General features: G+C 41.3%; 1 protein-coding gene across 1 annotated transcript; it reads right to left on the minus strand.

Annotated features, from left to right (window-relative positions):
- Positions 1 to 5,925: 5,925 nt before the first annotated feature.
- Positions 5,926 to 54,706, minus strand: LOC121294611 (semaphorin-4F-like). Its single transcript, XM_041218501.1, has 14 exons — positions 54,017 to 54,706; positions 30,223 to 30,377; positions 25,166 to 25,225; positions 21,782 to 21,880; positions 16,659 to 16,770; positions 14,783 to 14,902; positions 14,024 to 14,175; positions 10,772 to 10,953; positions 10,163 to 10,304; positions 9,056 to 9,281; positions 8,148 to 8,257; positions 7,498 to 7,655; positions 7,178 to 7,230; positions 5,926 to 6,808 (listed from the first exon to the last, which is right to left on the minus strand). The coding sequence occupies exons 1-14, from the start codon at positions 54,126 to 54,128 to the stop codon at positions 6,222 to 6,224; spliced, it is 2,268 nt and encodes a 755-aa protein (XP_041074435.1). The 5' UTR covers positions 54,129 to 54,706; the 3' UTR covers positions 5,926 to 6,221.
- Between the last annotated feature and the right edge of the window lie 17,383 nt (positions 54,707 to 72,089).

A 72,089-nucleotide genomic window follows, 5' to 3' on the forward strand; every position in this document is an offset into this window, starting at 1 on the left:
TTTCTTCCAGGACAACCTTGTACTTGGCTTAATTCATGCGTCCTTCACAAAGACAAATCTGCCCGATTCCAGCCTTGCTGAAGCACCCCCAGATGAGTCCAATTTTTAGCTTTGCCCAACACCTGGTCATCTAACGGTTAGACGGAGACCTGGAGAGGCCTACAAGCCACAGTGTCTTGCACCCACTGTGAAATGTGGTGGAGGGTCGGTGATGATCTGGGGATGCTTCAGCAAGGCAGCTTTGGCATGAATCAAGCCAAGTACAAGGTTGTCCTGGAAGAAAACTTGCTTCCTTCTGCTCTGACAATGTTCCCCAACTCTGAGGATTGGTTTTTCCAGCAGGACAGTGCTCCATGCCACACAGCCAGGTCAATCAAGGTGTGGATGGAGGACCACCAGATCAAGACCCTGTCATGGCCAGCCCAATCTCCAGACCTGAACCCTACTGAAAACCTCTGGAATGTGATCAAGAGGAAGATGGATGGTCACAAGCCATCAAACAAAGCCGAGCTGCTTGAATTTTTGCGCCAGGAGTGGCATAAAGTCACCCAACATCAATGTGAAAGACTGGTGGAGAGCATGCCAAGACGCATGAAAGCCGTGCTTGAAAATCAGGGTTATTCCACCAAATATTGATTTCTGAACTCTTCCTAAGTTAAAACATTAGTATTGTGTTGTTTAAAAATGAATATGAACTTATTTTCTTTGCATTATTCAAGGTCTGACAACACTGCATCTTTTTTGTTATTTTGACCAGTTGTCATTTTCTGCAAATAAATGCTCTAAATGACAATATTTTTATTTGGAATTTGGGAGAAATGTTGTCAGTAGTTTATAGAATAAAACAAAAATGTTCATTTTACCCAAACACATAGCTATAAATAGTAAAACCAGAGAAACTGATAATTTTGCAGTGGTCTCTAATTTTTTCCAGAGCTATATATATATATATATATATATATATATATATATATATATATATATATATATATATATATATATATATATATATATAAACACACACACACACACACACACACACACAGTATAAACACATTCTCTCTCAACTCCCGCCCCCCCTTATTTTTTGGGGGTATTGGTCAATTGTTTATTTCTTTATATTGAATTGTATTTTCCGCTTGTGTTTAAATGCCGACCTCTTGTGGTTTGGATCTCAGCTTACTGTTTATCGTACCCTTTAGGAAAATCCCACTGCATAAATCTTTAAAATACTGGGGCCCAACAAGAAGGTTTTTGAGCGCAGTAAGCTTGGACAGTGGACACAAGTAGAGTGAGAATCTACAGAGCAGTGAAGCACAGCACTGCCTGACCACTCAGAGAGAGGGAGAGAGATAAAGGGACAGGGGGTAGAGATGGAGAGGGCACAATCCTGCACAGGTGTAAACTGGGAGAGACAACACAATGTCCAATAAGGGAAGTGTGTTAAAATGCTTAATTGCTTTTTTTTTTATTTTCCTTTTCTTATTTTACAAAACATTGCTCATACTTCAAAAATAAGTTAATAGTTGAAAATAATAATAATAAAAAAATAATAACAGTTCAAACAATTCAAAACTTTACACAACATACACAGACATTTTACAGAGAGTTCTGAATGGCAGTTTGCCTACTGTTTTGTGTGCAGTTCTCTGCGCTCACTTGTTTTCGTTATTCACTCTGTAGCACCTTTATATTTCTACACATTAAACCCTGTCCTGAGAAGTCAGAATCAATGATTGGCTGTCTATATCTGACGACTACCTAATGCACTTTACCAGCAGTAATGCAAAAGCACTGAAACCTTGGACGGATGCATCTGAAGATATCAAGCCACACAGTAACACAGCACTATAAAAATGTACTCCGTGCCGGACACCTGATTCCAAGACCAGAGGAACGGCTTTGAAATAGATTCAAATATATAAATCACTACAGAGTGAAGAACTGAAGTCCAAACAAGCCATGCAACATCCAACACAAGTGAGGTGCACTCTGCAACACAAAGCAGACAACAGCACTTGAATCCCAGAACCCGCACAACTTGCTACATCCTGGCTACATACTTAGCTCAGCACTCAGCAATTATGACTGCGTACAGTTTCCTAACTGGACTGGGAATAATGCATTCCTCCTGAATAACTACGATTGATGCTAACATACTAAAGCATCCACAGACCACTGTATCCTCCTTATGCCTTAACACAGATCTGCCGTGACTAGTTATTAATGGCTGTGCCAATTAAGAACATGAGCAATAATGCAGTGTCAATAAAGAATACGTTTCCAGATTCACGCAATCTTGATTCAAACTGCATTTTTTTTTGGGGGGGGGGGGGACCTCACTAGTCCTGACAGAAGTTCTGATGGAAATGTAGTAAGGTTATGAAGCTCTGGTACCAATCTGTGTAAACAGATCATTGCAGTCTGTGGCATAAGAGGTTTATAATGGATAGCGCTACTATTGACTAAGAAACTTTAGATTTTTTTTGTTTTTACATTCTCTATGATTTTTAAAACAAGCACTGATGAACCAACAGCTTTGTGTTCAGTTTGGGGGAACTCTTGCTTGTTATACGTAGTCAGAGCTGGGTATATTAAGCCTTGTGAAGTCCACGAATCCTGTTAGGAAACAGTACTCAAAACCCTAAAGGTACCAGGTGAGGAATCGAGTGATGGGAACATGCAAATAATTCCAGTTTACAGTACAGTATATAAGGGGTGTAGACTGGAATATTTGCATATCCTCTAAATGACTTCATATACACTAGATCAGTTTGGGACAGTTCAGGCTTTTCACCATGCATCCCAATGCACACATCTACCCCAAAGATTCTGAAACTGGGGTCCTCAAAGGTTGGGGGGGGACGGGACGGACATTTTTCAAACTTTTCCTGTATAAAACAGAATACACATTTAAATGTAAAGAAGTGTTCCTTAAGTGCTGTGGTGAGAGCTAGGCAATACACCAGTACATAAAATGCATACTTTCACTGCAGCACAGTTTTTTTTCAGTTGGGGTCCCCCCTATTGAAAACTGTTTTTAAAAAAGGGGTCCCCTGAACCATCTGTAGATGTGTTCACTGCACAGCATGCTAGTGGGCTCTCCCCAGCAGTACACAACACGCACACTGATTAGGAGAAGCTGGAAGGCAGAGGGGGCAGATCAAAAAGAGAGGGTGTCAGTTCCAAAATCCTGGTCATTAGGAGGACTGTGTAAATCCTGCACTGTTATTATTTCTTATATATACAGTCTAACTTCTTTAGCGGGACCTGGAGAAATAGGGGTTGGCAATTTGCTGTATCAGAATAATTAAGAAACATCCAAATTTAAATTGATCTTTATACAGTATACAGTAGTTATTTCAAGATAACTTCATATTGATCAAGATTTAAACTGTATATTTAAAAGAAAGCAGTAAAGCAACAAAAAGAAAGTACACTTGCATGCTAAATACAGTAATTATGTGCCCTTTCGCTTGAAAAACATATTCAGCGTAGCTTGCTTTATATTTTTCATGCTTTTCTCAATGCATGCTTTTTCAGTCTTATTATCTCCTCGCGCCTGTTGCCATGGTTGCAGTTTGTGTGAAGATGGCAACAGCTGCATATATCACACACGAATCGCACTACAACAGGTTATCTACGAATCAGCCTTATCTTTGAATTAGCCTACCAAGATCTTTGTTTTCACTGATCAGTGCCTCAAGTTCAGTGTCAGTCACTACTGAGATTATTTTATCCTAGTAGATAAAAAAGGGGGATTGTTATAAGGGTCTGTTACAGTGAAGTTAGACTCTCTATATATATATATATATATATATATATATATATATATATATATATATATATATATATATATATATATATATATATATATATAAATATATGGTACATACACACACACACACACAACGTATATGTATTTTGTTAACAATATGTTTAAACCTTGGTAACACTATGTAACACAATTTTTGTTCCTGGGTAGTAAGTGTTATTTCCTAATTGCTTATGCCTCAAAAGTATAGAAAATGGCTATTATTCCCCACAAACTTTGCTTTTGTGACCAGTACAGTGATATTTTGAAATGTACCTATTTCCAATGAGAAAACGGTCTTTTCGTTCACATAAAGTCAGAAAAAAACAACATATGAATCCAAATTAACATTTATACTAAAGTAATACAAAAATGACTACAAAAGATTTAGACGCGAGTAGTTTTTCAAGATTTATGATTATACTGTAAATCACTTTCACGAATCAGCCCCCAAATGTAGTCTCCCATCATGTTCTCGTTATACTGTCCTTGGTAGCAGCGTTCAAAGTCCAGTATATCCTGGTGGAAGAGATCGCCTTGCTCCTCCGAGTACGCTCCCATGTTCTCCGTGAATTTATCAAGATGAGCATCAAGGATATGGACTTTGAGGGACATCCTACAGCCCATTGTGCCGTAGTTCTTCACCAGAGTCTCAACCAGCTCCACATAGTTTTCGGCCTTGTGATTGCCCAGGAAGCCCCGAACCACTGCGACAAAGCTGTTCCAAGCCGTTTTCTCCTTACTAGTGAGCTTCTTGGGGAATTCATTGCACTCCAGGATCTTCTTTATCTGTGGTCCGAAGACGACACCGGCTTTGACCTTTGCCTCAGACAGCTTAGGGAAGAAGTCTTGAAGGTACTTGAAGGCTGCCGACTCCTTATCTAGAGCTCTGACAAATTGTTCCATAAGGCCCAATTTGATGTGCAGTGGTGGCATCAGCACCTTCCGGGGGTCCACCAGTGGCTCCCACTTGACATTGTTCCTCCCCACAGAGAACTCAGTCTGCTGTGGCCAGTCCCGCCTGTGGTAGTGCGCCTTGGTGTCCCTGCTGTCCTAAAGGCAAAGATAGCCGGGAAACTTGGTAAAACCGCCTTGGAGACTCATCAGGAATGCCACCATTGCAGCCTCTTGATGCCATCTCAGAAAAATGCAGATATGTATACACTTAGGCAGCTGGAACTAAACTGAACTAGTGGGCATAAGGCCCCTGTATTTATACTACTATTTATATTACTGGAAAGTTCTAGAAGTTACTCCAAGTTTACTCAGCACAGAATCTATCTGGAATGTTCTGGAAAATAGGTAAATTTCAAAATATCACTGTCCTGGTCACAAAAGCAAAGTTTGTGGGGAATAACAGCCATTTTCTATACTTTTGCGGCATAAGCAATTAGGAAATAACACTTACTACTCAGGAACCAAAATAAATAAAATTTGTTACACTGTGTAATCCAACTACCTCTTATCGGTAATCTGTCTTGTTGTGTGCTATGCTCTTCTGCCCTGTTGCCATACAAAAACCCTTCACTGTTCAGCTCTCAATCCCTGATATTTTCAAAACATTACAATTACTGCATACAAGGGCTCTATCGTATCGTTTCTTGATATGGAATGTCCTTTTAAAAGTTTCACAGTTGCAACTTAATTGTCTGAACAATCTTGATTACCTCCTGGATCCCATTGGGGTCAGGATAATAGAGGTTTCACTTTGAATCACTTTGTTTTTGTAAAGATTGTGCCTCTCAGCACTGTCCTGTCAGTCAAGGCGCTTCTGCATTCCAGTTCCAAAGACACAGCGGTCCAGGCTGTCCAGTTCTGGAGCAGTCAGCTCATAAAACCCTGGGGTACAAGGCCACACACCGTATACACTGTACACTCCACTTGCAAATGTTTCAACAGGAGTCCATCCCCAGTGCAGAGGAAAGTTTAAAAAAAAAAAAAAATCCAGCAGGACTGCCGATCAGCTTCAAACTCAACTAGAAGTGTCCCAAGAATTCTGGGACAAGAAGAATTATTCAATGCTTAAAGAATAATTAAATAAGAATAAAAAGGTGCGTCAGCAGGCATTAAATGCATTCCATACACTTTGAAGTCAGTTTGAGAGAGAAAGGTTAATTTATTCTCTGCAGTGCAGAGCTAATTTATTCTCTGTTCTGCATGTTCACAGTTTAAAAAGACAAAAGAGATTAGGGCTTCAGGTTTTGCTTGTAAATGAAATGGCTTAGCTAATGCCAAAAATACTTTGGGGGTGGTCAGCAAGTGATTGATGCAGTACATCCACAGCATGTGAGGAGTGAAGCAAAGAGGGGTTGGGATAGCGACCCAGCAACAATGGCAACAGACACAAATACACACACAGGCATCTATGCACAGAGTACAGAGAGCTGGATCAAGAACTGCCCCAGCACTAGATGGAGCTCTCATCACAGAAGGCGAGAGGGGCCCCTCCGAGCTTCATGATGGTGAGGGCATCGTCGCAGACTTCGTTCACGTTGGCGTAGGCATTGTGCCCATTCAGTCCATTCTTCTTCTCAGTTAGCGGCATGCCCTCGGACATGATGCTAGGACTGCTTGGGGAGTTGGGGGTCTCTGCGTAGTGCTGCTCAATCTGCGTTTGTTTGGAGCCCCTGAACTTTTTGAAGCCCCAGAAACCCATTGCCCCCAGCAGCACACCCAGCAAGAGGCAGAAGGAGGAGATGATCACAGTGTAATTCCTGCTGCCAGAGCACAGGAGCTCCTTGGTGGGGTCGCCCATCTCCAGCGTGTAGGAGGCTCTGTCACAGCTGATGTTGTTCTCCACACAGCTGCAGCTGTACACCCCCAGGCTGCTCTGCGACACGGTGATCTCCAGCCTGTCCGCGTGCTGGTTCACTGTAGGGAGGTGCTTGGGGAGCATCCACTCACAGTAGGACCAGGAGGAGGGGGGCACACAGGGCAGCACAATGCGGGACCCCAGGTAAGCCTTTACGACAACCCGCTCTGGATCACACCTTCCTGCAGGGAGCAAAATCACAGATTCAGTTTGTTAGAACGTGCTCAACACGGGAACACAAATCTGGCCCAAGTGGACGGAAGTCCTTCAGGTTATACAGGTATGAAAAGATAAATAATAAAAAGACCTGGAAGGTAGTTAAACTGGTTCAGTTCATTCACAGCTCTATACAGACTGGTCCCAATAATTTCATTATAAGACATGCATGGAGTCCAGAATTGTAAATAATATCGCGTCAAAGACAAAGCACATACATGAATTTCAGCATTTCTAACAAATGCACATCCAGTGGTTATGCAAACCCTGCTTGTCTGAAATATCAACGCAGTGTAAACTCTTCATTGCTGGTATGATATCCGAGCCTCACTCACCTGTATCAGGACACAGCTTGATTGCCTCTCCATGTTCCACATCCTGGAGAACCCTGATAAGAAATGAAAAGGTCGAAATGAGTAGAACAATAAGACTTCCCCACATTAAAAACACAGCAAAGTATAATAATGCATAGGCAACCATTGTGAAGCATATTAAAAAAAAAAAAAAAAAAAAGAAAAAAAAAACACGTCAAGCATTGTTAATCTATGGTAAATGCACATTATAACCATGGGAAAAGTATGGTAAAACTACAAAAATACCATGCAAAAACAGTGTTGTAAATCTTTAGAATAGGTGTTCTATTATAGGTGCTTACACTTGGCTCTTTCCAGGCTGCACACAGGCAGACTGACTGGTGTCCCATCCACAGAGAGGGTCCCGGGCCAGGACACAGTCCTGACAGCTGCTGTGCTGGCTACAGTTCGCTAGAGGCAGCTTCACCACGGTGCTGGAAGAGCCCACATACAAGTAGTCCTGGAACAAGAGAAGAGAGAGAGAGCGAGCAAGAGAGAGAGAGAGAGCGAGAGAGAGAGAGAGAGAGAGCGAGCAAGAGTGCAAGAGAGAGGATGACAGAGATGAGTGTTGTGCATTTTTGGTCCACTGTCTAAAGATAACAAACCACTTTTGTCCTTGCTACTATTTCTCAAAGGTTTATTGTTTGTGTTTTCTGGGTAGCAGCTCTGCCTGCTCTTTCTAACGGGATATACATTACTAACCAAGGCGTACCTTGCCTTAAAATATCAGCAACATTTTAACTGGGCCCCATTATATTGTGCTGTAGATGTTTTGGTTTTACACACCAAAACTAGGAGTAAGCTGCCCATTCATTTTTTAGATTGCAATAGTAACCTAAGTTTCTTATTATTTAAAAACTTTTTTTTCTTACAATAAGAAATGTACAATTATTATTTTTTTTTAAATCAAACAATACTAAAAGAAGGACTCATCTAACACAGTGTGCTGTACCTGGTCCAGCTGGATGTTGTGAATGGGCTCCTCTGAAGGGAACAGCACCGTCTCCTCAATAAGCATTGCCCGCTCCCCCACCTCCACTGCCCTGTGCAGCTCGCCTCGGTCTGAAACACACACACACCTTTTACGTTCTGTCTTTATATTCACAAAGGATACTGGAATTGATTCTTTGAAACATTTCCAGAGTTTACATGCCAAATTCAATGGAGTTTGGAAGAATCAATGCTACTGCTCCAATGCCTCCATGCATTACACAAAGCACAGCATGTTTCAACCTCTCTCCTAACCCCCGCCCCCCCCAATCTCCCTACTGCTCCAATACCACAAGGTCTTTCCTGCCCCACCTCTCAATTATCAGTGCGACTCTGGATTATTTTTATTCAGAACACAGTACTAAAATAGCCCAGTGGTTTCAGTCATATCAGACTAGGGGGGTTAGATCTTTTCATTGCAAGGAAGCTGAGCTAAGCACCAGTCTAAACAAAGCTGTGGCAGACATTACAGCAACCCTAGTTCTGGAGAGCCCCTATCCAGCAGGTTTTCTAGGTGTCTTTACATCATCAGTGGCTAAAGATCTGGAACACATGTTACTCTTGAATAATTAAGACAATAATTGTTTCAATGAAGTAACAGATTGGTTGAAACGAAAACCAGCAACCACAGTAGCTCTCCAAGACCAGGCTAGAGACCCCTGCATTATAGCATCGCTTCACCGGAGGCCCTCTCCAGTCATCATTCTGAACCACCTCTGGAGAAAGGACCCCTCCTGGGGTAATACATTTGCTCTTCAGACAAGGGGCTCTCAATTCAAATGATCTTTATTGGCATGACAAGTGAAACAAGCAATGCCAAGTTAATGCAGAAAATGTACAGAAGTATTTATTAGTCTCCCTCAGTCTCACCTGTGCCCAGGTGCAGGATGGCTGTGTTGTCGAATTCTGAGGAGGGGAGGTGCAGAGGGGCCAGGCTCACCGCGATCTTGGTGTATTTGGTTCCCATCTTCTCCAGCAGAGGGCTGGCCACTACAGGTTGCTCCATCAGAGGATGGTCTCTGACAAAGGTCAGCACCTTGTCTGGCAGGCTCAGCGAGTTCGAGAATCCCTCTGCCTTGAGAGAGGACGTGATGCACTGCGGAAGGAGCCATGCACAGTCAAGATACAGAAACACAGAAGGAACGCTTTAACTAAAAGTCATTGTGAATCCTACTAGGGAGCCAAACGAGGGGCACAATGCCAGAAAGGGGCCAGCTGCTCTCGTCATACAGCACAGGCGTATCAGTTTATATTATCTAGTGAGAAATTTTTCCAATGGGCTCATCCATTTTATATTTCCCATATCACATGGCCGTGTGATATGGGAAACGTGCGCTCAATACCAGCAATCGAGTGCTACCCCAGCGAGAGCTGTCAAACAGCAACACATCGCCGCAATTCTCCACTGTGTGTACCTGATAAAGAAAAACCCTCCAGAGCCCTACATATCCAGTGAAAATCGGGCAAATCTAAGAGAAACCCACATTTCCAACATTCAAAACTACCTCAGCAACAGGCTTTCATTATTCAATCTTCAGGCCAAACTGCATTTTCCATGCAGGTTTTTAAATTTGTTTTTCAGGTTTTTTTAATTTGTTTTTCAGGTTTGCACTTCAGGGCCACCATAGGGAGTCGCCTTAAATATCTATAAATCAGCCACCCTAAAATCTCCCATCCACAGACAAAGATGCTTTGTGACACACTCCAGTTCTGACTGAAGGGAAACTACTACTTGCAAAAAGGTAAACAGAAATGTTAGCAAACACAAAACAGCGTCGGAACAAACTAGTGAACATGGCAAAATAATTGCTTATAAAAAAAAAAAAAATGTTAAAAGTGTGTAATTAGCCTATACACTTGGTACTAGTGAAAGTGCTTCTATCCAGCTGTTTTAATGACCACCAATACACTGCAGGAGTACTTCAGTTCCCCAGAAATGTTGGAAGGGAGAAGAAATGAGAAGGGGGCTGTTCTTACTGCTCCTGGACGGGGGTGGAGGTTTGGTTCTGGGTACGCTGGTTTCTCGCAGTCCCTCTTCACCTCCTTGTAGGAGCCTGCTAGTGCCAGGCCCACCTCCTGCAGGCTGTACGCACACACCGCCGACACCTCGTCATGCTCCCTGAGAGAAGAGAGCACAGGGTGATCACACGAGAGGGGGCACAGACTGCGTATGCATCGCAGCTTTTAACATTACCCTTAGTGGAATTTACATGGAATCCATGTAAATTGGCCACTTGATTTCAGTTAAATTGGCCACTTGACATCAGTTAAAATTATACAGACTGAAGACAGCATTTAAACAAAGCAGCTTCATTACTGCAAATATGAAGACATTCTGATTCTGTCGCAGTACAGTACTTTGACAGCTTGAATTTGGTAAATGAAATAAATTACTAAACTTCATTGCATATATTTGGCGTTTCGCCATTTAGGGTGTAAAAAAAAATCATTTGCAAAGTGTATAATCCAGTGGATCCGGTGCAATCCGACACAAATGAACCCCTGTTTATTAGTACACACGGAGTTCAAGTTGTAACTCCTATAGCCATACTCTGAGGCCTGGCCTAGCGCTGTCTGCTGTCTCACCACTGTGAGGTGAAGAGCCCGTAGAATCGCGTGCTGCCCCAGCTCCCCGGCTCCCTCTGCAGGGTGAACACGTCTCTCAGGATGTTGTACCGGGCGCCAGTCAGCGGGTTCTCACACACCAGCTGGGCCTTCAGGAAGGTGGTCCAGCGCTTCTGTAGGGTCTTCAGACCCCCGATGTCTCCCTGCAAACAGACAGCAGGTAAAAGTGGAGCCCTGGCCTCACCAGTGACACTCTTAGCTACCAGGGACATGGCATCTACAAAGCACTCTGCAGGTCAGAAATTGACTTGAGTGATTTCCACTGAAGATGACAGGTTGAGGGAAATTAATCAATTTAGTCTTGCAACTAGGAATCTGGACGCGCATTCATGTGCCTCTTATCGTTTGTAAATTTTCATCTGTAATAGAACTGTTTTTGAAGGCTTCCACAGTGACATACCTGGGTCTGCAGTATTTGTCAGTTCCAGCAAGGAGTGCTCAATGTATATGTTTTGTTTTTTTTTGTTGGTTTTAATTTATAATTTTTTTTAATGATTTCTGAAAAATCAACTATGTCCTGGATAAAGTAAGTAAGTAGTGTCCTACAGTCCAAAAGAGTCCTCCCTCCCATTCTTTAATTTTCATGTGGTTAAGATTAATGATGGTGGGGGGGGGGGGGGGGGGGGGTCCTTTAAACTGCTGTACACTGACACATGCTAGCAAGCTCTCATCTCTGCTGCAAAATTTATTTGTTAATAGATCAAGCACCACTAAAATCGGATGAAAAGGAAAGTTTATAAATACTGCATTACTTCAATTTGGCGCTGCCCTCATATTAAAGACGCCCCGTATTGATGCCACAGTCATATATCAGCTTTATAATAGAGGCCACCCTCGAATAAATGCCGCTATCAATAAAGAAACATTAAGGGATTTTTTTCTCCCACTACTTAAAAAAAAAAACCCACACCCAGTAAACAATTAAATCCACAACACTGACTATGGTCATGTAACGCCTCAGTCTAGCATGTAAATTACAAACTAATGTACACACACATACTAAGCACATTTTATTTTATGGTAGTACTGTTGGAAAGAAAATGCAAGATAAACTACGTACAGAACAGCAGTCCTTCTGAAGTTCTTATAGGTGGTGGTGTTGTTTTGTTTTTAGTTCAATTGTAATTCCTGTACTCAATCCCATACAAATAAAAACAACATGCTTACTATCTATGAGATTTAGTTGTGGTTTCTCTTGCAGAGATATTACAAACAAACATGTTAGTGAGAAAAAATAAACAAACAAAAAAAAACGAGTAGGATATATTGTAGTTTTTACAGAAATCAAACTGATATTCTGAGGTAATTTTTGGTGCAGAAAAACATCTATACTTCAAAAATGTCATAAATCATGTAATAAAATATTGCAGTGTTTGAAAATCGTAGTATCAATAAAGGTCACCCTCGTATAAAGGCCACCCTCTTAAGCACTGCAGTCATTTTAATCAATTTAAAATAAACACCGCGGCACCTAATTGAAGTAATACGGTAATTCAACAATCACGGTGCACTGCCAGGCACAGTCGATGTTCACTTTGCTGGGACTAAACCCTTCAGTGAGGCTGCCTGCTCTGTGAGTTCTTCATGACGAGGTGAAGGGAACGCATGCCAAGCTACTGAAGAACTGGAACTGGGAATTGACTTTAAACTTGGAACTGAAAACAGGAATTGACCCCAACTCTGCGGTCCTGTTGTGGCAACTGCTTTACAATAGTTCAAAAAGAATTATTCTGCGAAGAGAAGTCATTCATTGAGTGTAATTATATTTAATGATATTATCAAACTCAATTAATTATACTTAGTCTTATTACTGCATTATACTGTGCAACTATTTATTATATGTTTAAGAATTCAAAAACAAACTCTATACAAATATTTGATGTGCAAAAACAAAATGTCCACTTTATAAAATAGGAATTAGAAATAGATCCATTAGAAATATATATTTGTGCCTTTTTGTAATTTATTTGTGCCTTTTGTAACACACACATATACTTACTCAAATTAGACTTTATATTTATTATTACAAAAATTGTTAATTTTGTTATAATTAAAAAAAAAAAAAAAGTATTTATATAATGTTAAGTATATTTGCCTTTAGGAATATTTGCAAATAGGCTATAGTGCTGACTATCCTGAGCATATATGTGGGATAATTGCTGGGATTATCCTAAAGGTGTTTGTTGATGGTGTGCGGTACTGAACCCGTGTACTACACTCCTCCACAATGCCAGCTCCACAATGCTGAACAAACAAATTACAGTCTTACACGACCACCTGGAGTAACCCTTCAATCTACACCCAAAACATGCAGAGGATCTTTGAGGTTTCTCTGGATAATTTTTCTTCACACACAGTAATAAATGCCCCTTAGATCCTTTCATCGCAAGGCAGCCGAGCCAAGCAGCAATCTAAACAAAGCCGTGGCAGACATTACAGCACCGCTCCACGCAAGGACAAGACAAGACAGCCCCCAGGGAGGCCCTCTCCAGTCATCATTCAGAACCACTGAGAGATGAGCTCTGGAGACAGGACCCCTGCTGTAGTAATGCACTCGCTCTTCAGACAGGGGGCCGGAATTGAAAGTAGGCATTATAGAAGGCATCTTGAATATAAATAACGACCAATTAACAGGCATGTTTCATTAATTCACAGATTTATTTATTAGACTGTCAACGTGATTCCTCTGCATCAGAAACCTGGCATTGTTGGCTGTCTAGTTTATTTGTTGTCTCTGTTGTAACATAAGCTTCATCCCGCTTTGAAACCTACTTTCGGTATGTCTTTCAGTGAGTCAAACAGGCAAATCAGAATATGACTAGCAAGAAGAAGATGGGGGTTTGCTAATCTTTCCCTCACAATGGTGTTAGTTTCAGATCTCATTTTACATGCAACACAACAAAGCTGTGTTTTTTACAGCAATCTTTAATTAACTTTGGTATGAAGTGACTTTCAGTAAACACACATCATCAACATTCTATTAGTATAGGTGGTAATCGGCCCACATAATGATCTGGAACTAATTTAGCATAATGCAATCTAAAGGCAGTGCCTACGCTGATCACTACATCTTTGTACATAGGCATGGACAAAGACACACAAACGCACTCACGCACACACCCAGTCACGAGACATTAACATATTTTCCTCTCATCACTGTGAAATGTCACCCTGGTTAACATTTACTGGAACAAACAGACACCTTGAGCTCACCTTGCAAATACGTGCCACTCTGGGGACCTTGACCTTGGTATAGAACTCAAACTCACTGGCCAACTCAGTGAAGAAGAAATAGATTTTGTCATCATCCCCGTCACTGCTGTCCTGGCTCTCGGGCACAAAGGCGGAACTCACAAACTCAGGTTCTAAACAGTAGGAAGAGAATGAAAATGCTTTCAAATCAGCTCCCCAGAACTCAAACAGACTGACATTGTACATCTGCAGTGTTATTTAGTCCCAAAGGACATAACCTTTCATTTACATTCATGAATCAGTTTTACCTGTTAAAAATAAACTACACCTTTCCATTTATTGTGAAGTTTTGCATTGAAAGTCTAAAGTAGGGAGCAGAGCACAAGCTGATGATCTAGGCGGAGTTTCAAATGAAACCGAGGAATGAGGTGCAGCAGCTCTGCACTGGACTACAGGGGAAGCAGGCCTGGAGAACAATAAATATACACCCAGATATATACACTGTACAACCATGGCAAAATCTTGGAAAAAATAAATCATTGAAAAAAAGATCACTTTTTTTGGCGAAAATGTACTCTGGTCAACTCTTATAAGGCATAAGTGTCTGTGGGTGTGTATTGCAAAGGCTACTCTCACTGCAGAGTACTGCAACTGCTGAAGTACACAATGCAGTTACATTATAGACACAAAACCTCAGTTTCTGACAGGGCTGCATGGCTAACGCAGCCCCCCCAGTTTTCAGACTGCAACAAAAGTGATTGAAGCTGTGAAGCCCCTTACTGCTCAGCCACGACAAGGAGGTCTCTGTGCGGATACGCTCCCCTTCCTTCCCTGTTGCCCGGTAGATGAGGGATTCTGTGCCCAGGAAGTTGTTGACTGTGGCGGTATAGAGAACTCCGTCTATGGAAACCGGAACAGCAACACAGCGTAAGGACATGGGGGGCGGGGGCAACGTTTAGAAAAAGTTTTCCGAGATCCACAGGACAGACAAGGCAGCATATCCTCAAATATTACATTAAAGCAACTGAATTGAAAATCACATTCAATAAAATATAATGAAGTGAATCTGATAATGAACGTAGTTAGCAAACAGGAGACAAAACCAAACAAGCCAATTTCTGTAATTACATTGTTTACTCTGATTAAGTAACCTCTTATTCCTGCTGTACCTTTTCCTTTACATATTGACATTACTTATATATATAGTACTGTGCAAAAGTTTTAGGCAAGTGTGAAAAAATGCTGTAAAGTAAGAATGCTTTCAAAAATAGACATGTTAATAGATTATATTTATCAATTAACTAAATGCAAAGTGAGTGAACAGAAGGAAAATCTAAATCAAATCCATATTTGGTGTGACCACCCTTTGCCTTCAAAACAGCATCAATTCTTCAAGGTACACTTGCACACAGTTTTTGAAGGAACTCGACAGGTAGGTTGGCCCAAACACCTTGGAGAACTAACCACAGTTCTTCTGTGGATTTAGGCAGCCTCAGTTGCTTCTCTCTCTTCATGTAATCCCAGACAGACTCAATGCTGTTGAGATCAGGGCTCTGTGGGGGCCATACCATCACTTCCAGGACTCCTTGTTCTTCTTTATGCTAAAGATAGTTCTTAATGACTTTCTCTGTATGTCTGGGGTCGTTGTCATGCTGCAGAATAAATTTGGGGCCAATCAGATGCCTCCCTGATGGTATTGCATGATGGATAAGTATCTGCCTGTACTTCTCAGCAATAAGGAGACCATTAATTCTGACCAAATCTCCAACTCCATTTGTAGAAATGCAGCCCCAAACTTGCAAGGAACCTCCACCATGCTTCACTGTTGCTTGCAGACACTCATTCATGTACCGCTCTCCAGCCCTTCAGCGAACAAACTGCCTTCTGTTACAGCCAAATATTTCAAATTTTGACTCATCAGTCCAGAGCACCTGTTTCTGTTTCAGTTAATGATTGTGTTTCAACCTACATATTGAATTGATGATAATTACCACCTATTTGGTATAATTGTGTAAAGACACACCTGACTATATGTCTACAAAAAGCCTGACTTTGTGCAAGTGTACCTAGAAGAATTGATGCTGTTTTGAAGGCAAAGGGTGGTCACACCAAATATGGATTTGATTTAGATTTTTCTTCTGTTCACTCTCTTTGCATTTAGTTAATTGATAAATATAATCTATTAACATGTCTATTTTTGAAAGCATTCTTACTTTACAGCATTTTTTCACACCTGCCTAAAACTTTTGCACAGTACTATATATATATATATATATTATATATATATATATATATATATATATATATATATAATATATATATATATATTATATCTCACTCAGGTCTTCAACTGTTTAACCTGGTGTTCTAATTAAGCACTAACAGATATGGTTGGATATGTCCTGGTTTGAAATTGATTGAAAGAGTGACTTGAGTGTCAACAGTAATGGGTCTGTTAAAGTTTTGATTCTGTGTTCCCTTTTCAGGGGACTGATTGATGGTCTTTTTCTTTATTCAATCAAGTTATGTGCGGCTTGTCATTACTGCAGCGCCTGAGAAAACAATAAAAGGCACTTTTGATGTGAGCTTCTTTTACTTCCGTCTTGAATTGGCACCAGTATCTCTATTACAAGTTACTGTACTACAGCTGTCATACCTGCAACGATCGCAGTGTACTGCTGGCTGGGCTCAAAGGGACACTTGCCCCTCCCGCTCTCCATCCTCAGCTCCCCATTCTCCAGTCTGTCCAGAGTAAAACTGGCCAGGTTCTGCAACACACAGAGAGAGCAAGAGAAAGATAAACGCTCAGCAGCCTTTTCACAGAACACATAGAACACACAACACAACACACTTCAGACTGGCGGTCCATAATTATTTCACCTTCACTTAAAGCAGAGTTTAAAACCATCAGAAAACGATCACTACACTGAGATGCAATACAGATTGGGGAAAGCCACTGTGGTACTGTCCCCCCAGACAAACAACATGCTGGATACTGTAAAGCCATAAATATTTGCGACCAATAAAACCTATATTGCTCCAGAAATGTTGGAAATCTATTGCAATATACAAAGTATGTATGGTTAGTGGAATTAGATATTTGTGCTAAAAATGTTAGCGTTTTTTTATATGCAAAACATGCATAATAAAAGGCTTGCAAATATTTATGGCTTTACAGTTCCCTTCGAAGTGGCGGTTAATCACCACCATCTTCATCATCATCATCATTATTACGCCTTCCATTGAGGTACAGTTAAAACTATCAGAAACTTTAACTTTACGGTTGATTTGATTGGTCTATACCATGCCTAGATAAGCCAAAACTGGATTTTAATTGGAGAATTTAACAGCACTGCAAAATCCTCCTGGATTGCATTGATCACCTGTCTGTCACCATCCTGGCTTTCCTTTGTGTTGTAAAATGCATTTAAACAATCCAGCTGTGGCTAATAAGGTTAGCGGTTGGTCTAATAAAAGTATTATAACTTCAGAATATATATGTTTGGTCGTGCTAGCAAACTGAACCAACAAAATATAGAGATGATACAGGGCCTTGAAGTGCTTTTGAATGAAGCCGCTATTCTTGACCTTGACTTTTAGGGAATTAAAGCCATTGCTCAATCCTCATCCGTTAGTGATCAATGTGCCTGGCCCTGGAATGCACTAGTCCCAAAATGGGCAGTCTGGAAACCAATATTGGACTGTTTATTGGCACACAGTTGACAACGAAAGAGACACAGATAATTCCACAGAACTGAGCATATTACACAAGCCAACACTGATGCCTGGCTTTACCTTGCTAGCACAAACCTATTTCCCTATGCCAGCTAAATGATTTGAATAAATCATGGGTCTTTAAGAGTTACTGAGCGTGTTTTTTTTTGTTTGTCTATTTGTTTGTTTTTTAAATCCTGCTGCCAAAAAACCTCTAATGTTTATATCCTTGGCAATGTTTCTTGTATTTGGATTCTAAGATTCCTATTTTTCTTACTTTGTTTTCAGGTGATAAAACCTTGTGTGTGTACTCAGAACATGTAATAGCTCAAAAGCTTGTTAGTTTAACCCTTTGGCTGCCCACCCATTGTCAATACCAGCCAGCCGCTAAATATGTAGTGGCTCAGGTTCTTAACGAAGCTGGAAAGAGCTGCCTTGCAATACAATACGAGTAGCTCCACAAACGAGAACTAGTCATTCAAAACAGAACAGAACCAAAAACACACTCCTGCGGCCAGAATTAAACAGAGCTGCCGGGAATATCAGTGAAGTTTACCCTGCAATCGGCAATACGATGATTATAAGAATAATAACAGTTGCTTTGTTTTTAAATCAGGCGTGATTACACTTGTTAGCAGTTAAACTACTGTTTGTGCAATTTAGCAGTGGCACCACCCATGGACGAGTAGCACTGGCTCTTCAGCACAGGGCTTTGCTCCTGTCACGCTCAGTCTTCCAGTCCAATCCAGATAGGACCTGCATTATTTAATTGATACAGCTGTAGGATGGGTCACTTAAATAATAACTGACAATAGACCTAAAGATTTGAACCTGTTTATTGATACAGTTTACCATGGTGTGGCAGGCCAGAAAGGCCCTGCTGAGAAATGTATTGTGTTGGGTTGTATTGGGTGATTTGGAGGTGGTGGTTTACTGTTATTATTGTTTAGTTTAAATGTGGTTTGGCAGAGGCGATGGTAACAGCTTGTCTCTGTCAGACACCTCGTGCAAATGCGTGGTTGGCAGTGAATTTATTTTAACAGATGGACTGTCAACCACACAAATATTAAAAAAAAAAAAAAAAAAAAAACATGCAGAATGAGACCATCTCCAGACTGATTACATTTATTGCTAACCTGGAGATGGTCACATGTGTAAAAACCTGCAGCTCTGGCTGAATGAGGTGGGTGTTGAAGGTGAGAGAAACTAAAACAAAGTAAAACAAGCAAGTGCTTCTTGTGCTGGAAGGACCAGCACAACAGTATTACAGGATCAGTGAAGGTGACTGCCCAGCCTGACATGGGTATTGTTTATTTTTACGTGTCTGAGATTGTTTTTGTACGCACTTTTATTTTGCTCTGTCATCATAGTTTTTGTTTAAATATTTTGTTTAAAATAAATCCGTGCAGCAGCGCTTTACCCTGCAGTATCTGTCTGTGTCTCTGTCAGCTTCCTGGTCTGGGGTGTTACCACTAAGCTTCAAATCCATTATCACTACTGTCTTGACTAGAACCACAATGTCAAATCCTTTTTTTTTTTATTAATGTATTCATTATTTTTAAATAATCAAAAGGTGTTAATTCCCACAGTCTGGAAAGTTCACAAGCCTGTTTAGTTTTTATATCTCTAACAAGGCAACTTGCTTTAATTAGAGACACCTGTGGCTGGTTTACACGAAAAACTAAACTATTTTGAAAAGGTTGCTCTTTTTTTCCCCAGATAGTTCTGGTTAGGCATTCCTTGCCCTTCTTTTCCAATAAATGCACAACTCCCAGCAGTACAACCAAATTAATATCAGGGACGTCACTGCAAGAAAAATGTGCAGCTCCCTCCAAAGCACCTCTGGGGAAGTGAGTCAGTTCAGAAACAAGAAATACAAGCGGCAGTATCGGATAAGCACCAGGGAAATGTTTACTCTGCTGCCAGACTGTGTTTCTGCAAGGTTGCCAGCGATACTACATCAGTTTGATCCATTCCTGGTTTTACCATTTAATAAAACGTTTAATAAGACTCACCTAAACTTGTTACCTACATACACTGGGGCTAATCAATCTCGCAGTAAAACCTGGAATGGGTGAAATTGCTATGCAATAGGAGTCTAAATACCATCCCTGCTGTGGCTGAAGCCCTGAGGAGCTTTAAAACACGACCCAGCAGCTCAGCAAATCGACCCACTTCTCATTGAACAAACTGCACAAGCAGATATCAATGAATGAATGAATAAATACAATAAATAAATGGGCTCCTGAATTAAAATGCTTTGGATCAGAAGAACCTCTCAATTCAATTAAAATCTTCACCGGCACACAGCAGAAGTCTAACCTGCTATAAAAATTAGTCAACATCCCTGGACACAAAAAGTGAGGAACACGAGACATCTCAATAAACAGATCAATGAACCAGATATTATAGGAGGTAGCTTTCAGGTTATAGAGCCCCAAGAGTACAGGGCAGTGATACTCCACTTTAAATCTTATAGTCCAGGACTTTGATCCAACTATGTGCTTAATAATTGAAGTAAGCAGTCCAGGGTCCTGTTCCAAGCAGGCTTTCAAATTGCTGAATTGAACCTCTGTGTTTTCAATTAAGAAATCAAGGAACTGGGAGGAACAAGGTCCTGGTCTGAATATGGCTGAAAGATCCACAAGTGTGTACCTGATACAGGACATGTGAAAAAACGGGTTTCAAGGACAATAAAGATATGGGATCCAAAAGAGACCCGATACCAGTGCACCACCTTAATGTGTTCCTAAGTGTTCAGTGGCTACCTACAATCAAGTACTTTCTCTTGCACACTTTGTATGACTGACCTGACACAGCAAGAGAGAATGAAACACACACTCAACTTGGAACAGTGGTGTACCTGCAGGACTGTTTGGAGCTGGTGCATCGATTTGCAAGGGCAATGCACACCACTCATCTTATTGGACGCTGCTCTGAGCAGAGCTTTAGAATTGTTCTGGAAATACAGCTTTCTTAACTCCAGCGGATGCAAGTGCGGATTTCCAGTCATAGCAGTAGGGTGTCACTTCATTCACCTTTAAAAACGGATACACCTTTTACACCACAGAGAGTCCTCTACCTTCCTGTGGTATAACTGCCTTACAGGCACAGAAAGCCGTCGCCTCACAGGACACTCTGCAGTGTAATGAGGATCATTGCCTAGCAAGAGGTCTTGTTTTGTATCTGGGATGCTCATCTATCCTCTCTCTCTTTTCTGTGTTAGACAGAGGCCAATGTCCTGGCTGCGTGGATCCAGGATGGGATTTCCTTCATTAAATATATAAAACACTTTGCAAAGATCTGACTAAACTGTAAGCTGCCGAGATAAACCACAGCTGGATTATTTATTTATTTATTTCATTTCATTTTTCAGCACCAGGGAATCTACCTGGGTTACAGATGGAAGAAGCTTTCAAAGACCTCAAAGGTCTCTTCTTCAGGTGAAAGTAGTAAAGGGAGATTGAATATGAGTGAAATTCTACTGTAATCCATTTAAAGCTACATTAAGGTACCCAGTGTCCAAAAAAAAAAACACGATCACACAGAGGAACAGCCTTCACTGGAAATAATTGAATTATATTTAAGAAAACCTGATATCAAGAGTAGGGCACATGAGCAGGAAAGGAAACATACTTTTAAAAATTTCTTGACATTGAGAAACATTTTTGAGCTCTAGCATGCAAACACTTGAGGCGGCGAGACAGTAAAGTCACAGTTCTGCGGATTTAAAAACTTCAGCTTCATCTGAGGGAATCTTCACACTGTTGCCAGTTCTCAGAATGTTCAAAAATAAAAGCTTCTTATCCAATAATAACCCTGCTCCCTCAAGCTGCAGAGTCAAGAGAGTTTAACACACAGAGGAGATGTCTGTACTGGTCTGAGATGCTTCAAATTCAAGGGTATTCTACTTTCATAGACCGCAAAAACAAAACAAAAAAACCCTCAGCAATTTACCAACTTGATTAGCGGTAGCCACAGCACACTTCCAAACATCCAGAAGTGTGTAAAACACAACATTACTAATGCGCTCTTCAAGCAGTAGAATCGTATGAAGGTACTCACGATGTACGCGCAATGGGGGTCAAAGGCATATGTCCCGCAAGCGTAGATGTGAGTCTCATTGAGGAACTGCAGCAAGCGGATGTAATTGTGACACTCCGTCTGAAAAAAAAAAGAGAGAAACACAACCATGATGTCTAGCAACAAACTGATCTTCCGCAGCATTGTATGGGTTCAGTATGGCACCGCTCTCAGCAGTCACTATTGCAGAAACTGGTTTCTATTTCTATGTTTGTGCTACCATTTTCATATCTGCAGCCTACATATTTGTGGCCAGCATGCAACTGCTCAATACTGTATGCTGCATAAATCCTTTTATATTTCCTGAGCCGCTGCAACTTCACAAGCTTGCTTGTTATCCCTGGGTCTAGGTGACTTGTATAGAGGAGAAAAAGCAGGAGACCCAACACCAATTCCCATGTTACCTCACGCATCGCCCTGACTATACTAGTATTCTCCTCTATGTTTTTGAACGACTTGTACTGACTTGATTTTAGCTGAATTATTATTCCTTGGCGTGGCACTTTGTCAGCGTTATGTTGAATGCTTTATTTGTAAACATCCTCGCAGAAACTTCTTTAAAAGAAGTCCAAGAGGATAGTCAGATGTGGTGTTGATCGTCTCCTGTAATGTTGTGACTATATAAAAAGACAGTCCTCACATTTACTCCTCGTTATTCATTTCATCGTTTTAAATCCTGTGGTATTTACACAGTGCATTGGGAAACCTTGTTGATAGGTAATCTTGTACATGCGGTGCACGAGACACAAACAATTCAACAATAAGGTATATACAGTATGGTGCAGTGCACAGCTGCACACAGACCTCCACAACAGCATGTGTGAATGATTCACATCTGTTTTTGAAGTTGCCACAGCAGCCGAGACAACCAAAAGATAGTCAAAAGGGAACTGAAGAAAAAAAGTTGCAGAATTCTTAGTGTTTATATGACTAGCATACAGTGTATTTATTTATCTGTCTATTGCTTTCTATCTGTCTATATATCTATACACACAAACACACACACACACTTAATTTCAACAAATAATTAGCAAGATGCACAATCTAAGGAGGCTGCTTGTTGTGTAAAAGAATAAGCTTCTTCTGATGGACCTGGCTGCTGTACAAAAACACGCCCAACCCAGCAGGATAATCACTCTCAGAGCCTAAGCTCAATGCTGTATCAGAGGAAGTCAATTGTCTAGTTGTCCAATTGTCTCATCACCTTAAAATGCACCCAGACAGGCATTTATTACCCCAGATCATTCTGGCATATGTTCCTGCCATCAGACAAGTGTTTTATACTAAAGCAGTATTGTGTTCTTGAGTTCCTGGGACGATCGTTTTTAGATTCGCCCACTTCTGAAAAAGACGCGCACTCCTTCTCCTGTTGAGAGTCAGATGCTGCGTGGCAGTCAGTGGTCAGTGGCTGAACTGCCTTTCAAACCAAGAATCTTCTGTTCCACCCTGAAATCTGCCCTCTTTAAATTACAGACAAGCAAGCCCAGGAGAAGATTGCCATTCATTCAGGGGATGTCCGATCTCATCTGTTTTACGCAAGTCTAAAGGACGATCCTCAGAATATTAACTGATACCACTGTCGCTTTTTAGTTCAGGCAGAATAAACATGCTGCCTCAGCCACTTAACGGTATTCTCTTCATCACTGTTTTTCCTTTTTTCAATGAAAATCACAATGGACTAAACAGAGTATAAGTATAAAAGAAATATAGCTGGATTTTTTACCTTTGTAACAATAAAGCAGTATATAATAGTTCTAGAATTGCGAGTCTCTGTGTATGGATTATAGCGACACACAGCCTGCAAATATGTCTTCTTGTGCTGATATTACATCCATACACAGACATCGGTCATCCTTAAATCCTACATTACGTCAGCAATGAGCATTCCATATCATGCATTGATGAGTACAAGGCAGGGTGTGTAATCACCTGTATAAACTGGTATCAGAGAGAATTAAACCATTTGAATCTGATTTTGGAAACGGAAATGAATTAAAAAAAAAAAAAGTGAACCAAACTACACTGTACGTGTCCATTCAGCAAATGTGTTTCAACCAGTGAAGCTTATATTTAAGAAACTGCTGCCAGTTCTCAGAATGTTCAAAAATATAAACCTCTTATCCGGTAAAAGCCCTGCTCGCTCAAGCTGAGACCTCCAGAGCTCACCTCAAACCAGACCAGAGAGGAGACTATGCATGTTGTCTTTTTGAATGATTACACTGAAAGGTTATTGTCTCTGCGAGAACTAAAAATTAACTATAAAAACAATTCGGGTAACACACATGTTCTTCCAAACTACTGTAGTAAATCTATATGTTTATACGCCATGCTCAGCATAACAGATTTGTGAGCTAGTTGTTCCCCTAGTTTAAAATAGGTTTATTTGTAGCTTATTGTTGTTGTGTCAGTGTAGTTGCTGTTCTGTCCCGAATGAAGCGCTCTGTTTATTTATTTAAAACAAAAAGAAAACAGTGATGCAATTCGATTGCAGTTTTCTAATGTGACAGTGTAGGTGCCGTGAAACTCAGGAACGAACAAAAATGAGGCTCTCCGATTTGCTGAAACACTTAACAGCATGGTGTTGCAGAGTCGTCATGGGATAGGATGTCGGTGTGGTTCGGTTGTACGTACCATGTAAAAGATTTCTGGGGGCGCTCCCGACGTCCCCTACCCTCAGATAGTAAAGACCTGAGTGCTCTTTATTCTTATAGATACACTGACATTCAGAACGAAAAGTGAATGCTCAAGATTAAGAAGTGTATGACATATGCACCATGTGCGAGTGTAACCCTATGCATTCAATAATATTACGCTTTTGATATCAACTGGCGTAGATAATTATAGATAGCAGATGCATTTACCCTTTGAGCTATATGTAATGTTCCGCCCTGCTTTGCTGTAGAATACAATAGGCTGCTACACCCAATAAAATGAACTGCCTGTAGATCTTGTACCAATGTGGAGGCCGGGGGCCAACCAACAACCCTGCACACGGCAAGCGAGCATCTTAAACACTGCAAAAGAGCCGGGGGCCAGAATCCGTAACATAAGTGCATCACACAACACTGCCCGTCAAATACACTAAAGTGAAGCAATGCAATATGCACAAAGATACACAGGTAACAAGATAAGCTACTGTGTATGATGCGTAGTGAGATAGAATTACTAATAATAATAGACTGTCTTGTTAAAAGGCAAAATCAACTATGAGCCAAATTTCTTCATCTTTGAAGAACCACCTGATGGGTTCCCAGTGGCTACACAATGAAGCGTTTCACCCCCAGTGAGACCCTCCTCTAGACTCTGTCATTCTCAGAGTGTAGATCGCTGTCCTGAATTAAGCAGAGTACAGTATGTGCAGCTCACCTCTCTCTTCCCCTTGTTTTTGCAGGACTCATGGTTGCTGTCTGACACGTTCCAGTAGATCTGAAAAGGAAGTAGAAGGAGACTGAGAGAGGATAGAGAGAGACCTGCTTCATCTCTGTGAAATCCAACAAGCCCATTCATCCCTTAGTCATGGCACAAAGAAAATAAGTAATGTGTTTAGGGTTCTCTCTCTCTCTCTCAAAAATAAATAGCTACATTTATCATGTACTCTATGTGTACAGTACTGGCATAAAATATCTTAGTCTCCCTAAATATTTTATTGAGCAAGACATGTTTACACAGAATGACGATGGTATGGAACGGGCTATCTAGTCATGTTGCTGAGGCTGAATCACTGGAATCCTTTAAGAACTAACTTGACAAAGTTCTGGGAATTAAATGGGCTCTCATTGTTTGTTCATTGTCCTTACATTCAAACATATAAACAAGGAGTGCAGTTTCTAAACCAGTGCAGGTGCTTTTCTTCCCCTGCCTCTGCAGGCCTCAACCACCCCTGCAACAATGTTATCAGCCTCCCTGCACGCTCTGCTCAGGAAGTCTCTCTGAAGGCAGGAAGCAGGGACTACTGCGAAGAGTTTGTGGCAGGCAAGGGGAGGGGGGGCTGGAAGGGAAGGAGGCCGGCATGTCTGTTTACACTGACATCTCCGTACAGCTGCCCTGTTCAGTGCTCACTCAAGGACCAACACTAACAGGCAAGGTCAGCCGCCAATGCAGCTCCAGGCAGCGCGGCCAGGATGCAACGTTGCTGTTTGGACTGGCATCCAACCCCAAACAACAACAGGGAAAGGGATACACACAGACGCACACATACACTGACACACACGTTTTAGAAAGTGCTTCGGAACACAAAAATTGAAATAACTAGAGCAGGAACAGCACACTAACTTGAGCAGATAAACTCAAGTGCACCTATCAAAATGCTTACCATGGGCTGCCATTTGGAATAGTCTAAGTTAACAGTATTGTTCTCAAAAAAAAAAAAAAAAATTATATACACATCTATATATACACACATACACATACACACACATATTGCCGTGAAAAAGCACTTGTCCCATCCGATTTTCTGCATTTTTCACACTGAATTTGGTCACATCTTTTTGTGGGTTGTAGTAGTATATAGAGGGAGTCAGAGAAAAAATGACACAAAAATGGTGCTTCTTTGGTTTGTTTGGTGTGCAAGATAATCAAACATGCAATTTTCAGGTGTGAAAAAGTTATTGCGCCCCCCCCCCCCCCCCCCCCCCAGTTAACTCAACCCAATTAAAGGAATAATTAGGGTCAGCTATTTGAATACTTTAGTTAACAATCAGGCCTGATTTGGGCCAGCCCTGCCCAATATAAATTTGACTAACTTTGACCCTTGCCATCACAGTGAAGTTGTCAGCACACAGGTTCTAGAGGCACATCTTGCCACGATTAAAAGATATTCCTGAAGACCTCTGGGAAAAAAGTTGTTGATGCCTATCAGTCTATAAAGGGTTACAAAGCCATACCTAAGGCTCTGGGGCTCCACCCAACCACAGTCAAAGCCATATTGTCCAAATGGAGAAAGTTTGAGGTTTTAGTAAATCTTCCCAGGAGTGACTGTCCTGCCAAAAGCTCTCCAAGAGCAAGGCATAAAATTGTCCAGGAAGTCCCAAAGAACCCTAGAACAACATCCAGGGATCTGCAGACCTCTTTCGCCTCGGCTAAGGTCAGTGTTCATGACTCCACCATCAGAAAGACAATGGGCAAAAATGGGACTCATGGCAGAGTAGCAAGGCGAAACCACTGGTCACTAAAAAGAACATGAATGCTCGTCTCAATTTTGCCAAAAAGCACCTGGATGATCATCAAGAATTCTGTAACATGTTCTATGGACAGATGAGTCAAAAGTGGAACTTTTTGGCCAACATGGGCCCCATTATGTCTGCCAAAAACCAAAACACTGATTCCACAGCAAGAACCTCATCCCACGGTCAAGCATGGTGGTGGTAGTGTCATGATTTGGGGATGCTTTGCTGCATTTGCTGGACGACTTGCCATCATTGAAGGAACCATGAATTCTGCTCTGTATCAATGAATTCTACAGGAGAATGTCAGGCCACCCGTCCGTGAGCTGAAGCTGAAGCGCAGCTGGGTCATGCAGCAAGACAATGATCCCAAACAAACAAGTCTACATCAGAATGGTTGAAGAATAAGAAATTTAAAATTTTGGAATGGCCTAGTCAAAGTCCGGACCTAAACCCCATGAGATGTTGTGGCAGGACCTGAAACAAGCAGTTAATCCTCAAAAACCCACAAATGTCACTGAGTTGAAGCAGTTCTGCATGAAGGAGTGGACCAAAACTCCTCCACGGCGCTGTGAGAGACTGATCAATAACTACAGGAAGCGTTTGGCTGCAGTTATTGCTGCTAAAGGTGGTGTAACCAGTTACTGAGTCTAAAGGGTTGATTACTTTTTCACACTGAGGCATTGGGTGCTGCATAACATTCTTTAATAAATAAATGAAATAAGTATCGACATTTTGTGTTATTTGTTCACTCAGGGTTCCTTTTATCTAATATTAGATTTTGGTTGAAGATCTGATAAAATTTAGTGTCAAATATGCAAAAATGCAGAAAATCAGACAGGGGGCAAATATTTTTTCATGGCACTGTATACAGTGGCTCTCAAAAGTATTCATCCCCTTGGACTTTTCCACATTTTATTGTGTTACAACATGGAATCAAAATGGATTTAATTAGGAGTTTTTGCCACTGATCAACATAAAAAAGTCCATAATTTCAAAGTGAAAAATAACATCTACAAATTGTTCTAAATTAATTACAAATACAAAACAGAAAATAATTGATTGCATAAGTATTCACCTCCTTGAGTCAATATTTGGTAGAGGCACCTTTGGCAGCAATTACAGCCATGAGTCTATTTCGATAAGTCTCTACCAGATTTCCGCATCTGGACACTGCAATTTTTGCCCATTCTTCTTTGCAAAATTGCTCAAGCTCTGTCAAGTTGGATTGGGACCTTTGGTGAACAGCAATTTTGAACTCTTTCCACATATTCTTAATTGGATTGAAGTCCGGGCTTAGACTGGCCCACTCCAGGACATTGACCTTTTTGTTTTTAAGCCACTCCAATGTGGCTTTGGCTGTATGTTTGGGGTCATTGTCCTGCTGGAAGATGAATTTTCTCCCAAGTCCCAGGTTTCTTGCAGACTTCAGCAGGTTTTCCTCTAGGATTTCTCTGTACTTTGCTGCATCCATTTTGACGCAGAGAAGCATCCTCATGGCATGATGCTGCCACCACCATGCTTCACAGTAGGGATGGTGTTCTCAGGATGATGTGTGGTGTTAGGCTTGTGCCAAACATAGCGCTTAGTTTTGAGGCCAAAAAGCTCTATTTTGGTCTCATCAGACCATAGAATCTTCTTCCACTTGGTCTAGGATTCTCCCACATGCCTTCTGGTAAACTCTAGCCGAGATTTGATGTGAGTTTTTTTAAACAATGGTTTTCTTTTTGCTACTCTTTGCCAGTTTTGTGAAGCACCGGGGCTATTGTTGTCATATGCACAGAGCTCCCAGCTCAGCCGTGGAAGTCCTTTAGAGTTGCCACAGGACTCTTGGTGGCCTCCCTGACTAGTGCCCTTCTCACCCGGATACTCAGTTTTTGAGGACGGCTTGTTCTAGACAGATTCACAGTTGTGCCGTATTCTCTCAATTTCTTAATAATGGACTTTACTGTGCTCCGGGAGATATTCAATGCCTTGGAAATGTTCTTATATTCTACCCAATTGGTGCTTTTGAAGAATCTTATTCCAGATTTGCTTTGAATGTTCCTTCGTCTTCATGATGTAGTTTTTGTTAGGAAATGTACTAACCAACTGTGGGACCTCCCAGAGACAGGTGTATTTAACCTGAAATCATGTGAAACACCTTAATTGCACACAGGTGGACTCCATTCAACTAATTATGTGACTTCTAAAGACAATTGGTTGCACCAGAGCTTATTTACGTGTGTCACAGCAAAGGGGACGAATACTTATGCAATCAGTTATTTCCTGTTTTATATGTGTAATTAATTTAGAACAATTTGTAGATTTTATTTTTCACTTTGACACTGTGAACTTTTTTTGTGTTGATCAGTGGCAAAAACTCCTAATTAAATCCATTTTGATTCCATGTTGTAATACAACAAAATGTGGAAAAGTCCAAGGGGGTGAATACTTTCGAGAGCCACTGTATATATTTTAGCTCAAAGAGCCAGCTGTCCAACGCTTCGATATGTTGTACATATCTTTCTCAAGGGAGCATGTGTTTGAATCAAAACATTGAAGGTATTTGTAGGTTTTTGACGGTATGACAATTACTTGTTATTGTTTATGGTGTTCTATATATTGTGACATCATTTTACTATAATAATAATAATAATAAATAATAATAATAATAATAATAATAATAATGTTGAACAATTACACTGTGTTAGCCAGCCTGCTACCTCCCATACCAACAAAAGCACAAGGGCCATACTAGAACCAAGCTAGACATGCTATTTTAAAGCAAGAACTTCACAAGGACTGTACAAGACTGAGTAAGGGTGTAATTGCACACAACCTGCATAATCCTAGTACTATTCTTGCCAATTCTTTGTGTGATTTTTTTATTTTTTATTTTTGCACTGTGAAAACCTTCCTTATCCTTGTATGCACGGGCCCTATTCCTAAACTTTTAAAGACTGCTTTAAGGAATGTTTTGTTCAGGACTGTTTTAATTATTTTTTTTCTAACACAATTTTGTTTAATTAAATCAAGTTTCATTAAACTGTTTTAGAAAGAGAGAGAAAGAAAGAAAGAGAGAAGATAAATGTTTTTACTTTTCACTGTTAACTAGAAGAATGTCCATAAAATGTCCTTCAAAAAAAAAAAAAAAAAAAAAAACACAGTCTTCACATTTTTATCAATTGGGGCCCATCCTTGTAGCATTCTGATGCATATCTAGCAAACCCAGCTGTCCGCTCCTAAGAATGACTGTGAATGAGTGCTGCGCCCGCTCACCACTCTGGGCTTCTCTGTCAGTGTCTTGGTCTGCAGGGAGAAGATGGCATCCTTGGCTCCCACGTAGAGCTTCCCCGAGCTGGGGTGCAGCAGGAGAACACTGTAGTTGGAGATTCCACTCTGAGAGAATCGCTCCACCAGCTTATGGTCCAGATCTATGAGAGAGAGAGAGAGAAAGAGAGAGAGAGAGAGATAGAGAAATCAGTCAGTCAGTGAACTACAGCAGGGCTCTGATACAAAGCAGACAGGTAGACTAACATTCCTCAGAGTGGCACAATAAGTATTACCGTATATATGAGGTTCTTTAGACATGAGATAAGTCCAATTATAACTCCCAGGACAGTCAGTACCTCAGTGTCAGACACAACTGTGAGTGTGTGCATCAGTGCTTTTGCAAACTAGCTTTGATATGTATCTTGAAACTCAGTGGTGTTGTCCTACTCTGAAGGTACTGCAACACCACTATCTTAAACAAGAATCACTATGCTAAATTCACATTTTATATGTGTACTGGACTTCTAGTAACACATATAATAGGTAATGCATTTATCTAGTTTCTACACACAGTGTAGACAGTCTGCAACCGAATAGGAGGGGTTCAATCAGATTGGCAGAAAATCGAGAATTACCACAAAAACCTTTGAATAAATCACCAGCAGAAGTTTCTAGATGCTCACTCTGATCACAGGATACATGGTTATTTACTATTCCTGAAACACAGGTGGTAGAGCATTCAGCTAAAAAGCCCCTAAATTATGGAATGACCTGCCTATCCCTATAAGGAAAGCTCCCACTGTTGCTGCCTTTAAAACTAGATTAAACACATTTTTATAATCTAGCTTACATATCTTAAAACATTTTCTTAGCCTTGCTTGCTTGTTTTACTGGTTTTGTTTTTATTTATTGTTAATTTTTTCTGCTTATTGTTACTTTTTGTAATATTTATTAATGTTTTTTATCCTTGTAAAATTGCTTTGCGGCGATCTATCGTGAAAGGTGCTATATACAAATAAAGTTGATTGTTGCTGTCGTCTTCATCAGCATTTTTAGCCTTCTTAAAGAAGTAGTTCTGAATAGAAGAAGTTCCTAATGCCCTTTTAATTGCATCAAGAGAACCAACTGAAATCAGACAGTTGTGTGGGAGATGCGTGTTACTTAGCTTGCCTATTACACAAGTCCTGGCTTGAGGACACCACTGCTGCCTATTGGAAATAATACTGGAACAGCATTCCAGCTCGACCACACCACTGCTGAACCTTAATATTTTGTTCAATATCCAGGGTGTACCCCTGGCAGTGAGCCTGGCACTGCCTGGGGAGCCGGAGGTAAAATGAGCACTATGAAGGATGAGAAATAAGACATGGTGAAAGGGGGCGTACCGTTAAAATACTGGCGTTCTATTGCACCTTTTGGATGAAACAATGACAGGCTTCTCAGCTCAAGTCCGTTTTGTTTGAATATAAACGTGAGATTTCCTCCACAGACGATTTCAACAATGTAATTGGAAACCACCTGTTCACACAGTGTTATTATCTGTCGACAAACTTCCTATTTCTCAATGTAAGAGAGAAGCAGGAAACTGGGTGCAATTAAGGTGAGATGCCATGAAGTTAAAAACACAGCTGCATAAATGAGCTTGAGTCACTATTGTGTTCCACTGAGAGTGGCACAAATAAAGCAGTATATGCACCGCCTGGATGTTTAAATTGCCAGTGCTTTCATGAGGACACATCCACACTTCCCACTGCACTCTTTTTCCCTCTACGGTAGACAGATAGATTGTTCAATTGGTGTACAAAACAGAAGACAACGGTCATTAGAAACACAACCTGCAGCAAACTGAGCAAAGCTGAACACGCAGAGGCAGCAACACCAGCTAGTGCTGTAACAAAAACAAACCAAACCAATTACTAAAATGCAGTGTTGAAAAGTACCAGAAATGCAGTTTACTTTAAATATCCGATTCCAGGAATACATTAATAAAGCAACCAGTGTCAACGCCACTTCAAAAGACAAAGACAGGTTGTCAAGCGTGACAATTGTATAAATCATAGACACGGCGCCCTGAATAAACAGGCCCAGTATGTCTCTCTTCTCTTTAAAGAATTTCAATTAACCCATTAAATGTTATTGTTCTTATTTTAGGACAGGCTTCTTTGTAATTTTTTGGGAGCATTTTTAACTGGGATCTACCTGTCATTTAAACATACTCTTTAACTATATTGTTATGACAGCTTGCTCTATTTTTGTTAATCGCAAAAGTCTAAATGTAGATCAAATTTAATTCTTCAAATACAGCCCTTCAAATTCTTTAATGATGATTGGGAGGAGTGTAACGAGCAGTGTTGTGTGATGGAGGGTTGTAGAGCAGTGTTGTGTGATGGAGGGTTGTAGAGCAGTGCCTCCGAACTGGACAGCTCCACTGTGTTGGTGTCCATGTCCAGTACCCACCAGTCTCCTTCAGTCTTCCATGTGACCAGAGTAATAAGGAAATTAACTCCTGCTAATCTCCCGATTGTTCCGTCTTTCGCTCTTAGCTTCAATTCTCTTTTTAATTCAGCAACAATGTTCAGCTTGTTCAGAGCACCCACACACAAACAGCACTTTCTTCTCTCAATTCCAAACATTCTGCCTGAAAGATCATTTTAATTGCCAAAAGTTGCCAGCTGAACAAAACAGCCAAACAATACAACAGTGGCGCAATTCGTTTTGCATTTTACAGTTCCTGTTTGACAATCAACTTATAACTGTGGCCCTTTGTTGTGCAAATTTCTCTAATAAACAGCTGATCCGAGTGCTTCCAAGCTCAACATAGTGAGGCAGCATCATCCTGGAGTTTGAACGTGAGACACTTCCTAGCACAGCCTCTCAGATTTAATGCCTGACTCCAAGCAAGTCACCACACTGCACTGTGTCTCAACGATCAAGACTGGAACGCAGACAGCCATCTTTAACTGCCCCTCACCCAGACCACCCAGCTCAGCTATACCTGACAACATTACACTGGAACGCAGACAGACATCTTTAACTGCACCTCACCCAGACCACCCAGCTCAGCTATACCTGGGAAAAGGAAGTGGAAATGAGGTAGATGACTTCAAGGTTTGACAGTACAGGAAAAATAATTTGCTCTGCTTAATCCACTTAAAACCCCAATTAGAAAAACGCATTGCTTGTATACAAATATTTATAATTCACTACCAGAGAAGGAGGACGTATAAAACTAGAACATATGTTTAACCACAATTAGCAAAGGGCTCCTCTCTCACATGTAAACCGATTTTGCCCAGCCATGTGTTTAATTATAAAGCTTTTAATGCACCCGTGGTATACTCTCAGCTGGACGGTCACACTGCTGGGCTTCAACTGGTAAAAAAAAGTTTTTCATGAATTTTGTACCGGATCCCTGGGACGGTAGGGGGGCAGATTGCCCAGTGTCAGGATTTCACAACCAAGCCTTCTGAAACATTTTATAGCTATGTAGCTCCCAGGCTCTGTGGAACTAGGAGACAATGTTCAGTAAGAAGAGTGGAGCACAAAAGCCCACCAGAGCCTTCTCTATACCCAGCAGCTGCACCAGGTAGCTGGAGGGACCTAAGACTATTGTCTGAGCAACATACAGTGCACCTGTCGTGGAAACGACCCTAAGACAGTGATCGTGTTTGAACACCTTCATTGTGATCACACAAAGCGCTTCATGAAATATAGCTGTAGGCTAGGGTTAGGGTTAGGCTTGAACAGCAAAGCAAATGTCACTTTTCATTAGAATATGCATTATACTCAATTAACCAGCGATTCTATTGAGGAGTTTTCACTTTCCTATTAAGTAGTGTGCAAGCAGCAAAATAAAAATACATTTAAATGGTAAAATAAGTGGCATGATCAGTCAGGGTTAGGGTCAATTCCAATTCTAATTTCTTTTTCAAATCAATTCCCAATTCCAAGTCCTTCAAAGGAACTGGAATTAGTATTTTAGAGACATAACTGTTGTGACTGTTCAACTGCTTTATTTTGAAGCTAATTTAATTGACTGTTAACAGTGACTTCGGTTAAAGCAATTTGTTGCCACTGTAAGAAACTCCTTTTAACAGAACACTGCTAATTCAAATTTTGATCAATGATGTGCTGGAATTGATTAAAAGGGAACTGGAAATGGATTTTTAAAAGGAATGGAAACAGAATTGAAAGTGAAGAAAGGGAATCGACCCCAACCCTGTTAGCAGTATTACAGCAACATTGAGATTATTGGTGGTAAGAAATCCACTTCTGTTATGAGAATTTTGTCAGCTTGTCAAGCTGTTTTCATCTAGTTTACAGTCATTGTGCTAGTTATTCTATTATATCATACCAATTTTTTAACTATTTATGGAATGCATGTTTCTCAATTTTTAAAACTACAACACCAAGACAGAATCATCTCTCCGTGTCCTATTAAATAACAAACCTTTTCTTGTTTAGGAGAAACATGTCTTTCTCCTCCTTTTTAACGAACTGTTCTATGAACCAACAAGAACGTGGACTTTAATTTGAGTCTGACAATTAAACAAAGACGTCAGAGAAGTAGTGGTTAACATGTAGAAAAAAGAAAGTACTGATTAGAGGAGACATCTCAAAATGGAAAGAGGTAACCAGTGGAGTACAACAAGGATCAGTATTAGGTCCTCTGCTATTCCTAATCTACATTAATTACTTAGATTCTGCTATAGTAAGCAAATTTGTTAAATTTGCAGATGACGCACACAAAAAAAATAAAAATCATATGGGAGTGTGGCAATGTGCCCCGCCCCTATGTTTATTTGTGTGTTGCGTGTGGTGTGTTAATGTTGGTACACGAGATGTAAATGGGTCTGTGTAGCAAAAGTGATTTAAAATACATAGTTGTATTTAGGTACGAGGATTGCACAAACACGCCAAGTGCATACTAAAGTAAGTATTTAGTGTAGAAGCACAGGGAACATTAATTCAATTCACATGTAGATGTACCAAGATTCCAACTGAATGATTGATTAGCAATCAAGTCTCTGCAGCTGCAAAAAAGAGGAACATTTTCACTCACTCTGTGTTCGGTTAAGTGGAGAATGGGTGAGAGAGAAGGAGATTTAGATTCAAAATAATTGCTACTACATGCTGGAGAACAAGCACGGTACTTATTTGTGCCCGTTTGTCTGTTCATTTTGGCTACTGTGACGTTTTATTTTATAAAGTGTTTCTGTGTTTGTTCAAAGTACCTTACAACCCATTAACTAGTAGAATGTTGTCTTAGAAATTCTGTCTTCATATCAGAAACAGTTTGGATAATGTTTAACAACCCTAGTTTTCACAAGGGTTTTGATGAAATAAATAAACTTTGTGCTAAGTTAAAATGTATCATGGTGTAGCACGTTGTCCAAAATGATTTCAAGTTGGATCACGATCCATTTCACATGACTGCTGCTGCTTGAGCAGTTCTAACCACTCTCCCAGTTCTTCTAATCCACTAACTGGAGCTCCAATTCAGTTACTTAATCCTTAATCCTGGTGTGGACCTACTTTGTAAACACTGCAGAGTGGAGTCTCAGAACACTCTGCCTCTAGAAATTCTTTAGAAACATTTAATAAATTACACACCGCCACTCGGCTGGTCTATAAATTGGTCTGACCAGAAAGGGTGATTGTGCGAAATGAATTCAGCTCTCAGACAATCTGGCTGAAAAACTGAAGCAGGGAAAGACACAACCAGAGACAAAAGGGCAATTGAGAGAGAGAGAGAGAGGATTAACTCTTCAGGGACCAATAGCAGGCTTGTTCCTCTCAGGCAGGGCTGTGCCACCAGAATCAGGAGCAATTCATTCCAGCTCAAGCGGACCTCTTCTGGGGAGGCGTTTCCTCCATTTGTGGTTGATGACACTTATAGCACAAGTGACGGAGATGGAGATGGTGATGCGACTAACACATGCTGAGAATTTGTCTGATGTTTGTAAAAATGGCCTTTTAGATAAGCTTTATCTTCATTTTACTCCACTGGACGGGGGTGGGGTAACCTAGACAAACATTATTGTACGGCTTTTTTCAATTACCTTTCAGCTGATCTTCTTGTGCTGGAAATACCCAAATATATCTGAAACAAGAGCTTATTCTGTAAAGCTACTGTATGCATTTCAAAGCCCGGAAAATTGTAACACTGTCTAAATTGTAACCTGTCTGAATACGAATGACTCCTCTACCCACAAACAATCCCCTTTGGTCTCCATCCTTTATCACCTTACAGGAAATGTATGCAGTGTGACTCAATAACTGACTCAGCTACAGTGGGCTTGAAAGCAACACTCACCTTGCTTGAAAGACTAATCAAAAAAGAAGTGGAAGAACCGGGACATGCCCATGAGGAGCCCTGGAATATCCCAGATATGCAGGCTTGGAGTCAGAGAGAGCTGTGAATCAGCCTGCTCTACACATCATCAGCTCAGATTCCCTACCTGTGTTTTATGATGTTTGCAATAAATGTGAGTGGCCCATGAAGCATGAAAACTCAATGTCCTTTTTCCAAATTGCATAAAAGTTTTAGGAACTGATAAACTTAGAAAAGTCTGAGATCTAAGATTAAGTACTTAGCAATTTATTAAAGATCATTTTGAGTTTTGTCAAGGATAGCCTTATAAAACAAGTATGCACCAGTGTTTCAATCTTCGTGGCAATAAAAGTAATTTATATAAATCATAATGATGAACAGAATAACCCATGTTGGTTATAAACCTCAATGCAGAATGAATGGTACAAAGGATCCAGTTTTGTTAAGACCGTGGTAGTAGATATTCTTTAAATAATGTCACCATAGTCAATCTCAGGCAAAAATGTACTCAAGATCAGTTGTTTTATAGCATGTACTGACAAAAACAGTGTTAATGTCGACAAAATAACCCTTTTTATTTTTTTCTCCAGAGCATATCGACATGTGTTGTAAAACCGGAGAAGCAGGGGCTGGATAATGAACCTCATGGCTGAGAGACTTTTTGCTGTAGTGATCTGGTTCCGCAAGCAAACAGTTAAATGTGTGTGTACTCTGTGCTCTGCTGATGTCAGTACTTTACCAGCTGCTGAGGGTAACCCATTATACTACCTCCTCTCACTTCCAGCAACAAGTGAAAAGGCCAAAAGTGATTAAATACTGGATGAGTCAGTTTATACTTGAAGTTGTCTGGGTTACTGTCCGATTTTCAAACCTTTACAAAATTAACTAAAATTTCTTTCCAGACACCTTGAGGGGCAGATTTGATCGTAAAACCCAGGGTTATTCCTGTATTGATCTGTTAGGTATTTTATTTTCTTTAAGCATGCATGTCTTATTCATTCAGGTACAGGGCAGGTCTTGTGCCACTTTCCTATTTATGTGTTCCTACCTCAGTGAAAATGAGAATTAAGTACAAGCCTGGAACAAAAAAAACATTCAATAAATAAACAGCTGCAGTCAGAGAAACTGAATGTTTGAAATCAAGCAAAAACTAAATAAATAAGGGGGTTTTCTTAAGAAAGTGGTAGTTCCTGGTATCATTTATGCACCTTTGTTCTGCCGAGCTCTTATTTCCTGTTTATTTTGTGGCTACATTATCATAGAACAAGACTGGAGGTTTTCTCAACAAAACCTTTTCCTCATCCAGTATGTGACAGACTTAAGCTACCAGAAACACAGGCACTGATGGCCGGTTGTGGACCTCTATCCAGAACCTTGTCTGTTGACAGCAGCAAGCCATGACAGTATAAAAGATCACAATGACAAAATGAGTCAGAAAATCTGTTGGGACTCATTTCTCAAGACGCCTGCACCACACAGCAGGCGGCCAACATCCTGGATCAGCCTTTACTGCAAGTTGTTACCGGACATAGTATCTAGGGCACTGGTGTTCAGACTACAGAGATAAGCCTCACCTAATGACTTAATTAATCCAGGGACCCTCAAGGCATAAACTAACACTCAGCTTCCTCTCTGAAGCTCTACTCATGGCGAAACAAGAAGACATTGCATAACATGAATGTAATCTCAACAGGAGCAGCAGCCTGCTCCACATACCCCCACCCCCCCAATTACTAATCATTAATTTACTAATGGTATACTCACTCTACAGTCAACAGTGATTCACAGATCCCAGCAAGGGCACACAGAACATCGTCATAACGCAAACGCAGCATGCAAACAATAAAATACATAGAAATCCGCAAGCACTATCATTGTGTTTGTGCAGTGGATACAAGGAAGCCACACAATACTGGCAACAGAGTTCATGCCAGTAGGTCACTCTCGTTCTGGCGAGCTCGAACTGAAATAAAGACGAAGCCTCAGTCGCCAAGAGAAACACATGTGCACCAGTCCAGAGGGAGCTCTGCGTTGCCTTGCAGTTGCTTTTGCTTCTACACGTACTGGTCTTGAACATCCGCTTCTGCTCAAACATTTTCTGTGAAGTTAAAATATGGTGCTAATGTTAAAACACAGTCAACTGAAGCAGCAGCAGCAGCAGTACATTGCTTGCTAAGCAGCACAAGTACATTATCATATCTTCCTTGCCCGACCCATTTGCCAGTAGTTTAAACCAGATTCAAGGCATTTTTGTGCAATCCTGAGAAATGATGCGTTTGCTATGCTTATCAGTTTCAATATGAATGGATACACAATCTGTATCATGCAGGAAATGGGTCAACAAAAAGAAGCAAGCAGTAAAGACATTCTAAAAGAAATTGTAACATTTATATCATTCTATTATTTTTTAATCTTAAACACTTAGTTTACCAAAGTACCCAGTCCTGGGTTTCAGAACTTCCCTGTTTTAGGTATATTATTGAAATGACCAGGCCCTCAGGAGTTTGGACAATCAGGCTCCTGATCAATCCGTTTTAAACTGATAACCCTTCTCATCACAGCATGAGTAAGTAGCTGTAAATCTGTAGCATTACTAATAGGGGTTGTTCACACAGCTATAAGGAATACGAAGACCACTTATAATATGGTTTCTTCATAGGATGATGAACTCCACATACAAAGTGAACACCCGGTCTCCATGCTGCTTGGGTTAGGAGAAACAAACCGATCTCCTACCCAGAAATCATTGTAAAAGAATAAAGTTTCGCACTAAACTAAGTGTCCCTCCTCTACAAAACCAGATGGCATTATTATTATTATTGAGCAGACGCCCTTATCCAGGGCAACTTACAATTGTTACAAAATATCACAGGATAAAATATCACATTTCTGAATATCAAATTACAGAGAAGAGCAGTTGTAAAGTACAATAAAATCAGTAGCAATAGATCAAAATCAATTAAGAAGAAAAAAAAAGAGAGTACAATAATGAGTCAGTATGAGCACGTAGTAAGGATTTCAAATAAGAGAAATTACAAAAAATGTCAATAAGGATACCTATAAAAATAAAATCAAGTTTTGCATTTCTACTTTTAATTCCAAAAACATTCAAATACATGTTTACTTCATTAAATGTGTCTGTTTAAACAGTGCCTCATTTACAGTAACTCGTTATAACACCTAAAATGTCACTGCAGCAACTTGGAGAACAACAAAAGGCCTTCTAAAAATCAGTTACAGTATTTTTCATTCTTAAATGGCCCTTAATTTTAAAGGCACTGGCAATCATTTACAATAAGCATTTGCAATGTCTTCAGTAATCTTATCTATAACATATTGACAATAACAATCAACCATTTTGTTACAGACGTTCTAACATGTCTGACACAAACAATTTTGGCTGTTACTTAAACCTTTGCAAAAAAAAAAAAAAAAAAAAAAACACACAACACAAATGCTTAAACATAAAAAAAGACCAGTCCTACTACAGTAGCAGGTGCAGTTTACAGTTTCTGATCACATCATGAAGTCGTTTTTTTTTTTTTTTTTTTTAATAGATTGATAGAAATGTCCGGTCTACTTTTAATGTTCCCAAGCAAATTGGCTTCATCACTGCCACTCTCACATCTGATGCATTATTTCCTCGTCCAACGCTTCTTTAACATGTTCTGTATACCATTCTGCTAGAGGGCAGGTGGAAGTATTATTGACGATCCAATCAAAACCGCCAACAAAGCCAAATTAAATGATATGCCCGTTACACAGTATAGGTTAAGAAGTGTGCTGTAATAAATAAAAATAAATATAAATAATAATAATAACAACAAGATCCTGAACCTTCTAGCACCCCCCACCCTAGCACCCCCCACCCCCACCCAGGATACACCCCAGTCTGAGAACCACTGGTTTAGATCACTAGAAACTAGACTGCTTTGTCTCAAAATAATAAGTCCTGACCTTACAATCCCCACCCCTATGTGTGCTGAACACTCGCCTTTTCTGTCTCACCGTGTGATCAATGAACACAGCTCCCACGCCTGACCCCCACCCTGCTCAGACTTTTGAAAGTAGCCTACATGTATATACTGGATCTTCCATTGTGTGCTCTCTTTTTGGCCAGCTGCTGCTTCTGAACCTTTGATGAATGTATAATCACAAATAACCTATCTTACAATGATAATGCCTTGAAAGTCTTGAACAAGCAGGCATTTCGGCTGTTTTCTAATTTTTTTTTTTTTTTTTTAACTTCTCCATCAGATCATTAAATTGTTTTTTTCTGTTGTTTTTTTTTAAATTTGTTTTTTAATCATACAAGAAGATTGTGCAATTACTGGTGCACAATATAGGTTAAATCAATCTCTTGAATATAATTCACTCTTTGTAGAGCTCTGACAAAAGACACAACTTGACTTGTTTCAGAGGACGGACCGCTCAGGGTTAAATTAGGTCTTGCCTTGAGACCAAACAAGGGCTGCATTCTTCCCAGCAATCATTTCATTCGACACAAGTTCCTACAGCCCTGTGATCTGGTGCACGATAGTAACATTGTAATAATTACCACAATGTGATCTGCACATTTACTGTCACTTTAACCTCCCTGGCTGGTATAGAAAGACGCAGAACAAAAATAAATCCACAAGAAGCAAGGTGCATGTTTTCTCAGAGCTGTGGTCAAGGTCTTGTGCAGGTTCCTGATACACATTCTTGCTTTATTATGCGCTTCTCGAACCAGACCCGTAATAAAATATTGTACAGCAGCAATACCCAAGTCTCCCTTGCCCAGATAAATACGTTTAGGCAAGAACAAATAGGAGTTTACATGGTTAAGTCCTATTTACTTTTTCAAGAGCAACACAGAGCAGCATAGAGCCCAGAAGACACAGATGGAAATTTAGTGATGTAGACAGTGGTGAGTGAGTGAGAGGAATGGGTTACTGAGCCACGTTGCTGCGGTTGAGGCTGCTAGGAATCCAAACGAGCACGAAAGTGCTGAATGACCACCTCGCTCATTTAAATATACTTCCGTTCTGTTCTACTACAGAGCTCATTTACGATCGCAAGCCACTTCGCCAGGAAATAAACAAAAATAAAAAATTCCATCTTCTCTGACAGAAAGACACCAGTTATTAAGTCAACGGAATACAATAACAACGATGAGTGTGGTTTTATCACACTCACAAACCTCTTCCCTGTTCCTTTAATAAAATAAACACATCTGCACTGAGAAGCACAATGTGTAAACAGCCCCCCGTGTGACCCCACGGCCCCAGCACTAGTTCCCTGTTCCCATGCTGCTCTGGCAATGCCACTGTGACACCAGCAGGAGCGGAACCAGGGGAAGGGGGCGGGGCTCTTCCTTCCTGGTTGACTTGTGAACCCCTTTGTCTCTCCCAACACTGCTGTGTGGCTGAAGCACTGAGGTGCCAGCACATCCCCTTCCTTTGTGACTTAATATAAATATAATAGTGTCTGAGAAGCAGGGATCAAACCTTTAGCACCATAAACCTCTCGTTTGCATATTCTCAGTGTCACTGCTCTACAGTATAATCCAACACACCAGCTGCCTGCTGTCCCACAGTACATCACCAATGCATAATCCACAGCACACACACATACATTATTGTGTACTCAAAGCCATGCTGATATCAATGATCACTAGTGTTATAAAGTCATACACACTGACAGGCACCATTCAATACAGTACAGCCTACGATTCTCCAAACACACAGACACCGTGTCATTCTTCAAGCACAGGGTTCCAGGACAGAGGGGTTGAACTGACGAGTTTATACTCTGCCAGGATTAGACACAGCTGGATTTTTTTAAACAGCATTTTCCAGTACCAGAGAATACAAATGGATTGCATCCTTTGCTTATTGTTAGGAGTACCCGGGACAACCACGGAAACCCTGCCAGTCTAAAATGTGTGTGTGGGGAATATTGGATTGCCAGGGAGGGGGTTAAATTCTTCCCTGCCAGAAAGTGCGTGGAAATGTGGCTCGGGCAATAACTGAAACGTATGTGTCCTTTCTTCCTGAGCAACATACGAAGAATCTGACCCTTCCTCACCAACTATTCCACACAACTCCCTCCTGGCTAGCCTCCCTGTGTCCGCCACCCGTCCACTCCAGCTCATCCACCAGGCGAACAGCGGAGTTCTGTTCTCTCTGCCTTGCTTCTCTCACGCTACACTGGCTCCCGATCATCGCTCGCATCCAGTTTAATACTCTTGTACTCACTTACCGATGCCTTGACCAGACTGCACCCAGCTACCTCCAGACCCTCATCTCTCCCTACACCCCCACCCGACCTCTCCGCTCCACCTGCACTAGAAGACTGGCTGTACCTTTATGCTCCCCTGCCTCCAGAGCCCGCCCCACCTACACTCTCACACCACAGAGGTGGAACGACCTTCCTACGGATGTCAAGACTGCCCAGTCCATGACCACCTTTGGGTGCCTCCTCAAGACAAACCTCTTCAGACTACACCTGTAAAACTTAACTCTTCCCTTATGGACTATATAGTACTAGTGTCTTTAATGCACGTCAACTTGCACTTATCTGCTCCCTATTTTACAGTATTTAATCCAGCACTGAACCCAATCTGTAGTATTTTTTTTATTTCACCTGCACTCGTATCCAACCCTGATGTAACTATCAACACTTATCTGCTCTTGAACTGCCCCGACATCAAATCGTATTGTGTTTTGTAATTGCTCTTATTAGTACATGAAGTAATTGTATTTTTTGTCATGCTCTTAATTGTACTGCAATTCTTGATATGTACTTTATTTTGTATAGTCGCCCTGGGTATGGGTGTCTGCTAATAAATAAATAAAATAAATAAACGGTTAATGATGCTCCAGCCACAGGTGTATAAAGGGGTAATCACAGGTGTTGTTGGAAGTTAATCTTGGGGAAGGTAAAGCTATGTGTTGCTGTGCTGTTTGTTCGTTGTTATACCCGTGACTTTTTGCAGAAATTACGGCCCTTGTGCCTTTTTGTTTGGTAATGTGTTTTGTTTATTACTGTATTTGTGAATAAACGTGCGCAATAGCGCTTACCCTGCAACTTCTTGCTTCTGAGTCTCTCTTCCTGCCGGTAACAGCTTGGCTGTGACGCTACCCTGTCACACTCCCCAAGGACCAGTCTGAAAGTACAACCTGATTTCCCTTATCAAACACCAAGAAAGCTGCCTGGCTCAGTGCTATAGATATATCCAGTTATGGAAGCACACTGTACAGTTACAATTCAGTTATCACCCATACCCACAAACAAGCTCACTAGTTCAAAACTATACACAAGATACAAATATTGACTGGAGTTGGTGCTTGTAGTGGAAAACAGTTACAGTAGCCCAAGGGTTGAAAAAAAGACATTGTGCAATACTGCCCACTGACATATTTTCCACTGTTTTGCCCTTTTCCTACATTTATTATGGAGTGGGTAGTTTGCCTTCAAGTAACCCACAGTAGAAAACATATGCTTATAAGCCATAAACTGTAATCAAAATATGTTCTACTTAACTTGTGATGCCAGAGGGCGTTTTTGGACTACTGACTTCTCAGGGACATCGGAGGGCAATTGTTCTTTTCTTTTTTTTTTGACTGGTGTGTGGGTAAGAGCACAAACTATTTTGATCTTAAGGCCTTTAATAAAACTAAATGGAATCTCTTTATAGGTCTCATGCACATACCTACAGCTGTCTTTGTCTTCTAGTTAAACAGAAGCACACAATCCAGTACAGTACAGCACACCCTGCCATGCTTGTATTGTAGCTCTGTAATGCACATTGAACAAACAATAGCACATGCTGCCATGCACCAATTCATCCAGCTGTTATCGTGCATCGTTGTAACAAAGTGCCCGCCCCTGTGTATATTATCTGTTATGTGTTGCGTGTGGTGTGTTTAAATGTTGATGTATAGACATTGGTACACGGGATATAAACGGGTCTGTGTAACACGAGTGTTTAAAAATGTATATGTGTATTTAGGCACGAGGATTGCACAGCACTTCACGTGCAAGTAAAATGTAGTAATATGTGAGCACGGGGAATTGCACTTTATTAATTCACGTGCTGGGATTCAAGTGAATAATTAATTGGTAATTGAATCCCAGCACAATAGTATATATAGATGCACGTTGTCACATACTGGGGTTGGGTGTTCGGTGAGCGGAGAACGGGATTGGAGACGGAGGAAAGAAGCAGTAGTCGTAGTAATAATAAGAGGAGAAAGTATCCGCTCACCGTGTCTGTCCGTGCACCGTTTTGTTAAGTTTAGTCTGTTTTTGTTTGTCTATTTATTTTGGCGTAGAGTGCCGTGTCCTGTGTTTTTCGTGTTTGTTAAACCTTTTATTTTGTAATAAACCGGCGCCAACAGGCGTCTTCATCATTTCATTTCATCCGTCCTGTGTTTTGTGTATTGCATTACCTTTCCTGGTTCTGACGCCGCCCACTTCGGCCGTCTCTGTGACAATCGTATATAAACATCGCACACTCGCCAACACAAACTGCCTGGCGCTGTAACTTTGCATAGTTGTATGTAACAGACTCGCTTTCCCTTCATCACGAGTCATGCACACAGCAAGTGTCAGAACTAAAACTGAAATCTAGTGCAAATTTACTTTATTATGACTGCACTAAACTGCTTCTATTGCACATTAACATTACAGCTGTTTTAATTGTCTGTGTACAGTATGCTAGCTATGGCAAATAAAAAATATGCTGGAATTTCTAGTGCATTTGTATTAACATACTTCATCAACATATAAAATAAACTGCATCTCTTTGACATTCATTCCTCGGCATGGCTGCAAATACAAAATCAGACCCATCAGCAGCATGTAACAGTAGATCACTGTGTAAAAATGTGCAGAATATTTTATATCAGACAGCTTCCTTAATACACTCCCAGATTATGTCTAAAAATTGTAATATACTCCAAAATATCTCCAGAGTTTAACAGAAGCCTCACCAAAAGCTTATTAATATCCTTTCACTGTTATTGCATTATGCCTAGGGCACACAACACTGTTATGAAGTCCCTTGTTACAAACAGCACTGCCCACAACAATCAGCTGATCAGCATAAGAAAACAATATAAAACACTTAGCTGTTTATTTTGGCACTTGTGAAGTTACCACAAGAGTCCGAAGTCCTTTAATAACAAAGAGCAGACACAGCACTTACAGTGTAAAAACACAGACATACACCTACACACAGTTCTGTTTTGCATAGCAACAGAAGTCATTTTAACTTTATTTTCAATTACTTAATTAATGACTTTTCAATATAGCAGAGGATTTACTAGCAGTGTCAGGTTTCAGCAATAAATCCCCCTGCTAAATCAGTTATGAACTGATCAGACTTCTCATCCCAGCATGAATAAGTCTCACTGAGTCTACAGGTTTACTGTTAGGAGCTGTTGTGCAGCAGGGCCCTCATTGCTTGAACATTTTAAATAGACCTAACAGAAGGTATTCTTGAAACCAAGAACTGCGTGCAGGGCTAGTGCAAGTTTCTAATCCTGCAATAGCCAAGATGCACATTAAATTACAATCCAAGGTGGAATGGAATGGATGGATGCAGTCAGTCTGTCTACACCTGGGGTGGCCAACATGTGCCCTTCCACTCCTGTTCCAAATGAAATGGTTAAACCAATTAAACCTCCAGCCAGACCCTGAAGTTGTTTATTATATCATTTTACCAGTTCAACCTGCAGTGGAATGGCCCCCCACCCCTGTTCCACACAGACTGATGCACGTTCCTCTGGCAGGCCTGTGTGTGTTTACACGGCAAAGTGCTTTGTGTTGTGTAACCCATGCAAAGTGACACACATTACTTAATGTTATCGTCCAACCGGTTTCCTGTAGTAAAAACATGAACTTCTCAGGGAAGAAGTGGGCGGGGTTTTCAGGCACAGAACAGCTGTAGCCGACTCTGTACACTGTATAATAGAAAACCTAAAGTACACTGGACACCTTATATAATAATGACCTGAGATAGTCAGGAGGCCTGTGGCAGCATGCAGCCACGTCAGTGCGGAATGTGACCTCGACGACCCACCTTGACTCTCCTACATTTGGTAGACGGCAATAATGTATGGAGCAAGAGAAGGGCAACATTAAAGTAAAAATAACTCCCCTCCCTGACCTTTCTATGATGTTCACAACCATTTTGTATGGTCCAGAGTCCTGTATCTGAGAAAAACTACACAGGTCTGCAAACAAGATGGCAAAACAGTCAGTAAGCATTTCAAGCTGTCTCTTTGCAGTTGCTGTGGTGCCCTTATAACAGTGTCACACAGTAAAAGCATAGTGAAAGCAAAGTAAAAACAAACACAAGTAAAATGATGCACATGGTAAACCCTTTTTAAAAAAAATTTTAAAGCATGGTAAACCAGGGCAACTGCGCTTGTCCTGCAAGCAGAGCCTCCCTTCCTCCCCTGGTTGTACTGATTCAGGTGGATCTCTGTTCTTTGTGACATGTTTGCTTTGTTCTAACTGTATCAATGACAGCTCCATGGCTAAACAGAATCTTTACATGCCTAGTTAAATCAGTGGACCCCACTTCACTATCTCAGATGTACATTAAATATTCTACACGAGGGACTGAAACAAGATTGTATAGCTTTTCACCCATTCAAGGTTTTAATAGAAGCTTGAGTAGCCGCATTGTATGGGTAACAAGCATATGTATATCTTATTCAACTCACAGTAAAAACAGGAATGGATCAAACTGCTATGCAATGGGAGTTATATTTCCATCCCTGTACATCCTATTGGTATACTAACTTCCAAATAGCTTTACCCTCTTCATTTATATGGGCCACGGTAGGCATACAGTTTCAGAACTCCCCTTGTTTAAGGTAAATCTGGTTTGGACTAATCACAGCATGAAAAGTCTCACCCAAGTCTGTAGGGTTGCTAACAGGAATTGTTCACAATTATATAGGACAAACAAATCATTGATCATCAAATTCCTGGCTGTTGTTCATTTAAATAACATACTGAATTGAAGGTAGTGTAGTTCTGAAATACAGGACTGGGTGCATGGCTAACATGAGTTTCTAACCCTGCTTGGATTACTTCCTTTAAAAAAAACATCCTTCATTTTAGATTGGTTTTAGAGCCTCAACTCTCTTGAAATGTAAAAGTTTGATGCTTGGAAGCTTTCAGATAAGAGGCTTTGACACCCCCCCCCCCCCCCCCCCAACTCTCTAAATATGTGTGAGTTTTTTTAGTGCCTGTGGCTTGTTCTTTGTGGTATATTTTCACAGGATTTTTACTTCTGAGGCTACACGGTGTTGCAAACAGTATATACTAGAATGAGACTTGTTAAAGACTCACTGTTTTTACCCCTCAAGAACAAAATTAAAATACTGCAAAATGCTAGGCTAGCCCATTGTGGAGTTGTCACTTTCAATTTCATGCTACATGGAGGAACGGTGTGGGAGCTGTCTCACTGCTGAGACAATTCAGAATAACCATAAAGTTCAAGGACTGAAAACAAAAGCAACAACCACAGGAATTAAAATAAGACTCTTGCGTCTCACCCATTCCAGGGTTTACGACCAACTTGATCAGCCACATTCTGAAGGTAACAAGCTCAGGTGCGTCCTTTAAAACTCATTTTGAAAACCATCAACGCTAAAAATAAATAAAAATTTAATAAAAATAGAACTCAATTGGAAACAAAATATCCTTTAAATTCCACTAACTATTCTAATTGCTAGGAAGCAGTGCTTAATTTGTGCCAGTGTAGGCCGCCCAAAATACTATACAGTATAAAACACTCCAGGGTGTAATGAATGCAAGTCACAGTATAACATTTGTTTGTTTTGAATGTAAGTTGATAACACTCTGGAATGTAATAAGCATATGTTCAAAACACTGCTGCATTTTGAATTCATGTTCAAAACACTCCCTTTCCAAAACACTATAGCTACATACACCGAAAACACTCTCCTGTAACACAATCATATCAATGAACAATTTAATACTAATACGTACATCTAGCATATCTTCTAATAACTACTTAAATAGATAAAACTGGTTACATTTAATACATTTGGTCTATTAGTTTCATTTTGTCAATGTTTTATTGTTAGTACCTATACTTTCTTCTAAACATGCGTAAAACGTTTGTGTAACACTGCTAATCTAAATGCATCTAAACAAGACTAAATATGAATGTCATTCTGTATGTAGAGTGTAGAGCAAATACTATTTAGCTAACTAAACTATACATAAAAGAATGCAATTCTGCCTCAGGTTTGTTGTTGATATTATACAATATCACACAAGACTATACATTATACAACACGATGGGTAGACTTGTTAGAAAAAGACAGCCCAACTTTCAAGAAATATTGAGTTATTTATCAAATGAGAAATACTCAGATCCAGTTAAAGCGAACAGTGGAGGAAAGGCCAATTATCTGAGACAATGCCAGTTTTTTTTTTTTTTTTTTAAACAGATGTCCAACTAATGTACAAACACAAAGTACACAGAAAAAACAGAAAAGGTGGCATAGACACGTTCTATTAATATGTAAAGGAGTTACACTTTAGCATGCTAATAACAACTTGTATTTGTTCTAATATTAAACATTTTTTCATTTTAAAAAATTTTATTAAACAAGATAACATTCAAAACATGTTGTACAGCGATAAACTTTATAAACCCTCGAGAATAATTGTTGTTTTTGAAGCAAGATAACAATTTATTGTATTTGTGTGTGTTTCCCTTTCAATTCTAAGACGATCACCAATGACATTATGTACTGGATATGCCTGCCCATTGGGTAGGTATTGCTGAGCTCTCTATATCAGAGCTGCCGATAGGCCCTTTCCTGGGATGACGCACTCTGTCCCGCCCACCGAGGGATTAAAATCATCATTCTGAGGAAGCCATTTCTCTTTTTCCTTCTCAAGACAGCATGGTAAGAACCTCTGTGTTGAGCTGAGCGTGTTGATAGAAAAGAGCTTCGAGTCGAATCGAGTTGATTATATTTCCCTTGCATCTGTGCTGAAAGCTGGCTTGCCCCTTTCCCGGAATCAACGACTATGCAAAAGACAGAGCCTTTTGTCTTTGTCTTTCAGCAGTCTCCTCGCTTGCGTGGTAGGCCGCCCTTTCTTATCTGTGTTGTGTGTGAGCGGTGCAGTCATTGCATGATCACACTGTGTTATATATTATAGCTCACACTGTACCCAGTGCAAACAGTGTTCGGTGCACGCTGTGTTCAGTTTGTGCAGAACACGCCACTGATGTCGAGCAAGACCGGGTTCCACACCTGTACGTCTTGTAGGGCTAACATCCCTCAGGAGGACAGGCACACACTCTGGGCACGGTGCCAAGCATGCCAACTTGTCCCTAGAGAAAGAGAGAGAGAGAGGTGGCCTGCAATATCTGTGCAGCTTTTCAGCCCCGGGTGAAGGAGAACAGGTTGAAGAGGGCCACGTGGGCAAGTTCCGCAACCTCAGTGGCCGGACCGTCGGCGGCTCAAGAGCCCCTCCTCCATGAACCGCCTGCTGGACATCACTTGTGCACAGGCCTCCCTGGTCTAAACAGGCCAGGTCCTGGAGCTCCTGTCTCAACAGGCACCTGCACCTCCAGCCGGTCTCAGCTCCAACCCTGCCCCAAGTACTGTACCCTCCCTCCCCCACGGGAGATTAGGGTGAACGGGAAGACGTGCCCCAGCTGGCACTGGAGGATACACTCGATAGGACCCTCCTGGGACAGAGCCACCTTCTCCTTCGGTATGGAGGTGAGCTCAAACCTCCTGTCGAAGCTGGCATCGGAAGCCAGAGCTCCACCGCTGTCGGACTCGACATTGGCGGTGATGGGGGGCGCTGCAGCGTTTCTGCAGGTCCCCTGGACACCAGCAGCAGAGCCATGCCGGTCCATATTTTGGATGCAGGCGATAGCCCCTTGCTCTCAAAAGTTCCCGGCCGTCTTGGAAGATATCCGCTGCTCCTGTGATTGTCCGGCCTCAGCTCCAAGCGTGCTGAAGCAGGAGGCTACATATATCCAGTCTTCAAGGAAAAGCTCTTGGCCAAAGCCCGGCTAGCCTAGTGGTGGCTCGTAGACAGCGGTGACTGTCAGAAGCCAGAGTTCCTGACACAGATAATGCCACACTGCAGGATGCGCCGACATCCCCAGGACATACCTTTGGGGCAGCCGTGGAGATCTTGCAGAGATCCCACCGGGAACATGAGGCGTCCCGGCAGGTGGCCGCGTTGCTCTCTCCCCACACTACTGCGTGAGGCAGGTCGAACTGCAGGACAGTTCTGGTTCCCATGGCTCTGCTGGGAGACCCAAGGCATCGCCTAGAGGGCACACCAGCAGCAAACAAACAATCAGCCCTTCTCAACAAGCAGGGGAAACACAAGTCGTGGCCAGTCCACGCACTAGCGTCTGAGGAGGTGGTTCCAGGGCCACCACCCTCAGCAGCCGCCACAACCCCAGCAGGGCCCCTGAAGGCTTGCGGCCTCAGACACCCTTCTCGAAACACCAGCTGCATTATTGGTGCTTGCACCCCTGTGCAAGCAAGCCATTTGCCTTGTAGACCCACCTCCCATGGAGAGGGATACTACTCGAGGTACTTTCTGGTGCCCAAAAAAGACAGCAGCTTTCGCCCAATTCCTAGACCTGAGGCTTCTCAACGGGTTCTTAAAAGAAAGGAGCTTCCAGATGCTGACTCACCGTCACATTCTCCAGTCAGTCCGGCCAGGTTCACTACTGTGGACTTACGGGATGCGTACTTTCACGTTCCCATTCATCCAGAGCACAGGAAGTAGCTCCACTTCACCTTTCAGGGAAGAGTTTAAGAGTCTGTTGTTCTGCCATTTGACCTCTCCCTAGCTCCTCATGCGGTTTTCAAAGTGCGTGGATGCTATCCTGGCCCCCTTGCGGCTGCAGGGGATCAGAGTAATGAACCATTTCAATGACTGGTTGATCTGTTCCCAGTCACGAGAAGGAGCAGTGGCCCACAAGGCGGTCGTGACAGAGCATCTGGCAAGGCTGGGCCTCACCATCAACAATGCAAAGAGTCAGCTTACACCAGTGCAGTGCACAATGTACTTGGGGCTCCAGCTGGACTCCAATATGATGCGTGCATACCTGTCAGACGGCCGAGTAACAGACATCCAAGAGAGCCTCTCCTCGTTTCAACAGGGATTGCAGGTCACGCTCAGCCATATGAGCCATTCAGCTGGGTCTACTTTGCATGCACCTGCTTCAAGCGTGTTCCACCTCCATCCTATGCTCGGTAGCCCTACACTGGTGGAGGACGACCTCTCACCTACACGAGGGTGTGCACATGAGAGTAGTGTGGAACCGCCAAGTGGCGATGACAGACGCCGTCAACTTGGGTTGGGGGGTGATCTGGGAATGCAGGAGTACGTGGATCCTGGCTGGACCGCTGGACATCCCTGCATATAAACATGCTAGCGTTACAAGCGGTCTCCACCACTTCCTCCCGGTGCTGCAGGGCACATGTGTTGATCTGGTCGGACAACACGACAGTGTCAACCGCCAGGGTGGCCTGCGGTCCCCGGGGTTGCATCGCATGATCTTTAGCCTACTGATATGGGCACAGAGGAACTTGCAGTCCCTGTGGGCGATGCACATTCCCAGAGGGGTCCACATCCGTTGGAGTGGCAACTCCATCTTCATGTAGTGGAGCGCATTTGGGAACAGTTCGGGAAGGCGCGGGTCGATCTCTTCGCCTCGGTGGAGATGATCTATTGCCCCTTGTGGTATTCTCTCTACCGCTTAGGCGGTCCACTCAGGTAAGTCCCTGTCACACAACGTGGGTTTTAATGGGGAATTACTCTGGTTAAAACTGACTCGTTTATAACGTATAAACCGTTTAATACATAACGTTTTCCTGGATATTTTGTGCATATAAAAAAGGTACACCCGGGACAGTAAATGACAGTCATGGCGGCATTTGTGACATCAGGCAGGAAAAACAGTTGCTACTTAACTTATTCTGTTTTTTGTTGGCACAGCCATTGTACAGTTGAAACGTATAACGTATATAATTTTAATTACATTTTGCGAAAATATAAATTCGTAAAATGGCTCTACTTATTACATTGTACGGCCCACAGGGGCTGTTTAGTACAAATAGTAAACTACCGTTATTGGGCAGTTAAGCTTTCTTAAGGTACTTATGTTCGCAGAAAAGCATTTTGAATTGTGTTTACTACGTACTTAGTTTATATTAATAATAATAATTTTATAAAGCGCCTTTAATAACAAATCGTCACAAAGCACTGTACATAAGAACACAAATAAAAAGACAACAAGAAAAACAAATATTAAGTCTAAAAAAAAAACTTTAAACAAATAGCCAAGGATTCAGAGTCCTTAATTTCTCTGGGAAGAGCATTCCACAACCCGCGCTGTGGTAGCCAACATTGGCCCGCGAAATTGATTCCAGTCCTTGTCTTACCAGATCCTAAATTAGTTTATTGCCTCTTAGCAGCTTCGACTAACTGCGTCAGAATCTGCTTGGAGTAAAAACCTTGACTGGATTAGATCTCGGGGGCCAGAGTTGAGTACCAGTGACCTAGGACATAGGAACAGAAGGCCCCATCACCCACAGTTTGTAATCCGGTCGTGGAGATACATGACAGTCCAACATCAGTGGACCGCAAATTGCGCCTAAGAGTACAGAGAAATTGTCAGCTATGTAAGGGGGTAGACACCCTTCCAATCCTAAAAAGCCAATAGGAAGATTTTAAAATCAATGCTAAACTAACAGGAAGCCCCGCAATGTAAGGATTCCAGAAGAGCGTTAATATGATAATGAGATCGAGACCTTGTCAAAACCCCGACTGCTGAGTTTTGAACATACTGCAATTTGCTTTACACTGGTTAAGTCTGGATGAGACAAAAACATGGACCAATTTCTCCACAGCTGGCATAGAGAGAACTGGGCAAGTACTGATTTCCATCGTCCCTTGGAGTCCGTTATAAGTGCAGTGCAGCTGTACTAAGTCACCTCGAAATAATAGTTTGGGATCAGGGAAGTACAACTAGAGCAGACCAGGGCATTTAAATATGCACAACCTGTGTGCAATTGACGAGCCCTCGCCTGCTCGAAACTACAAGTGGTCCAAAATGGGCAGCTTCTTTACGGTGTTCAAAACCACATTCAATACCTTTAAAAAGTGCATCTTTATACATCGAGTACCTACTAAATAGGTATTTAACAGACAGAATCCCAGTGGGTTCATATACAGGTTGGTATTTGCAGCGATGGAAAACAAGACCCCATTAGCAGGTTGATGCATGGTTTTATTTCGAGTTTGATTCGAGTCACCTGAACTGCAGAGAACCAAAACTCGTAATAAAACTTGGAACAGGTGAAACTGCTGTGCAACAAGTCTTATTTCCACCCCGCTTGTTATTATTTACCGTACTTAAATATTTGAATTGGGTAAACTTACCTTCATATGTGATGGTTATTCTCGGTTCGGACTTCAAAGCTAACGTATAGTAAATAGGCACGACACACAGTAACAAAGAAAAATGACAAGCACATTCTCTGACGGTCTTCATGTTTTCAAACGTGCTCTAATGTACTAGTCCACTGATCCACACGCACAGTATCAGTCGTGTTCTTGTTGCTGGACCTGCCCGACTTCAAACGGCACATATGCTGGTCAGTAATTCGTGGTTCTTTTCCGTTTACCCTCAGAGTGCTCAGGTTGACTGCAGCCGCGGAGTCTCAGCAAAAAATCTCGGGGTAAACAGGCTTTTTAACTGCGCTCTTCAGTCTGGTTAATAACTAGTTGCATCGTCAGCGTGCAGGGGCTTGTGTTTAAAACCTGCCTAAATGTAACTGCAAATAAATAAAATAAAATGCAGATTGTGCACTTATTTTAAAATTAAAACCGTAATTTAAAATTACGATTAAAATAAATAAACAGTTGTGTTTCTCTAGCAATGCTCTTAGTGCGTTTTTGCGATTTCCATTGTGTTTGGCGAACAAAGTAAAAAAAAAAAAGAAACACCTTACACACAGTTTGCAAACGCGCGTTTTCGTTTAAACAAAAACTATATTTAAATAACAAATAAAGAGACACTCCGTAGAGTAATAATCCACTGCGTTCAGCGCTTGTAACCCAGGATGCGGATTGTTGCTCACATTCAAAGTACGATGACATGGCTCCGCCCTTCAGCACACTCCAGGTGCTGGCCTGTAACGTCACCAGGAGTTGGTAATTAGGGTTTATACCACATAGAGTACTATAGTCATTTCTGTGCATCGGTTTGCAATCTGAAAATGTATAAAGGGTTTATTTTGTCTTTATAACTATGTTATGTGGAAGGCTATTATAAATATCATAATCTACGTATATATTGTTTGTAAATCGGAATTGTTTGGACAATAATTACTGATAGGGCAATAATAATAATAATAATAATAATAATAATAATAATAATAAAAAATACTAGCACAATTTCAAGTGTTTTAAGATTGCATGTATGTTATTTAAACATTTAATACAAATATTTATATTAAAAAACGGACTTCGTTTTGCTGTAAGAATTCTCAGTATGACGCAACGGAACACGACAGACTAACTTATTGTTCCACTGTTTCACGAAGTGAGGACGAGGCGGAATATATATCGTGTAGTTGCAAATGATTCATTTTGATAATTTACAGCCTTGAATACGTTTTGAAAGGAAAGGCATCTTGCAAAAACTAACAAAACAATGCATTAAAAAAGCGACAAAAACAACAAAAGCAATTGTTCTGAGCCGAACAAATTACAGTAATTACTAAGTCTGTACGTTTTTACAGTTTAAAGTGATTTATTAAACGTTTTGGCGCCTCCTGGTGGTAGTATTAATAACTAGAGGAAACGCTGAGCCATTAAAAAAAGTATTAATATGTCTGGACTCTTCTATTCTATCATATTAGATATACGAATAACAATTGCAGATACCTCTTATCTCCGGACATTCCCATGAAATATAAAACTCAGGCTTAGGAGGGAGACATTTATTTACATAGAGTGGTGAGGGTATGGAATGGGTTACATAACCATGTGGTTGATGCTGAATCACTGGGATCCTTAAAGACTAGACTTAACCATCTTTTGGGATCAATCAGCTACTAGGAACTGTGGAGGAAAATTATTGAAAATTATTGAATTATTTTAATTAATTATTGAAAGAATTGAATCTGAATATGAAATGCCTTTCAGTCTACAACAGACATCAGCTAAGAGTAGCAGTTAACCCTCAAACTTCTGGACAACATTACACCTCACCCCCAGGCCCTTTCATAACACTGGCTCTGTTTTCATCTTATGCTACTTCCTATTTTATGTCCTACTGAAACTTTCTGGTAACACAGACACCAGACACACCCTATTTTCAAGCTTGTACAAACTATAAATATCAACTGCAGCCCCACTTGGGTTAACAGTCTCTTGTAGACTCTTCCCTTGTGTACATTGATTAAAATATCTAGAGCTGACAATAAACCTGAATCTCTTTGGATTGCGGAGAATAAATCCACTACAAATTTTGGCGCTGCGAGCAGGGTCCTGAATATTCTTTGGCTGTTCATCTTGTGTCTTACCAGTCTACCTGGAAGGGTGAGTACATTGAACAAAGACCACCTTCCATATTTAGAGGCTAGAATGTTAACAGACTGAGGATAACTGAAATACCATATGTGTATTAGGATTAAAAGAACTGTATAAAATAGTTTTGAGACCAGGGTGCAGGAATTGTCGGGGATATTTTGGTGTACGCGGTTTTGGCTGTGGACTGGAGTTCGACAGCAGGGTAATTGACTAATCAATAAATTGTGTTTCGGGGTGTAAATTCACAGAGAATGGTTTCACAGCAGTGTGATTAGTAATTTACCATAGGCACATACACAAGCGCAGGTACGTATGGAGCTCCATTTGTGCCAAAACTATCTAGCCGTTAGTTTGTCAATTTGTTTGTCAATTACTTTGTCAATTCGTGTATATGTCAATTTGTCCAGCAATTCGTCCATACATTTGTCAATTCATACAGTAATTCATAAGCATATTTGTTAATTCATCTAATAATTCATTAATAAATTTGTCAGTTAATTAATACAAACAACAGACCTGCAAATTTCCAATCAACCAGACAAACTTCCTACTGTCAATCTCGCCCTGTGCCGAAAACACTGCAACCTTTCTAGCCAATGGAATCAATGAAAATCCAGCCTCACTTAAAGTGCTTCAGTCAATAATATTTAGAAGGGCGTTTTAACAAGATACTCGACTCCACTGATTTTCAATGAAGATTTCCGTCTCACTGCGTGCAAAGCATTGTGGTATATAGAGAGTTAGGCAAAAAAATTCTATGGAGAGTCAATGCAGGCATATGAAATGTTGCTGGTTTGCCATGTTAAAAGAAAATGCCAGTAGATTGCTTACTGTGCTATACTGCTGTGTCTTGTAAATATTTTATGTTGTAATGTTATGTATTTCTAATGTATTTCTAAAGTACTTTCTAAAGTAGTCAATACGCCTGCATTGACTCTCCATAGAAGGTGTCTGGGACCCGAAGTGGGTCACACGTAAACAGCGTGAATAGTGGAATAAACAGAATAAAGATAGGAGTGACAAGGGAATTGTAATTTTATGTAGCTTGTTGCCCTGTGTCCAAGGGGCACTGGAGAGTGCATTGGATAAGGGAAACATTTTAAAGCAAGAAAATACATTGTTGAGAGAACAACTGGAGATTTTGTAGAAGTGTATGTCTAAAGCTAAAAAAAAAAAAAAAAAAAAAAAAAAACAGCATGGAAAGTATGTAGAGTAGCAGGCATTGGAAGTAGGAAGGCTGTGAAAGATGATTGTGTTGATTGGGATCTATTAGAGTCAGAGGCAGCCAGATACAGGGAGGATTGGGATGATTATGATATGAACCAAGAAAGTGATGATGGCGATAGTGAAGGTGATAATGCAGATAGAGGGGGCAGCAGAGCCAGGGGGGAGGCTGGTAAAGGAGGGAGTAATGGGGGAGCTGGGACAAGCTCTGACCCGAATCCTGGACCGACAACTAGGTCACAAATGACAAAAGAAACAGTAAAAGTGGGTCCCATTCGCACCAAATGGCCCCATATTTACTGGCCTTGAATAATGGGGGTTAGACTGAAAGAGGGTGAATCAGCGCAGGAATATGGGATTCGTAAATGGGAAGCATACAGGGATTATTCTGGACTCCAAGGGCCAAAAGAGGAGGACCAGGTATTTGTGTAGACAGTTTTGAGTGGTCTCGGACTGCATTTGCAAAAAGCATTAAAGGTTGGAGTTAATCCAGGGGAGACATATGACGATATTATGAATTGGGCAGGGACCATAGAAAACAGGCTAAATGAGAAAAAAAAGGGTGGGGGAATAAAGCCTCTGTGTGTGCTGTGCGCTTTGCAGGCAATTGCCATAGGTGTGGCAAGCAGGGACACAGACAAAGTGAGTGTAGGTCAGATAGAGATAAAGGGACAAAGGCTGGTAGAATAATATGAGCTAATTGCAGTAATCCTGGCCACTCTAATAGAGAATGCTTTCGGTTGGGAGGGGGAAAAGAAGGACAATGGGCCCTCTAAGGGAAACTTTCCTCCCCCTCTCCCATCTGCAGCAGCAGCAGCCACATGACCTTTGCTATCAGCACCACCAGTGTTCACTTATGAACAGGTGATACAGATGATGAGTGAAGCTAGGAAATAGGACTGTCCAGCCCCCATCGCCACAGGTTGTGTTGTGAGAAAAGGAGGGTGTTTGTATTTGCAAGCACAATTAGGGAGCCGGTTGTGCGACATGCTAATAGATAATGGAGCCGCCGTCTCGATAACTAATCTGTCTATTCCTGTTACCAGGGATTATGTAATTATTGAAGGTGTGGGTGGTGGTAGAAAACGCGCTTTTAAATCTGAACTGACATTGATGGACATTGGATGCATGTATGTAGTTACAGAGTTTTATGTATGCAACACTAGTGAAGGAACAATCCTAGGCAATGACATGCTATGACAAATAGGGGCTATTCACATGAGATTCACCGAAAGGGGGCAGGTAACATTGCTCGCCTCAGGGGCAAAACAGTCTACTTGTGTTAACCCTATTAAGATGTATAACTGGGAATGGCGGGGTGATGGGTGGGGTCAAATTTGTAAATCGGTGCCTGGGGTGTGGGCATCGCACAAACAAGATTGTGGAGAAGTAAAGAATGAAGTGGTTGCTATCTGGGGTTACCAGGACCCCCACAGAAACAATGTCCAATGCAACCAGAAGCAGTGGAGGCAGTTAAAGAAATAGTTAGAACAGGGGATTGTATATGAAATATCCTCTGCTGTTAATTCACCAATTTGGCCAGATAAAAGGCCCGATGGGTCTTGGCGATTAAGTATCGATTATCAACAAATTAATGATAAATTGACCAAAATGACACCAGTTGTAGCTAATCCAAACACAATATTGAATGATTTCTGTCCAAAGCACACTGTATTCTCAGCACTTGATATGGGTAGCAATGGGTTCTGCAGTATTCCTGTGCATCCTGTGGACCAATGGAAGTTTGCCTTCACTGTAGGGGAATGAACAACATAGGTTTCACAATAGTCTAGCCATATTCCACAAGGCTATGGCAAAGGTGATTGAAGGAATTACTGTTCCTGAAGGTAGTGTCACTTTACAGTATGTTGATGATTTACTCCTCGCTAGCGAGACAGAAGCAGAGCACAAGGATGTACTTAGTACAGTGCTTAGGGAGTTAGAAGCAACTGGGTTCAAAGCAAATCCAAAGAAAGCTCAGATAGCAAAGAAACTGTAATGTATTTAGGACATGAAATATCACAGGGTTTTAAGAACATTCCAAATGAGCGCAGACAAGCCACTCTAGCCTTAGAACGTCCCACAAATTTGAGAGAGTGTCTTTACAGCAGAAACTTTGTATGGGAATATGGCTGTAACAGGGAGAGATCTGTGCTGACTCTGCTGGTGTGTTCACGGGCTGCAAGAAGAGGGCGGCAGTCGTCCAACAACCGCCTGTGAGTCATGGCAGTGACACGGGGAGGTGGGAAAGTGGGTGCGTGGACTTTCCCCCTCTCTGAATGGCTGAGAGGCGCGTCTTGGAAGATTGTTAGCCTTATAAATTAACGCTCTGTTGTTTCCTCAGATCTGCCCTTTTAAACGCGTAGAGTGCGCGGAAACGCTGGTCCACGACCAAACGGAACGGAACGGAGGTTCAGAGCGAGACAGTGAGGGAGGGGAACCCTTGGGCAGATCCATGAATAAGGATAGCTGAGCAGGCTAGGTAGCCGGCAGCGTAGGACGGTGATCTGGGTCACACGGGCAGTGGCGATCGGGATATTGCTGCAGAGTGCAGCACCTTTTCTTTGTAGTTTTGTTACTGTTTTATTTTTCCTGTTTCTTTGTGCCTTCGATTTTTGCAGTATTGTTTTGAAGCACCTGCGAGTGCACCTGAACGGTTTACCCTTGCTTGGTATTCCCGTGGTTCTGTTTACCATAGTTGGTAAGCAGACCACGGACCAACAGCGCCCTCTACGGGCTAAAGAAACCCAACGCGCCCCTGAAATAAAACTGGGCACCTGTGTGGTGTTTTCAATTACACCTGTGTCTCCTGGTCAGTAAATTACCCACACCACTTCCACAATGGCACTTTAGTCAAACCATTGCAGGACCAAGTTACGTGATAATGTGATAAAATCCAGCAGACCCTCTCGCTGGTACGCACTCAGGAGTGGAACACATCTGTGAATGCATTGAACAAGACACGCCTGGGGTGGCCAGGGAAGAGCCCCTGGCTACAGAATAGATGGTTCCAGGTTTTATGTTGATGGAAGAGCACACACTGGCTGGCCAGTGTGGAATGCAGAATTACATGAAAGTAAACAAGGGAGTCTCCTGGAGGCAGTTTCAGCCCAAGTTCCTGAATCAGTTGCCTAGAGGGAGGCCCTGGATTGGAGCCATGATGAGAAGTTAACCATTTACACAGACAATAGACAGCTTGGCTGACATATGGACTGGAAGGGACTCGTACTTACTATTAGCAAACTCATCCCTCCAGTCAGCAGTTATGGCAATGTCAAAACGCTTGTGAGAATTATATAAAAAGGCTCAAAATCAAAAGGAAATTACTGACGCGCAAAATCGACAAAAGGAGGGTGACACACCATCCAGACCTGAACCTGGGGACAAAGTAACGGTGACGACATACCCTCAAGCAAGAGGGATGGCAGCACAGTGGCACAGACAACATGATGTGCTCATGACCACACACACAAGCGTGGCGGTAAAGTTACCACACGCAGTCAAATGGGTTCACTGGTCTCATACTAAACCATATAAACCAGCAAGGGCACTGGAACTAGGGGTGCTGGGGGTGCGGCAGCACCCCGTTTGCTTTGCATAACTTCCATCATATAAAGGGGTTACAGTTTTGTTCCATGGCTGTCAGCACCCCCACTTTAAAAAAAATGTTCCTGTGCCACTGTAAACCAGTAGACACAACTGAATTCACCTTTGCTGAGTTCCCACAACCATTAGATAACTAAGTAATTTTTGTTTTCACAGAATCTAAGGAAAGCAGCAGCACTAACTCTCCTCGTTGCAAGTATCGCAGGATCGAGATCCTGGGCCCCTTCGCATGACGACAAACATGGAACAATGAATGCCCTGGGAACAATGACTCCATAGACTGGAACTACTGTAGATGGTTCATTAGACAGCCAGGAAATTCTAGTGGAATAGATTGGCCCTGTGGAACAGATAGGTGCAAATATTTTATTTTGAGAATTTACAGTCCTGAATACGTCTTGAAAGGAAAGACTAACAAAACAATGATTAATACAGGGCAGAGAGATTGGCGATGCTAGGTACAATTTAGCTTTGTCCATAACATATGATCAGCCTCCTAAGGGACTAAACATGACAAAGGAGGACTGTTGCTACTAATACCATAACGAGGGGTGGACTATCCACAAATTACCATATGAAGGAACTATATAGAGTGATTGGCAGTATAGATGTTGATATGGGAGCTGTGGGGCTAGTCCAAAGGGAGACATTACGCAAATAAATAACTATAGATTATGGCAAAAAAAATAACTAAGTTTGTTCCCGTGGAGCCCAGTAAAACATTATACACAGCGATAGCATAGCATAAAACACCGGTAAAATTGGACCTGGTTAGCATAGCTCGACAATACTATGCCCAGTGCTCCAAATTCCAAAAATTGCAGAAAATATTTAATAACACACTGAAAAGGGAAGAGAATTATTACAGGGCCAATGCAGGTTTGAGGGCCAAACGAGGGCTCCTTGATGATGTAGCAAGCTGGCTTGGAGCAATTAATTCAGGGTTCAACTCCTTTAATGGAGCTGTGCAAGACTCACGAGACAGGAGCCAGATGACCTCGACCGCCGACGCGATCCAGAAACTGGCCTCTGCATCTGAAATGATGGGTCAAGGGACACAAATGACTCTAAATATTGTTAGGAGGGTAATAATAGCAATTGAACATGATGTTAGTCAAACTGCAAGGGAAGAAAATTGTTTTAGGGTAGGTTTTTCTTTGACACGTGATGTAATGCTTGCCATTAGGGACCTAGACAAAGGGTGGCTCTCCCTCTCTGGAAAAATTATGTTTTACAACAAAAAAAGAAAGGCGGATATACAGTGGTAACTGCTCTGAAGGATAACATTGTAACTAATACTGAATGATGCAAAGGACTATGTTTTACAATAACTGTACCATACATGGTGGGGAAAGAGCCTGTGGGCAAGGCCATTAGGCTCAAAAGTGTTGGGGCTTTTATGGGAAAACGAGTGGCTGTTCCAGCATGGGTGGGGAACACCACACGTGGTAACACTGTGTATATGTGAAATGCAGAATGTATTGAATTTGGTATAAATATTTTTAATGATCACGTATGTAGTACTAACTCTAAATATTCGATTCAAATGGATATAAAAAAGGTGCACAAACTAGAAATGGCAGTTGGTGTGTGGCAACTTTTGCAAGTAGAATGACAGTTGGGAATAGGGTGGAAACTTGCAAAGTGATGTTGTGTATATGTTTTAAACCCAAAGGGATTGTACAAATTGGCCTTCTAACAATCCACCCTACCCCTGACATAAATGTATCCTCATCAACCAGGATTTTGCCTGGTTGGAGACATTACACCACACACAATTAATGATAGCTTTACACCACAAAAGGAGGAACTGAATAAGATTGGGACAAGAGTGTCAGTAGCACAAGCACAACCAAGGCAAGATTATCTTGGCAAATGCACAAATGTGTGGATGGGGAACTTTTTGTGGGCTAGAAGGTAATGTTGGGACTGACTGGGCAGACTGGTGGAATATGACAGGACATATTTCCTCTGTCTGTGCTGCAGTAGCATTGTGAAAACACATCTTGAAGCGACAACGGACACTAATGTCCAACCTCATAACAGCTGCAAAGGTCTGCAACCTGCCTATAGGAGGACACAAGAACTACAGCCACCAAGACTACATTCCACTGAAAACGAGGAGAACAAGGATCAGAAGAGAAGATGGAGTGAGTTTTAGTGTCGTGGTAAAGACGTCCCCTGCTAAAACAAACCACGTACTGATGACCGCTGGACCTTGTATAAAGAATTATCTAAAAAAAAAAAAAAAAAAAAAAAAAAAAATTATATATATATATATATATATATATATATATATATATATATATTACATCAGCTAAGAGTAGCAGTTAAGCCTTGAGCTTCTGGACAACATTACACCTCACCCTTAGGCCCTTTGATAACACTGGCTCTGTTTTGATCTTATCTTATGCTACTCCCTATTTTATGTCCTACTGAAACTTTCTGGTAACACAGACACCAGACACACCCTATTTTCAAGCATGTATAAACTGGATAAATATCAACTGCAGCCCCACTTGAGTTAACAGTCTCCTGTAGACTCTTCCCTTGTATACATTGATTAAAATATCTAGAGCTGACAATAAACCTGAGTCCTGAGTCTCTTTGGATAGTGGAGAATAAATTCACTACAGAACAATGGCCTCCTGTCATTTGTAAAATAATAAGAATAACATTTATATTACTCACCAGCCCCATACATTAAGTGTCCAAGTTGTTTATGGTTTGGTAACATGTATACATAGTTTTACGAAAACAATGGCAATTTGGAGTAAATACCTCTGAGAATCCAGCCCACTGGGCTGTATAGCAAACCCATGATCCTCTGTCTTAATCTTGTACTCTACTGTGACAGGATAGAATCCAGACTGGCTACCGGCAGGAACTAGACCCAGAGACAGAAAGCTGCAGTTTTAAAGCGCTGTTGCACATTTTATTAAGGAAACACAAATAAAACTGGAACAAACAAACAGGGCACAAGGGTCAAAATAAAAGATTTAAATAATACTAACCAGCACTAATGTCAGGCTGGACCTTCACCTTCACCTTCGCCTTCACCTTCACTGACCAGTGAACCACACACCTACTCCCTCCACCAGACAAAGGATTTCTCCTTCCTCTTATACATGTGGCAACTCCGCAATTAGGTAATTACTTAGGTAATTGGTACTAATGTGGCGACGCTGGCGCTCCGGCCCTCTGGAAGTGGACATGCGGCTGGCTTTCTCTGTGCTCTCCTCAGCAGCAGGTGTAGCGGCTGGCTTTCTCTGTGCTCTCCTCAGCAGCAGGTGTAGCGGCTGGCTTTCTCTGTGCTCCCCTCAGCAGCAGGTGTAGTGGCTGCTGAGATTGCCCTGCTGACCCTGGATCTGGGGGAAGCTCTTCCCCTTCCGGATGTGGAGACAGCAGTGGCTCTCAGGTAAGCAACACCTCTCTCTCTGGTACTGGGACAGGCAGCACCTCCCTCTCTCTCTGGCACTCGGGCAGGCAGACACTCCCTCTCTGGTGCTGGAGATGGCTCCTCTCCTCCTCTTCTTATGTTTAGGGGCAGGCAATTTGATCATCTCCAGCAAGCAAATACTCATTTTCCTTTTGGAGGGGGCAGCCTACCACATTGCGCCTGAACTCCCCGTCCGCAAGGCACCAACCTTGGTGCTCGAGGCCACCGAGGTCCTCCAGTCCCCTATCCCACTGGGTTTGGGTGCGGTTCCAGCAGATCCATCTTTTTTTTTTTTTTTTAAAAACTGCAGTCCTGCTCTGGGTCACCAGGGGTAAGAATTTAAAGGAACTACCATAAGAGGTATATTTGCAGAAATAAACCTCTCTATTGCCCCATCTTTCTTTTTCCTGTGTATTGAACCCTATGTAGACCCACATCTGCAATTTGCCTTATTTTAAGGTATTTTTTTGCCTAATTTTTCACACATTTTGTATACATAAACTCTCTATGGGACCCCCTATCCCACAAAAAAAAGAAAAACATAAAATTCCTTAAACTTAATTTTCTTTATATTGCAGATTTGTATCTTGTTGTGGCAGGCTGGCGAGTGGATAGAGGCCCAGAGACAGACTGCAGTTCAAAAAAATAACTATTTTATTATAAATAAACACAAAATGAAAGGGCACAAGGGCCAAAACAAAGCAATTTCAACACAAAGAAAGACAAAAAGCAAAACTTACAAAAATAACAATTTCCAGGCTGGGCAATGCCTTCACTGGATTCAAACTTTCCAAGCAACCAAAAAAAAAAACCCAACCTGCTTCCTCAGCTCCCTCTCCCCAAATGAGAAGCAGAGGCCTCCTTTTATATCAGGTGGCTGGGCGCTGATTGATCGTTAATCAACCTAATCAACTAATCAACCCCAGCCACCTGAACATAATAAACCCAGGCAGGCAGGGGAAGTTAACCCCATCCCTGCCAATTTAAAAGGGCAGAGCTTTGCTCTGCCACACTTGTCCTGACTTGTTATGCTCCAGAGGAAAGTCTGCCGATGTGTCTTCTGATTGAGAAGTTATGCCTGCGTTGGAATTTGTTTGCTGTAGTTTCTTTTAAAAAGTCACAGTTGAATATCAAAGTAATATCAAAGTTTACTTTTTACTTTCAGAATAAAGTGGTGCGCTCTAATTTGGCAATGGATTAAAAGAGAAGTACATCTGACTCATTGGTTTTCTTGAATCTTGAAGCATTTAAGTGCAGTACAGAAATCTGGACCACAGCTGACAGTTGGAAATTAAGTGGAAATAAACAGGACAAAGTGAAGAAGACACTTTTCGCACAGAGATTGAGGGTATGGAATGGGTCTCCTACTCATGTTGTTCAGGCAGAATCCTTTAAGACCAAATCTGACTACATTTATAGATATATCAGCTACTAGGAACCTGACGAGAGTAGATGGGACAAATGGTCTTTTCTCATTTGTAAATGTTCTCATCTTCTTAAGTCTCTCATTCAAAATTCACACTCCCACCAATTGATAAGTGTGAAGAACCTCCATTAGTCCCATTAAGAGAATGTGCCAATTGTGCATGTACAGCATTAGACCTTAACCTTGCGGTGTCAATGACTACTTACAGCAGGTCATGTAGGCAAGGAAAAAAGTCAAAAATTAAGAAAAAAAATAGGAAAATTACTTTGAATACAGTGGTTATTTTGTTTTTTCCTAATTAACTGCTTACTCCACATGCACAGTGTACAGTTTTGTTAGCAGATTGTGTTTTCTGTATTGCTCTCTTTCCTTTGTTTTAGAGCATTTGTAGTGCTGTCATGCAGTGTCAGTGGATCTCTGCTGGCTGTGGCTCAGTGTGCAATGCAGGGGTCTGCATGGGGGCTGCTAAAAGCCTGCTGGGTGTCTGCTAGCTTTAGTCTCTCTGCAGGATGTGAGTTTCTCTGTGTTCTCCGCTCTGGGAAGTTACAAGATTCAAAACTGGCAGTTTCCTGTTCCAGACTGGAGGCTGAACAGGATTCCCACAGCAGACTCCCTGCTAATCCAGATCAGTTGGTTGATTCGTTCAGAGTAGCAATGAAATGCAAATCACAATTTGATATGTAATTCTCTAGATTATTTTAAATGTGGTTTACGGATGGACTGATAAACAGACACCCCCTGCTAAATAATGCCCACCTGATAACCCCAAAGAAGTGCCCCACCCACCCCAATCCAGAGAATTGCCATGCTGAGGCTCTAGGAAGGCCACATCTTTGTTGATCCCTGGAGCCACATCGCTTCCGTTGTGTGTGTTGGTGCACCATGGAGGCTGCAAATAAACTGATCCCTGGAGCCAGCATTACACTTTAGCCATCAACACGGGGCCAATAGGAAATCCAAGTTACCTGACGGAGGAAAAGCACTGAAGGCTCTTATATTACAGTGAAGCTATGTCTTGGTTGGTCCCCACCACTACTATCTTACTTTATATTGGAGAAAGACAAGTCCAATCTTAGTATGAAGTAAATAACAGCTATTCTCTGTTGATCAATTGATGATTAGTTCAGAATACTGATGGGAAGCTGAACCACACTAAAAAATACTTGATCTCAACGAACACCCCTATCTGACCCCCAGCATCTGATATTCTCAATAATGTATACAAAATAATGTTAATCACAGGTTTCATGACATGCAACTGCCTGCACTACATTCCTGTCAGAGGGGATTTCTTCCATGGCAGCTGTACATGTTTTACACTTATTTTTAAATGGGGCACTTGTTTTTTTACAGTGGCTTTCAGTGTTCATTCTGATGGCAAGGTTTGAATTATAGATCAAGTCGGATGAGCAGGGTTTGGATTAACTAGAGTCTGCTAGACTGGGAATTGGAAAACAGCAGGATTTACGTAAACTGATTCAGCACCAGAATCCAAACTAGAAGATGTCTAGAAACAAACCAACAGCACTGGAAACAACACATCCGTTCAATCACCTGCCACCTTCTGGAAAACTTCATTAGAAAGTGACCCATTTGTGAATTTTACAACTCAGCTGATTTAAATTTGCTCTGCTGTGGAGCTACCGATGTTGTGTTATGCTTTATCATGCATTCACTATGCTTAATTACACTTTGCTGTGGGCAACTTTTTTAAAGGCCATCCCTGCATTGTCTTTTTGTTACAAACAAATATCTCTTTGTTTGAATTTTTCTCTAAAGCACAATGTCATTTTTCATGTTCAGGATCAATCATAAGGAAGCTGGGTGAGCCTGAGGCCCTTTCAGTGATGTCAATAGCTTGAACTGGTTTTTAAAAGTCAAAATAGTCCCGGGGAGCTGGCCTGTTTTATAACACACTGATTAAGCCTGTACCAAATCCATCTCAGGTCCCCAACAGTACTGACTCCTTCAGCAGGCACGACCGTGACATTCATCGTTGTCCCGCTGCGGCTGCAAGTACAAAATTAGAGCCATCGGTATTAGAAAGGAGTAAATCACAACTATGACCTACATCCACAGCTCATTAATGTGTGTGGACAGGAGCCTCCATACACCCAGAGACTCCGGCACTCACTAAAAAATGTTCCATGAAAGATTCATCATGATTGGATAAGTGGTTCTTAAAACATATGTACTGTGCAGTGAACATGACCAACACAGAGACGTACACACAGCTCCATTATACCTCCATTGCTGCTGGATGATGAGCGGTGCTAATGGTAATCCAGACCCCCATGGTACAGGATGATATTGTAAAAGGTAGGAAGTATCCATAAAAAGATCATCAAGGTGTTGTATAGGTGTAATCCTATTACTACTGCGACCACAACTACCGAGAGGTCGCACTTTTGTGGAGCGCCTCAGCCAGCAATTTAAAAGATTTTAAAAACAGGTTAAACTTTTCTTTTTATTTTTGAAATCTTTTTATTTTGTATTTATTCTAAAGTAGTAGAGCTTCAGGAGAGCTCCTGTATCACTTCATTGACTCAGACGTTGTGGTGGTTCACATTTATTTTCTGTGCGTCAGGCTGCAGTCATTTATTTTTAGCACCCGCCTTTGTTAGGGGGGTGCTAAAGTGAATTTTTTCATCAACTGTCACATCAGTCACACCACTTTGAGTAAGCCTGATCTTGCCTGATCTCAGAAACTAAGCAAGGTTGGGCTTGGTTAGTACTTGGACAGGAGACCACCTAGACTACCAGGTGCTGTTTGACAGCTGATGTAATCTCCCTACTGGTCATTAAATAGGACTTCTAGTAACAATAATACTATGGCTCTGTTACACTCTTCCGATCCCCCTGCATTAAGGCTATTGCATTACAATTGATTACTTTATTTCATTGTTTATTTATTCTGCTCTTCAGATGATAGGTCCCACTTTCCTGGGGAGCAAGATTGCGTTTACTGTATCTGTATGATAATTTGGTGTCTCCTTAAGTGCAGTGCTATATTAAATCTGGAAATACGATCGCATTACTTAGTTTGCTAAAACATTAGCATTGCCTTCCTCTCAGTCAGCATATGCATTGTTCAGGAAGGTGTTTGAGTTCCATATTTTAATGGTTCCTTCTGGTCTTCATGTGTGTTTCGCAAAGGGCTGCGTCCCCTCTGTAGTATCCAACTCCTTCCTGCAATCAGCCCGGCGCCCCGGTGTAACCAATCACTGCCTGGCCCGCAGCTGATCGCATGGAAATCGTTTCGAGTAGGTGCCGTTACCATCCGTGTTTCCTCAAGACGGCCGACTTCCTGTTTCCACTCCCAGTCTAGTCGACCAGTCTATGGAAAAGTGTACTACCACCCTTACACAGCACCCCCTTGCTGGCCAGGAGGGAGATTTCTCTATCACGCTGCTCTATGCTTCCCATGTTATTTCATTCCACTAGCATTTCCATTCTCTGGGAAAGGCAGAAAAATAACCAGTCCCTCTGTCATCGTCCTCACCCTCTCCATGCTCAGCCTGAAGTAGTACACATGCCCAAACTAAATGGTACAATTTAGCCAGGGAACTCCTCCAATGTGACAGTGCTGGTTGATGCATTCCCACACCAACTGGACTGACAACCTAGTCCCCCTGATGAGAACCAGCAGCAGCCATGCTGCCCGTACCTGAACAATAATGAGTCAGATATCTTGGAAGTTAAACTCTGGTTCTTTAACTTGAGGTTGAAGCCAGCCCTGGGAAGGATGGCTACAGCACTGTAGGGTGGGGAGGATAGCTCTCATTTTTGGAAATTGATCTTTTCCTCTAGCAAAATCCTTCAGCTGACAGGACACTAACTGGGATTTAGAGGATAAGTGCAGGAATCATTTGCAGGGTTTAGACTCATGTTAACAGCATTCACGAGAATGCCTTTAATGAACTTCTGTAAGTGATGGGTTACTTGTGCTGCTCTGTAATTTCAGTATGTGACAGAGTAAAGGCACGGCCCAGGCTTACTACCAGCAGGAATTAGACCCAGAGACAGAAAGCTGCAGTTTTAAAGCAATGTTGCACACTTTGTTAAACAAAACACAGGAACAAACAAAACACGGCACGAGGGCCAAGGTCAAAACAAAAGAATAACACACTTGCAGGCTGGGCATTAACCTTCACAACCAAGTTCAAACGGTGCACAATCACAGGGAAGAAGGTGAAACAGCCAAGGAAGTGTTGCCTAGTGTTTGTAGTACAGTATACCATATCAGGCCATATTTTCAATGTGCATACTCTTGTTTAAAACACTGGTCAATTTTACAAAAGTAACTTGTCTACTGTGTGTTACTTTCATAACTGCATCTGCACAACAGATGCGATTTATGGAATTACCTACGAACATTTCCCCCACTTTCCTATGCAACTGATAAATGTTGTGATCGCTACTTTAAATCCTGCTTCTGTTGGGCATGCTTGCCTCATAAATCATGCAAACCATCTCAATGATTTAAAGCAAAGTCTTAAAAGAACATTACTGCAGCCAGACAGGCAGGGTTAAGGGAAGGTTTTCACTCTAATCTCCTAATGGATTTTGTGCATGCATAGTCTTTCCTGTCGCTCAAAAGCAGGAGACTGTATGCTGAATAATTACTGAATATAAATCTGAAATTCTGCAGCGCTTTCATGTTTCATGTTTATGATAGCACTGGCTCAAAACTTATTGCGACACATTTTGTTAAAAGGTATTTGCATTAAAAGTACTTTAATTGGTTAATAGAAATAACCAAATCTTTACTGAAAACATATTACTGAAAAGCTCCTGTGGTTTGACTTGATTTCTTCAAAAAGTCAAAGCATAGGTAAACACTGCAGAGCACAGAGATATGTTTTTTTTTTTAAAATGCCTTACAATAGTAAAACTAACTCTTAGACATTTCCCCATAGTAAAAGCACAACAAAGTGAAAGCATGGCAAAGCCATAGGCAAGCATTTTAAGGGCCCAGGGAGGTACTGTACAGTAAGAAATATGAATAAACACAGCAAGCCATGGTTAACTATAATAAATGCATCATGTAACCACTGTGTCAGTTTACCATGGTAAAGTTAGGTGTAGATACAAAATTAGCACTATGACAAACAAGAATCAAATTACATACCAATATCATCGGCTACAACATACATACTGTAAAAATTACGTGTGACAAGGATGGCTTCATCCCTCTTTTTTACTGCTGCAGCAAAAAAAAAAAAGAAAGAAGGAAGAGGTAGAATATGAGAGGGAACTACAGCAATACAGCCTGGAAAGACAAAAACCAGGCCAAGTGAAAAATCATACCCGTCTAAAAAGCAGGAAGAGTCAACACCAGAAAAAATAGATTGAGGTAGTTAGTCATAATAAAGACCCACAGATGTGCTATCTGGGTGTCTACAGTACTATATATCCTATACAGTATATATATATATATATATATATATATATATATATATACATTATATATACACACACACACACACACTGCCCTCTGGTCATACGTTTGTCTCCTCCAAATAACCACTTTAGACTCAGGATGCCAGGAAACGCTGTAGCATGCGTTTATTATTTACTATTATAACCAACAAAATAAACAGAACCTAACCCGATCTTGGGCCCTAGCTAAACAAATGTTTCCCTAACTAATAACAAGGCGGGCTAAACCTGTTACCGCGTCAACAAAACTAAGTCTCAATCCAAATCGTAATCCCAAATACCTTTCCAATAGTTGTCCCTCTTGCCCTCTTGCCCTCTTGCCCTCTTGCCCTCTTGCCCTCTTGCTCTCTAACCAAACTCCTACCATCACCCACACTGAACCACTCACACCCTTTTAAACATAATTAATTAGTCCCATAATTAGTCTATGGACTAAACCTGGAGCTGGTCCTGACTCCAGTAACCTCTACTGGGTCCTAATGCCCCCCAAGTATGGTCTCATCCAAACAAGACATGTTTATTCCTAACCAGATTTAATTACTTTTAATCTCCCTAATCTCCCTGGTGAGGGATCATGTATCATCTATGAATCCTTCAGGGAAGTAGTTCAAATAAATCTGTTCTTCTTTCTTAGTGACAAACGTAAGTAATTTACTGTCTTGGATAAGGAAACACCTGCCAACATGTTGTCATATATGCAGTATTACATAATGCATGTCAGGGATTTAATTTCCATTATTATTATTATTATTATTATTATTATTATTATTATTATTATT

The sequence above is a fragment of the Polyodon spathula genome, chromosome 2 (assembly GCF_017654505.1).
Source record: "Polyodon spathula isolate WHYD16114869_AA chromosome 2, ASM1765450v1, whole genome shotgun sequence".
NCBI lineage: Eukaryota > Metazoa > Chordata > Actinopteri > Acipenseriformes > Polyodontidae > Polyodon > Polyodon spathula.

Bases quoted from the DNA above. Each gene is read 5' to 3' on its own strand.
- LOC121294611 (XM_041218501.1), bottom strand. From the start codon at position 54,128: ATGAAGACCGTCAGAGAATGTGCTTGTCATTTTTCTTTGTTACTGTGT. The intron at 14,903-16,658 runs GTATGACAGCTG...CGGTTTCCATAG, and splicing joins GTACACTGCGATCGTTGCAG to ACGGAGTTCTCTATACCGCC. The intron at 9,282-10,162 runs GTAAGAACAGCC...CTCCTTCCGCAG, and splicing joins TCCACCCCCGTCCAGGAGCA to TGCATCACGTCCTCTCTCAA.